Below are 66,760 nucleotides of genomic sequence, written 5' to 3'. Positions count from 1 at the left end.
TTTCCCCCCATGACATCTGCCCTTTCCAGGGCTGGTGGAGGGACAGGGGCCGGGACTTGCGGGGGAGATGTAGGAGGGAACTTGCTCGTTGCCCAGGAGGAATGTGGGCTGGCCAGCATACCAGAGTGATAAGGGTCTGCCTGGGGGCATCCCAGGAATTTGAGGTGTGGGCTGTCAGGAGGGAGAGGAAAACATCGATGGGAATAGGGAGCATAAATCAGCTGTCCCGCCCTGGTTGCAGGGATGTGCCAGACGCCTGCCCCAAGGACACCCCCAGCCCCCCCCACCCCCGCTCACCGCAGTTCCTGGTGGCTGAGGGTACCCCAAAGCCAGCTCCGCAGAGGGAACAGGGACAAAACCCTGCTTTCCCCCCCTGAAAAATTTGCCTTTTGGCTTTCTGTTGGTGGGACGTTGCTGGAAGCTGGAGGAAGCAGGCGGGAGAGGTGGCAGTGCTGGAAGATGGAGCTAAATCTCCCTGTGTCCCCCCACCCAACCCCCTCCCCCCATCCCCGAAGCCTCACCTTAACCTTCCTGGGGTGAAAGGCTGAACGAAAAGGACAAATAAAATAAATAGCCGCTCCACTGGGAGACAGGCTATAAAACTCCGGCCAAGTCCCGGCGTCGCCACGCTCGGCGCTGCCACCTGAGTCAACAGAGACTATTTTTCTTTGGGAGAGGAGATTTGGAAGCATGGGGAGGGGTGGTGCCAGGAGAGGGTGGGGGGCGGCTGGGGCTGCTCCGGGGGCAGCCCCCGGGACTCTTATCTCCTTGCTTGGAGTCAGACAGATGTTGGGGACCTCCTGCGCTGTGGTCTAGGCGCACACCCTGCATCTCTCCAAGCTCCCCCCACATTGCACCGAGCACACACACTCTGCAGCCGCCCAGGCATCGGCGGAGCCCGGCACATATGGATCCCCTCTGCCTGGAATGTGCTGGGGGATGCCGAGGGGGGTGGCAGGTATTTAACTCTTCCCCTCCAGCCCCACGGAGCCGGTTCAGGCTTGCAGCGAGAGCCGGCTTCCCGCCGTCCCGTGTCCCCGTGTGTCCCCCCCCCGCGACCAAGTCCCCAGCGCCGGCGGGCCGCCAAGGGTCACCCAGCCCTGGGAACCCAGCCCAGCTCATTTCAGCGCTGGGTAAATATTTTCTTTGGCAGCGGGGTAGGTGCGAGGCCCCCAGTGAGCCCCGGCGGCCCCCGGGCTCCCCCCGGGCTCTGGCTGCAGGCTGGGCTCTGCAGAGCCGGTGGGGCTGGGGGGAAACAGCAGCAGGGGTGGAGGTGAGCCGGTAAGGGGGTCTGCGGCATGGCAGCCCATCCCAGGGGCTGCCCCAGCCCCGCTGGTGTCCCTCCCGGTATCTGAGGTGTCTTGTCCTCACCCCAACAGTGCAGGAAGAGAGGACGGAGCACAGCAGGGGGGGTGAGCCCTCACCCAGGGGGGCTGGTTCAGGGGCCGCTGCGATGGGATGGCATGGCATGGCATGGCATGAGATGATGGGATGGGATGGGATGGGATGGGATGGGATGGGATGGGATGGGATGAGATGAGGTGAAATGAGATGGCATGGCTTGGCATGGCATGGCATGGGTGCTGCTGGTGGGGTGCAGAGCTGTGGACAAGGGGCTCAGGCAGAGGCGGGGGCAGCAGCTGGGGGGGGCAGCAGCCAGAGGGGCAGTGCAGGAAGGGCAGGAGAGACCTGCAAAGGTGAGGGGATACTACGGGGACAATAACCAGTGTTGCGCCACAGGTTTCAAACCTTTGCTTGTGCCTATGGGCAGAGCATCACCCACCCAGCCCCTGTTAAGTCTGGGTCTGCACAAATATCCAGCTAAAATAAAAAGCCCTGGCTTGGGACGGCCCTGGAAGGTTCTGCTGGTTTCTATGCTTATGAGAGCAGAAGTTTCAGGCTGAACTGTTGCTTGACTCAAAAGAAATGTTTTGGGTTGGATTCAACAACTCCGGGAGCTTTTAACATTCACATATGTAGAAGCAAAGTAAGCTTTCAAGTGAAAAATCAATTTCAAATGCACAAATCTCACTTTTAAATTTAGGAAATGCTGGACTGAAGTGTTTTAAGCATTTTGAGTCACTGATCCCAGACGCTTCATTAGTTCAAGAGCCAGACAGTGTTTTCTGCAGTCCCAGATGAGAAAAGCGACTTAAATTATTCCTGTGACACAATAAGCAATAAAGTACAATGTAATGTGATATGACATGGCGGTGCTCGTGCTGCACTACCAGGGAGCTGTGCCCGCAGCCGTCGCAGCAGTGGAGCCAGCCCAGGCTGTGCTGGCGAGATGGGCCACAAGCCGCCGTAGCCCTGACGCCAGGTGAGGGCCACCCTGGGGACTGCAGGTTGCCTGCGGCTTCTCTCCCACCCTGGTCACTGCCGCAGCCCACCTGAGCTGTCCTCACACGATCGGAACCAAAGCCCAGCTCAGCCTAAACCTGAGGGTTTGCTTTTCCTGAACAGAGTGAGTGCGTGTTCCCCTCTCCCTCAGTGACCAAAGACCCCCAGGTCTGAAGCTATGACAACCCCGTCCTGACTCAGGGCAATGCTCCGACTCTGCCAACAGCACGTGTGGCACAGGCAGTGACCGGCTCAGCAGCACTGTCCCGCAGGTACCCGGGATGCTCCGAGGGTATCCTGGTCCAGGCACCGCTCCTGGGGTTACTGGGTCCCACCAGCCCCAGATTGTGCAGCAGCATTCAAGGGTCTTCTAAATACTCCATTGGGTCCCATGCTGTGTGGCAAAGGGACTTGGGAGCTCTGCAGTCTGGAGTCGGCTGCGGCCTCACTGTGTCCCTAAGGACAGGACCCAGCTCCCCCAAGCTTGAGGGGGCCAGATGGGACCCAGGGGATGCTGGCTGTGTGCAAAGGAAATGCCACTGCCCTCACCCAGCTCCAGCACGCTGAGGTCCCGACCAGCCCACAGCTGCCCCACGCTGCAGGGTTTTTGCAAGCAGGACCAGTGACGGGGAGAGGAACCCCCCAGCACCCCTTTGCTGCAGCACCAGGTGGAGGGCAGGCTGCAGAGCTCCTCCATGGAGCCCTGGGGATGCTCCTGGGGGGCTGTCACTCCACAGGAAAGAAATCAAATTGTGCTGATGCTGCTACAGCCTCCCATGGCAGGCAGCCGAGGTCCAGCTCAGCTCTTGCCTCACCGCCCTCTTCCAGACCACTCAAGCATCCCCCAGGCCATGGGGGATGAGATGAGAGCACTTGTATGCTCAAGCATCCCCCAGGACAGTGTAAAGCCATGGCGGTGCTGAGCCACCCTTGCCCAATCCCAGCCAGGATCCTGAGGTTGCTTTTGCCTTCCCGGGCATGGGGGCCAGGCGAGCTCCTTATCTTTTGCTGGCAGCTCCACAAAAGACACGGGGACCAGTTCCAGGCAGACCCAGCCACAGGGACAGGGATCAAACCCTCAGTCTCCAGCTCCTCCAGCCACAAGCATTCATTCCCATGTGGTGGGGCCACCATCTAACACCCAGAGGAAGCCGGGCACCCCCGGTATGAACAAAGTGTCCCCTTGCTCCCACCTGCTGCAATGCAGGAATGGCTGAAAGCATTTTCCTGGTGACAGACCCAGAGAGGGTTTCACTGCTGCAAGCAAAAGCCTCGTCTGCCCGCAGCACAGGGTGGGTGGGGAGGTGGTGGTGGCCCCATTAATGTGCCTGCAGCCCCCATGTCCGGAGCTAAAAGCTTTCTTGTCCGCTGCAGACGAGGCGCCCTGCTCGCTGTCAGCGCCGGAGCCGCTGCACTCCTGAAGGTCTGTAACATTACGGGGGACAGACAGCACCAGTCCCACGGGGACACGGGGCTGGGGAAGGGGGCGGTGAGCAGGCAGCAGCTGGGAAGGATCAGAAATGATGGAGGGAATATCAGCTCTGCTCCTGCCCTCCTCTCCTGGAGCAGAGAGCAATCTGCAATGGCTGAGACCCCAACTCTCCTTCCTTGGATTGTGGTCCACAAGTACCCCCCTGTTACACCCACTTTTAAGATGAAAAATACAGTTGGCTCTCCATCTTAGCATTAGCCATGGCTTTTCAGGAGCCATCCCACAAAGAGCCAGCCCTGCCACAGCTGTCTGGGGAGCAAGTGGGACCCATCTCCACCGGGGCTTTGGCAGTGTTCCTCCCTCCCTCCCGTCCCCTCACTGCCCCCCTGGACCCCGGGACCTGCTCGGGCTCTGCGGGATGAGCCCCTCGGCGCCAGGAGATCCTGCTGCTGGCGAAGCCGGCAGCTGAGGGGTGGAGTGGTGCCTGCCGAGAGAACTGCCGCGGGGCGAGAAATGGCTTTCCCATTCACAAGAGGTTTTGTGAAGAATAACAACAGCAGCTTGGGATGGAAATACTCTGATTTGGGGTTTCTCTTCAGTTTTCTGGCAGGGAAAAACCAGTTTCTGCCAAAACTGCTAGTAGTAAAATGTCGACTTGAAAATCCAAACACTTGCAGGGGGAGTTAAGAGAAAGCAGCTTCTAAGGAAATTTTTAAGGCATCCTCCCACGACACAGTTTTCCCTTGAAGGGTGCCCTCACCCCACTGCTGCCCATCCAGGGCAGTGAGGGGCCAACCTGGGACACTCTGGGGCCATCACTGCCTGGGAGACAAGGAACCCCCACCCGGGCACCTTTCATCCCCCCTCCCCCAAAGACCCCTCCAGCTGCAGAGCTTGAAGCTGAACCAGTGGGGCCACGCTCTGCTGCTGCTGTATGAGACATTCCTGACCCGCTCCCAGCCATCCCTCCCACCGCACATGGGGCAGGACGCTGAGCATGAAGTGAAGGACATGTTTAAAAGTGCTCAGGGACGGTCGCTGTCAAGACAATGTCCCCGACACGGCTCTCGCCTGCATCGCATGACTAACAGCGGCCGAGATTGCAGGGAAGAGGATAAAGATCCCTCCTACGCCTCTCAGCTCCCTTGTTCCTGGCTGCAGCCACTTTGCTACATCATTTTGCATTTTGCTCATCTCTTTTTCACCGCTCACGGTTATCAGGACCTGAAACATCAGTCTCAGGAGCTGTAGCTGGAGGCCCATGGGAGTCCCCCCTTCCCATCATGCTGCCACAGCTGCTGGGTCTGTGCTGAGCAGGGCCAGGACACAGGAGGGTGGAAACGTCCATTTTGGTTTCAAATCCTCTGTTTTTCTTCCCAGGGAGTGCAGTGATGGCCCAGCTGGCTGAGGATGCCTGGGGGAAGCAGCTCTGCAGGGGCTTCTCCTCCCCGGGTCCCAGGCAGCCGGCTGGGAGTTGGGTGTGAGATCCCCGGGGAATTCAGAGCAGTCCAAATTCCTCTGGCCTCACCCAGCAGCACCGCTTAAAGGGAGCCACGAGTGTGGGGTCCCCTTGTTCTGCCCCAGATGTGCCCATGGGGTAATGCCATGGTGGGAAAAGACTGTAACCAGGTGATGCCACAGCAGGGCTCTGCGTAGGTCCTGGAAACAAGGAGAGAGAAATTCTTCCCCCATGCAGATGACTGTGATGGGATTTTTCTGGGTTTAAGCCCCCAGAGCCCCAAGGGGTGGCAAAAATCCCAGGGAAATAGCAGCTCCCTGCCGCATTGTCCAGCAGCTGTCCTGGCTCCTTCATCTCCACATTTCTGTGGCCATCAACTCCCAGTGCCCACGGAAGAAATGGGGTCTCTGTGGGCCCAGCACAGATGGGAGATGGGCAGCCCCAAGTGCACAGCCCCAGGATGGCTTTACCAGCAAATTAGGGCCATCTAGACAGGGACTGTAACTAGGAGTGATGGCAGCAGAGGCAAGGGCACAGCTGGGCACAGCTGGACAGTGGGAGGGGACCCAGGTGTCCTGAGTTCCCCACCACTGGCTGAGATGGTGCAGAGGTCCCCAAGGCAGAGCTGCTGCGCTTGCCCTCCCCCAGCCCCGTGCCCCCCATCCGGGCCCTCTCAACGGGTTTATTTTCCTTTCCTGGAGAACTCCAGCTGACCCAGTTCAGGAAATATTCGCTGACTGGTGGCAGGAGCCATGGGGAGTGGGGGGAGCACAGCGCCGGCTCCTCTCTGTATGCCTCCATGCCCGGAGCAGCACTCATGTCCTCTCCTCGTTAGTGGCTAACGCACCAGCCTGGCTGGCTAATGCTTTCAGGACGCCTGGCCGATGGGGGCTCAGGGCTGGGACAGGCACCACCGGACACCCCACATCAGCCTGCCCCAGTGCTGCCTCCCCGTGCAGCCTCCTCTTCCTTCTCCTCCATCACAACAGGGGCCCTGGGGCTGGGACAAGGACCCCGGGGGTCTGGCTGGGTCAGCGGGTGGGATGCCACGGGGTGTCTGACATCCACTACGCCAGCGGCCGGGGCCGGGCAGGGGAAGGGAAGAGGCCGGGAAGGAAGCTGGCATGGCTGCTGGCCGGGGGACAATGCTGGGCCCAGGGAGATGAAAGGTCCGGTGAGGACCATGAAGGGGCTGTGTGCTGCTGTGGTTTCCTGGGGAAGTCGGGGACACGTGTGCACATGTGTGTGCGTATGCGCATGCGTGTGCAGGGCGTGTTTGGCAGGAAAGGGCGGTTGTGCGGGGCTGTGCACAGCTTTTGTTCGCTTTGTGTGTGTGTGTGAGTGCAAGAGTGCATGTGGGGCTGCCCCTCTCCCAGCATCAGCCCCATGGCGGGGAGTCAGGTGGATCATGGCTGAAGGGGGTCACGACTGGACCAGGTGCTCATCCCCACCTGCATCCCAAGGCCAGCTCAGCAGCCCCTACAAGCCCCCAGCGGGCAGGGAGGGGTGTTTGGGGGCAGCCGCAGGCAGCTTTGTGGGGCTCAGCTGATGACAGCCAGGTCTCCGCACCCCCTGCCCACTGCAGCCCACCCCGACACCTCCAGCGCAAGGATGGTGGGGAAAGCGAGGCACGGGCTGTTTGCTGACAGCTGTTTGCTGACACCCTGTCCCAAACAATGTGCAAAACAACCACAGATGGCCCCCGCACTCCGGTGCTTTCCATCTCCCTGTGGTTTCCGTGGGAAGCTGGAGCGGGGGCTGCCAACCCGGAAAGCCCCCCCTGGGCAGCGCTCAGCCACTGCAGCAGGGTACAAGAGTGCAGATGGGAAGGGGAGCGGGGGGATGCTGGCCAGGGCAGTGGGGCTGTGCCACCTCGGAGGGACCCGAAAACAGCCTGAGGGGGGGCCATGGCCCTGCGAGGAAGAGCGGGGCTGGACGGGGTGGCCAACAACGGGAAATTTCGTAAATTGGCTCGTACCCACCTCGCCTGGCCGGCATCACCACGAACTCCTGCAAGAGCTGCCCCTGGCTGCAAGCACGGGCTGTGCTGTGAGAAGGAAGCGAGCTGGACCTTCCCAGGCTGGGTGTGCTCCCTCCCTGCTCCCGGTGTGCCGGCACGGGGAGAGGGGGGGCTGCGGGCAACAGCACCCCCTTCCCCATGGGTTCCCCTTGGCATTCGAGGTCACAAAGACTTTGGTCTGGTTGGTGGCACCTTCCTTCGCCCCCATTTGCACCAGCCCCACTGCCTACTTCTCCATCCCGCTCCCCCAGCCCCGTGCAGGGATGCCTGGTGATGGACATGATAATGATGATGATGATGATGAAGGTTGCCCTCCTCACGCTGCAGGTCCTGGCCCAGGAAGGACCAGCTCTCCACTTTGCTCGCCCCAGGAGATGCTGCCTGCCTCTGGAGGAGCAAACTGGGTGAACTGGGCAGGAGGGGACAGGCTGCCCGCACGCCCACAGGGTTATGCCCAGTGGCTGCCCTGGCTCCTGGGGAGGGGGCACTGATGCTGGTCCCAGGAGCAGCAGGGGGTGCCCGGGTGGGGGACACAACAGCCTGGCCTGTCCACAGGTTTGTTTCCCCCCCTGGCAGAGCACAGGCTTTGCCTCCCGGCCAGGCACTGGTGCTCGCTTCCCAGCTCCGGTTCTCCATTCTCCTCCTGGGCTTCCTGTCTCACCGAGGCATTTCCATGGGCCTTGCCTCAATTACCGGAAAGTGCTACCTCATCTCTTGACGAGGCGCCAGGGAAGAAAACACAGGCGTAGCCCCCTCCACCCCTCTCTTCCCCTCCTCCTCCCCTCTCTCCAGAAGCTTCCCCGGCTACGGGGGAGAATGAGACCTCCCTGCTCCTGCCACCCAGCCTGTCCCCTCCACCCCCACCAGCCCTGGTACAGTCCCAGTACAGCCCCAGTACAGCTGGGCACCTGCTGCCCCACAGTGCCCTGGAAAGTGGCTTTTTCTTTCCAGCTGGTGCAGGAACCAGGATGTAACATGTGTGTACATGTATGTGAACGTGTGTGTGAGCCTGTACATGTATGTGTGCATGCACAGCCTGCTCAGGAACACACGGCAACCAGTCCTAACTCCATACTTTGCCCAGCTCCTGCCTGACCTACCTGCAGGAGTTGCCTACTCAACCCCCTCCCAGCCCAGCACATGTCCAGGCACCTTCTAGGCTATTCCCAGTTCCCAAACTGGGACCAGTGACTTGGGCACTGCTGCAGCAAGAGGAGGAGGGAGCAGGCAACAAACTGGCAGATAAACGTGTCTGTGTGTGGGCAGGAAGGATGCACGGGTATAGAGAATTGAGAGATGGATAGATGTGCATATGCATCGTTAGGTGTGCAGGGCGGGGACGGACAGACAACCAGCTCATCACAGGCATCCCAGGCTCACCAGCCCTTTTCCACATCCATGAGGGAGAGTCCCCTAACACCCTCCCAGGGGACAGTCCAGGGAGGCAAGCGTGGAGCGTGTCCCTCAGGCTGCACTCGCCCTGCAGGGCCCATCACTGGGGTGTCTGGGCTGCCCAGCCCAGGGAGAAGAGCAAAGATTCAGCAGCTTTTGACTCCACTTCAGAGACCTGAACCGCTGGGAGGGACTCGGGCTCTGCGCCGAGAGCTCAGGTCCTCGCCGCTGCTTCAGCATTCACCCGCTCACCCTCTTTGGTGTTTGGATGTCCCCGTGGCAGGCGCTGGCACAGGATGGTGCTGCAGCAGCAGCCCCTCTGCTCCCACCCCTGCATCCTCAACCAGTGTCAGCCCAATGCTCGCAGCCGATCATCTTGCATGTCCTCCTCCAGGCCACCGCATCCCCAGGCAATGCCTGTTGCCAGCCACAGGGCTTTCCGTGCCCGTCCTTTGATCGCACCCAGCTCGCAGGCAGTCCTGCCCACGGTCCTGCCTCTCAGCTGGGCCCCCAAAGCTTCATGCCCCCGGGGGGCTGTCCCAGCAAAGATACCAAGGTTTTCTCTGGTATGTCTCCAGCAGCATGGAGCCTCTGCTCCTCATGACAGTTTAGGACCTCCTAGATAATCCCTTAGGGATCCAATTTACATGTACTGCGTTAATTTTATATACCTTAATTTTATATACATTTGCAGGTTTTTGACAAGACCGCCACTCCAGCCTGCAGCGATTTGCAGGTCAGGGGCTTCTTGATCTCAATCAATGATCCCAATGATCTCAATGATCCAAATAATCCAAGTAATCTCAATGATCCCAATGATCCCAACGATCCCAATGATGTCGATGATCCAAATAATCCCGGTAATCTCAATGACCCAAATGATCTCAATGGTGTCAATGATCCCAATGATCCAAATGATCCCAGTGATCTCAATTATCTGCCTGTGCTTGTGAGTCTTCCACGGGTGGTTTCTTCTTGAGCATAGAGACCTCTGGGAGCTGCAGGACGGAGCCCTCCCCTGCCTCCCGCTTTCAGGAAACCCGGCACTTCTTCCCTGGCACAGCCTGAGGCAGGAGCCCCATCTGGAGGGCAGTATGGCTTGTGGGGGGTGCTGAAGGGCTGTGAGAAACAGGGTTCTGGGGGAGTCAGGAGACGGCTGGGTATCTGGACAGATGGACAGAGAGGCAGGACAGACAGATGGGCAGAGAGCCAGCAGTAGGTGAAGGCAGACACAGAGAGCCATCTGATGTGTCAGCCAGGATGAAGAGAAAAACAAAACCTGGGAGAGAAACATGCGTGGGGACGGAGAAAAGACAAATTAATGGTGTGACAGCACCAGCAGAGGTGGAGGGTTGTTAGTGTCTCTCCTCTCTCCCCCCAGTATCCCCATTCCTGGCTGTTTTGGGAGCCTCGTCCCCCTCAGGGGTCTGTCCCCCCTCGGCAGCCTGTGGTCCCCCGGCCTGGAGAGGTTGCAGCGAGCCCGGGGCCGAGCAGGGAGTTTAGGTTTCATTCCCGGCGGCGGCGCTGGCCCTGCCTCCTCCTCCCGCTCCCACATCTGCAGCTGGAATTGCAATTTGAGGCGCTGGCTGGGCTGGGCGCCGGCCGGGAGTGGGAGTGGGAGGAAGGCGCTCGGGGAAGCCAGAGGAAGCCGGAGAGCGGGGGGCTGCGCGGCGGGGACGGCTGCGTGGGCAGGCCGGGGCCAGAGCCGCTGGGCATCGCCAGCAGCCGCGGGCAGGAGGGCATCGGCCATCGCCAGTGACAGCGGGAGCCAGCACCCGGGCAGCACGGCTGGACCAAGAAGGCGGTGGCTGAACTGAGGGGTCCCCAAACTGTCCCCCCCCTCCCCAGAGGTAAGCAGCTGTGGGGCTTCGTGGGAGCTGGGGACCATCAGCGGCACCACCCCACGCGTGGGGACAGTGGGGACCTGGCATTGCCCAGCTCTTCCCTTGGCTGGGGCAAGGGTGTCACCACCCCGGCTGGCTGTGAGTGAGCACGCTGGCACTGGGGGGGGTGAGGGGTGTCAGGACTGCGGGGGGCTCTCCCCAGTGAGGACAGGGGCTGCGGGCATGTGTGGGAATGGGGATTGCTGTGATGAGCCCCCCCTGAGCTTTCATGGGCTCTGACCCCTGTGCACCCTGTCCTGGGGGATACTGCTGTGACCGGTGGGGATACCACCACGAACCACAGGGATAGAGCCGTGACATGCCAGCACCGTGCAGGGCCAGGTGTGTGGCAGCCCACATCAGGGCAGGCTTTTGTAATATCCCACTGGCTCCTGTCTCCCAGCCATGGCCAAGCGATGGCAGCGGGAAGGGGACAACTCCCACAAACGGCCATGGAAACCCGGCAGCTTTCCTCGGAGGATTCTGGAGCTCCCCAGCCCCACAGACACACTCGCTCCCAGCACAAGAAGCTTGTGGGGACGAACACCTCCTCCCATTCCCCGCACATCTGGACCCCAGCCCCACAGCTGCCCTGATCCCCTCGTCCTGAGCGGGGGCAGCCCCAGCTGTGAGGACACCCTGCCCAGCGAAGCCAGTGTCCCCACGCCACACTCGGCAAGGCCATGCCATGCCCCAGGGCCCTGCCTGTCCCCCTGCCTGGCTCAGCTGCCCTGAAATCCTCCCAAACTTGTTTCCTTTCCCTGTTTCCGTGAGCCCCTGCAGAGGCGGAAATGGTGGAAAGTCCTCAAAAACGCTGCTCCTGCACAATTTGCCAGAGTGAGCGCTGGGAGCTGCTGGGACCCTCTCCCTGGCAGCACGGCAGGGTCCCCCAGAGGCGGGGGCTTCCACTCGTGTCCCTGGGAGGGGCTGTGGGTGCAAGGCAGCTTCACGTGCAGGCAGAGCGATCACTGCCCAGGATCTGCATGGGGATGGCACTGGAGGACACAAGGACTCGACGCAGGCACGTGACCTGCTCACACACGTGTACTTGGGAAGGGGGAGATCCACTTGCATCCACCGTCTGGGATTGTGGGGGTGCTGGGCTCATTGGGTACCCCAGAGCCTCGCCAGCACCCATCCAGCACAGGGTGCAGAGGCTGGGTCCCCAGATCTGCACAAGGAGGGGCATGGTTGGACGAAACCTCTCGGGGGGCTGGAGGATGCCTCGGTCCCTTGGTGTGCTGGCACCAGCTGCCAGGGCGGGCTGAGCCCACTCACCCTCCTCGCTGGGACCCCAGGCAGGGGCTTGGCAGCTTGGGGATGAGGGCAGCCATCAGCTAACCCCCTCTGGTGAGATGCGCTGTAAGAGTTTGGTTTGCTGAGACAGAGGATTTCAACCACCCAGAGCCTGAGGGTCTGCATAGGCTCTGGACCAACTACCCAGATGATCCCACAGCCACAGAGGAGCAGGGAATGAAACCATTTAGTCCCCAGAGCTGAAGATATTGCTTCGCCCTCCTGCTCAGGCTGACAGCTCCACGCATCAGCAGGATGCAAGCGGCATCCACCAGGAGCTCAGATCCTAGGGACAGGGATGCAGAGGGTGTCCCTGTACAGCCCCCATTAGGCTGGGCTCCAGGGTGACAGACTCAGGGTCGTCCCCCACCCAGCCCCGGTGCAGCACAAGGGGTGTCCAACCTGCAGCTGGGACAAACAGACACCAAAAATGCAAGCTAAGACCCAAGCAGAGCTTCTGCCAGAGGAGACACAAATTCCCAGGGTTGGAGGGGTGATCCCCGGAGCATGTCCTTGCAGGGCACTCTCACAACCTCATGGAAAGTCCACTTTTGGTGGAGAAGCCCCTCTGACAGCCTCAGCCTGCCAGATATCCCTCCCCCGTACTCCCCCAGGACCACCAGCACCACATTCCCTGTTGCGGTTTGACCCGCAGCCTGCATCTGCCACAGCCCCTCCTCGCTCAGCCCCTCACCGCCCACTCCGACGGGGTGGCCAGAGCAGAAGCCCCCACCCTGCTCCAGGGAAAGGCTCGCCACCTGCCATTTTTAGCACAAGGGTTTTTCTCGGGAGGCTGCCGAGAGCAGAATCTGGCCGCCGGGCCGGCAGCGCGTGGGTGGGTTTGGCTGGGAGCAAAGCCTCTCCCCGATGAGCTAAGCCTTGTCCTGAGCCCACAGCTCCACGGGATGAAAGCAGCCGGTGCGGGACAGGCAGCCTCAGAGGCGAGGAGATGCTCTCGCATCAGGCGGAGAGCCAGGAGCTGGATTATTAGCTGGGAAAGCAGTTTTGGAGCTAGTCAACGCTGGGTTGCAACCCCTAGGACAGATATGGACGCCTTCAGCCATTCCTGCTCCTGCCAGTGCAGCCACCATGCTGCAGGGAGTCTGGCCCTTGGCAGTGACAGCTTTGATTAAGAAAATAACTTTAAAGGATCGCCTGCCCTCAAGTTTCTTTCTTTGATCAAGCCTAAAAATCTGCAGACTGGACCCCACGCTGGTGGAAGGGCATTTTTCACACATCTGTATCACGCACATCTGTCTGACCTGCTTCATGAAAGGAACCCAGTCCCCTGTCTCCCGCAGAGGCTGGGCCGGCAGCTCCGCCAGTGCCTGGCTGGTGCCGATCGGGTATGCACTGAACCGGGACAGCCCCCCACCACATGCAGGGGGGTACAGGCCGAGCCCCCACCCTCCTGCACCCTATTGCAACTTCTGCCCGCAGGGTTTGGGGTCTGCCACCTGCAGCCCCTGCTCCTGCAGGGTCCCAGGGGATGGCGGATCACAGCCAGCCCTGTCCCCACCAGGTCTTTGAAGGCAGCTTGAGCCCGGGATCATCCAGTAACGCTCAGGGGGTGAGGGGACCCTGTGGACACCCCAATCCATGGCACGCTGTGCATCTCACTGCTGAGGGGACAGTCAGTGTCTCTGGGCACACAGACACTCATCCCACTGTCACTCCTCCTTCTCTTGCAGCCAGGAAGGCGAAGCCGCCATGGCGATGCTCCTGGAGCCCGGGATGCAGGGTCTCCGGATGGGTAAGACTGCTCCTCAGGGACGGTGCCCAGCAGGGACAGCAGTGGGTGGGTGGTCCCCTGTCCCCCTCCTCATCTTCCCATCAGCAGGGACAAGCTCTCTGCAAGCGTGACACTATGGGCCCCTCTCCCTTTGTCTCCCCACGCACTCCAGTGTCCCCCCACCACTCCCCCAGCCGCCAGTCCCCTCCGCAGTCATCCTCCCGTCTGTGGCATGGAGGAGCCCCCCACACTGCTCCTGCGCTGGGGTAACCAGAACCAGCTGCGTTGGAGTCGAGGAAACCTGACCCTGTGAACACAAGCTGGGGAGCAGCGTGAGCAGAGAGGCGACTGCAAGAATTAACCCCCTGCAGGGTCCCCTCAGACCACTGGGAACCCAGTGTCCTCATGCCGGTAGGTGCCAGCTCCGGACCCACGGGAAAGATGCTTCATGTGCATGGCCCCAGGCTGTGTCTCCGGACCCCCAGACTCAAAGCCCAGATGAGCTACCAGCTCCCTGCCCAAGCTGGGCGATGCTTTTCCCTCGTGGTGGGGGGACACCGGCCTCCCCCCACTGCAGGGCTCTGCCAGCACAGAGAGTTGCCCGGAGGGACGTTCCTGTTTGTCGGGGATCAAATATTCATGGCAGAGACATGGGATACAGCGAAAGGCACTTACGGAGCAGGTGTGAAGGGACCGGAGCTGTGTCACAGCAGGGAACGGCTGAGCCACCAGCACAGCTCCCAGGGGCACAGGGCACAGCACCGTCCCTGACACTGCCGCACCATGGCACCGAGTCTGGGATGAGCGATGTGCCCGTGGCTCTGCTCTTGGCCAGCCAAGGAGATAAAGCATTGGGGATCAGCCAGGACCTTCACTGCCACAACAGGAGGCGCCTGCACAGCCGAGCCTGACCCCAGCCCCACGGCTGCTGCTGTTGGGGGGGGTCCCAGGCTGGCAAGCTGCCAGAAGGATTAAGGGAGCTGCCCCTTAGGTATCCTGGTGCAAACTGGTCACAGCGGGAGCTGTGGTGGATTTGGCTGGACACAGACACCAGCTGCTGGCACCCTCTGGCAAAGGAGAGCTGGAGTTTTACACCTCCCTGAGGAAAGACTGAGGAGCCTCCTCCGGCCCCAAACTTCTCCAGAGTCCACCTGGGAGTGGGCACTGCTTGTCCCTGCTCCCTTGGGTCCAGATTCCAGCAGGGTCCCAACATCAGGGTCCCAACACACCTGGCCAGGGAGGCAAGCCCAAAGTGTGGGTCTCAGCAGAGCCCATTGGGTGGACAGTCCCTGTGTCACCACCAGGACCCCACGTCCTATTCCCAGCACAGCCATACCCTGACCAGATCCAGGGCCAGCCAAGCACCTTAGGAAAGGTGGCCCCGCTCCCTCAGCTACACCAGCCCCTTCCTGGCTGCCCCCTGCCAACAGCTGGAGCCTGTCCATTGGCTCATGCTTTTGCAGGGTGGATGATTAATCCCTTCTGCTAATTGGAGCCATGTGGCAAGAGGAGTGCAGGCAGCAGGCAGCCCAACACCGTGGGCGTGCAGGATAGCCCCAGGGCTTGTCCTGTCCCGGCACTGGCTGGGCTGGGGGCCAGGCATCCCACCAGTGCTTCTCCAGCAGTCCCAGCACGGGCTGACAGGCCAGGATTAACGGGGGATCCCTGGCACAAGGCTTCTGCTGCTGGAGGATCTCTTGGGGGTGGCTCACCCAAGGAGATGCAGAACTGGCTGGAGTCAGGAGGAGGAAGAGGAGGAAAGCACCACTAGGTCAGGCGCTGCAGACCAAGGTGCCTGTCCCCATGTCTCGCTGCAGCGCAAGACAGCGTGATCCTCCCTGAGCTCCCCACGCAGGCTAAACCTCGATGTCTCACAGTTATCATGGGCTCACACAGGAGTTACCAGGTCTCTGCCAAGCTGGGTGGTTTTGCAGCATGGCTACAGGTCTGAGGTGGGCACGCATCCCCTGGCCGAGGGCTGAGGAGCTGGGTCTCCACGGCCTCAAGTCGCAGACCCTTTCTCTGCCTCAGTAGCTCACCAGCCTCTCTATCCGAAGTTCCCCCCTCCAGTTCCTTCAGGATACAAGCATTTCGGCTGCTGGCCCAGAGCAGACTCTGGCATCCGTTGCAGTTGTCCCTGCCAGCCACTGCCAAGCTGAACTAGCACGTATTTATGTGACGAGGGCTGTCTTAATTTAAAAATAGGCAGCTCTGGAGAACCACCATGTCCCTTACTGCTGCAAACACATCATGGGGGTTTAGTCCTGGCGCTTCTGTCATCATCTGCAAGGAATTAGACCTGGCTGCTCCTTTGCCAGTCAAAGGCCACTGAACTTCCACTTCCCTGGTCCCCTTCCAATGTGCAAGGTAGGATCCACCCCACCTCGGTTTGCTCATCTACAGAATTGTCTCCATCTGCAACCACCTCCAAAGAGTCTCTGCAGAGTCAACAGGGAGAAATTGAGCTTGCCGGTTCACCTGACTTATTTTAGATACTGGCTTCAAGATGAGACAACTCTTCCTCTGTGTGCAAGTTCCTCTTCAGTGATGGAGAAGACATTGAGCCTGTGTCTCATCACCAAAGCCTGCCCACACCAGCAAGCTGAACCCCTCCCTGAAACACCATGTCCAACTAATCTTGAACCATCTTCTTGCTAAGAGATGATGTCCTCCGGCCCCATAGGAGAAGGTGCCTCAGTCCTGCAGCCCTTCTCTGGCCACTGTCCCTCATCCTCTGCATGGGTATGAGCCTTATCCCCAGAGGAAGAGATCCCTGTGAGCTCATCAGTGCTAACACCAGGTGCAATTCATTCCAGCATCTCCTTATGAGACCTCCAAGGGGTTCCTCATTTGTTAATTTAATCTGTGCTGATTAGATCCTTCCTTGCACATGGCTGAAAAAAAAGTATGGGAAGCCTCCTGAGCCCAGAAGCGGCCTGTGAGGAGCCCAACAGGAGCAGCCCCTACAGCAGCTCTGACGTCTCCATTGACAAACTCTCATCTGCACCTGCTGTGTCTTCATTAGGATGTCAAGTGTTGCCCTCACCTTGGGGAAGGGTCTTCAGGAGGGGCTGGGGCCCGTTCCCACCCCAGCTTCACCCTGCTCTGTCCCCAGGTGCCAATGGCGAGCGGTGCCTCACACCGTCCCCTCCTGGCTCCCCGGGGACGCACCACGACAGCTGCAGCATCGCCCCACTGACACCCTCCCAGTCACCGGTAAGGCCATTGTGGCGTCCCCTGGGGCTGCCAGGGTCTGGCTCCCCACTGTTGTCCCCTCTTTGACTCATGGTCACCCCCCAGCGCTTCCCCTCCTGGTCTGGTTGCCATCCCCACCACACACCCCGGTGTCAGCTGAAGGATGGGTTAGTCTATCATCAGGGCTCAAATATTCTCCTTAGCTGTAGGATTTATGGGACGGAGGTTTTTCCAGTGGAGGAGGATAGCAGGAGGCAAGAGAGGAGATGGAGGAAACACCAGCATAAGTTGAACTCTTTGCAAAGCTCCTGGTCTCTGCTTGCTCCTACTTGGACATCCCAGGGGACTGCCCTGTGTGGGAGGAGGCAGGAGGCAGGCAGGGAGCCTGCCGGAGCCGGTTCCTCCCCCGTGTTTGCTGTCCTTGCAGCTCCCTGAACATGCACATTTCTGAGACAACCACTTCAGCCATGCTAATTGCCGGCTTTTTTCGCAGCTAGCTAATGTCTGCACTTATCAAATCGGGATGCGTTAAAAGTTAATGAGGGCTTTTAGCTTTCCGTGTCCACCCGGTGCGCTGGGAGGCTGCGGCAGGCGAGGGCGGCAGCGCGGGGCAGTGACAGGGGCACAGGGCTCTCTGAGCATTAGCAGTGCTTTTGCGGCTCCTTCGGCACTGCTGCTCCCCACCACATCCCTCTCTGTGCCTCCATGGAGGCCGATCAGGAGGAGAGGGACAGGGACCCAAAGGCAGGACCAGAAAAGCATCAGCTGTAGGAGGCAGCAGCGGGAACCCCTTAGAGCACTTGGGCCAGGAAGGTTTTCGGTTGGGTCACCCATGGGGACATCTGGGATGAGGTGCCTTGGCCCGAGATCAGGAGCAGGGAAGGTTTCGGCGATTCTCAGCTAAAATTTGCCAGGGTTCGAGTGTGGAGGGTTCAGCACCACCCCAACCCAGGAAGAAAGAAAGACTCCCCGCACCACCCCAGGCAGCCCTTGTGGGCAGAGGCTGCCGGCATCCATCCCTCTCTCCGGGGCTGCCCAAATCCCCTTGTCCCATGAGCCTGTCTTTGGGAACTGCAACAGGGACCCCCCAGAGCCTGACACCAGCAGTCCTTCTTCTCCGTGATTTGGAGCTGTGTAAGAGAAGGAATTCCAGTGTTGTCAGCATCACTGCAGAGGAAACCTCAGCATTACTGATTCTCTTCCCCAGGCAGAAATAACAGTGTCTTCAGGCCTGATCCAGGAAAAATTAACCCCTTCATGGCCTTTTTTTCACCCCTTTTCTGGAAGCAGCCAGCCCTGCTTCGATGCTCGCCCTCAGGAGAGAACCCATCCCTAACAGCTGCCCTTGTGTTTCAGAGGAGTGAAGCTCGCTCCCAGCAAACCGCCTCCTTTGCCGTGGTGGTGGCCATTGACTTCGGCACCACCTCCAGCGGCTATGCCTTCAGCTTCTCCAGCGACCCCGAGGCCATCCACATGATGAGGTGAGGAGAAGGCAGAGGCCTGAGAGCAGCTCCCAGGGCTGTTAAGGGACTTTTTGCCCAAAGCAGCTGGAATTCGGTATGCTGGGAGGGAGGGATGGAGCCAGGCTGGGCCATGGACATCCACACCATCACAGCTGAGGGATGCTGCCTGGGAGCAGCTGGTGGAAGGAACCCATGAAATGGGTCTTGCACTGAGCCAGGAGGATGGAGTGAGAGCACCTCTTCATCAGCACTCTGTTATAACGACCTGCGTGGGTGCAGAGGAGTCCTGAAGGGGTTACACAGGGAGTAAAGCCTTCCCAAGAACATTGGTCCCTTCTTTGCACCTTGGTGCAAAGGTGCTTGAGGTTGTGCCCACATAAATAAATGAAATAGGACAGGACCCATTCTCTGGCCTTGAGGTTCACAGGCTGCTGCTGGCTCCTGTTTGCAGGAAATGGGAAGGAGGGGACCCAGGGGTGGCCAACCAGAAGACCCCCACCAGCCTCCTGCTGACGCCGGAGGGAGTCTTCCACAGCTTTGGCTACACCGCCCGGGACTACTACCACGACCTGGATCCTGAGGAAGCCCGTGACTGGCTCTACTTCGAGAAGTTTAAGATGAAGATTCACAGTACCAGCGTAAGTCCCTGCTCCTGTCCTGACATCTCCAGGGGGTCCATGGGGACCCTGGCCAGGCTGGACTTGAGCTGAGCTGGCCCCAGGGATTTATCCCGCTTTGGAGTAAGCAAAGAGAGGGGTTCTTTGGGGAGCAGAAATCCGGGAGGGCAGGAGAGGGGCTACAAGCAAAACCTCTGATCACCAGCATCCCAGCCAAGCATAACCAGCTTCCTGTTTGGTTTACACACACTTCACACAGAGCAACGTTTTACCCTGTTGCAGGCGGGGTGAATTTTTGGTTCCCCCCACCCAAGCTGCTTCAGGGCAGGTGGATGTGGCTGCAGAGCGGCGCTTCAAGTGTCTGTGCCCCAGACAGTCCCTCTGGCGTGGGGGGATGAGCACCCTACCTGAGACTTGTCGATAGAGCTGGGATGGGATGCCGGCAACATCCCAGCACCCTGTGTGATCTGTTTGCTGTGGCTGCTCTTCCTGGCAGGACCTCACCATGCAAACTGAGCTAGAAGCTGTCAACGGGAAGAAAATGCAAGCGCTGGAGGTGTTTGCCCATGCACTCCGCTTCTTCAAGGAGCACGCCGTGCAGGTAGGGCTGATGTGGAGGTAGGGCACCATCCTGGGTCTCCCCACACCATCATACAACCCTCCTCTCCCTCCCCAAATGGAATAGAAGTCATGCATGTTGTCCTCTCCCTGTGTTGCTACCTGGCCCTTCACCAAGAGCCCTGATGCTCCAGCTGGGGAGGGGTCACCTCCTGCTTCTTGCCCGGCAGGAGCTGAAGGACCAGTGCCCATCCTTGCCAGAGAGAGATGCCATCCGCTGGGTGATCACCGTGCCTGCCATCTGGAAGCAGCCAGCCAAGCAGTTCATGCGGGAGGCTGCCTACAAGGTGAGGGGGCTCCCAGGGTGGCTTTTTTCCCCTCACAGGAGGGTCTCCAAGGGTCACCTCCTTCTCCCCCTCTCCCTGTGGGTCCTGCTTGCATAGCAAAGGGTCTGTGGCTTGTCCTGGTAGCCCAAGGAATAGGAGATGGACTCTGGCTGTTGGGCATGGGCTGGCTTTGAAACCTGGTGTTGGTGGGGTGGGAGGATTTCAGAGCTGGGTGTGCAGCAAGGGGGAGACTGGGGATGGGGGCATGTGCTTCCCCAGGGAAGGGGGTGCCCCTTGGGTCCTTGGTGCCACCTCTGGGTCCCCGGGATGGGCAGGAGCTAACCCACCCCTAAAGCAAGGGTGGTGCATCACCATAGTATGTAGGGCTGTGAATTCGTAGTGCCTGTACAGGCAAAAGCAATGCACAAAGGCCAGGGATGGGAAAGCTCTGCCGGAGCACAGCCATGAGGCCATGGCGTGTAAGGACACCCCGGTGCCCTGGCACCTTTTCTGCCCTGATGCCCCATCTTCCCCACAGGCTGGTCTGGTGTCCCCAGAGAACCCGGAGCAGCTGCTGATTGCGCTGGAGCCCGAAGCCGCTTCCATTTATTGCAGGAAGCTTCGCCTCCACCAGCTGATTGACCTGAGCTGCAAACCCCCGGCCAATGGGCTGGCACCGGACCACTCCATCGACTCCAGCTTTCGCCAGGGTGAGCAGGTGCAGGGGATGGGGAGCTGCCAGATGGGCGATGGCAGAGGGTCCTGGCAGGATGCGGGGGCTGGAATAGCAGGAGATGGAGCAGGCAGGGATCCAGCCCTGCACACCGGGTCTTGAGGGTTCATCAGCAGCCCTGGGGCACAGCCCAGGCTGCAACAGTGGGGTCCCTGGGCTGAGCACCACCAATAGCCCTGCAGCGGGGTGCTGGGGAGCTGGACGGAGAGCTGGACAGACTCAGAATGCATCCATCCCGGTGCTCTCACTCCCCCATCCCAAGCTCCAGCTCCCACCCAGGGAGCAGAGGGGCTCTGGGAGCAGCCCCTGCCCAGGGGGCCCCATTCTCATGGGGACTGGCACCCCGGTGGGTACCTGCCAGCCCTGGCAGGGAGTTAGTTTGAATTATGGTCCCGGCATGTGCCCTTCCTTTGACTTTAGGGACGGAGCAAAACCACAGCTGGTAAATGAGCAACTAGCGCAGGTGCTTTTTGTTGGGGAGCTGCTGCTGCTTCCCAGTCTTGTTCTACCTGCAGCCCTCCCAGCCCCTATGACCAGGGGGTACATGGGCAGCCCCCCCAGGGCTCTCCGGCGTGGGTGTTTCTCCACAGAGACCTCCCATGATCCCCTCCTGGGTCCAGCATAGGCATCTCATCCCCTCCCACCATGGCCCCTTGCCGAGGGCCTGTCTCCCTCCTTGTCCTCCTCTGCTCCCAGCTCTTTTCCACTTTACCATCTCCTTCCCTATAATTTTCCCTTCTCTGATACTTTAGCAAACAAGACCAGTTCTGGCAAAAGCCGTTCAGGTTTCTGCGCAGCGCTGGTGTGCGCGGGGGCGAGCCCTCAGGGGGTGCCTGCAGCCATAAACTGAGCACAGCAATCCTGCACCCCCCATGTGAGGACAGGGCAGGGCTGGTTCTACCCCCACAGGGACCTCCAGCCCACAGCATCTTCTGGTGGTGGGGGAAACTGAGGCAGAGATGAGTGGGGCACCGTGCCAAGGGGCTGAGGGGGAGGCCATGGCTGGTCCCCTCTCTGGCAGCCCCAGGGAGTTCCGCTCCCCCCTTTGCCCTCCTGTTCCCCCTTCCCCAAGCCCATAGGGCCAGGGCAGTCGATGGCTGCTTTCCCAGGAAGCTTCCAAGTTGTGTGTCCCCCATGGTCTCAGCCCCTTTCATCTGCCCAACCTGCCCCTGACATCTCCCCGCACTGCCCCAGGTCCCTGGGCCACTTCTCCACTTCCCTCTCCCCGCGGTTCCAGCCGGAGCCATTTCTGCTGGCTCAGCTGGAGCCACCTTGGATTCCTCCCAGCAGCTCCGCTTGGTCTTGGCCACCCCATCTCCCTCCCTCCCCTTTCCTCCAGCCCGGCCCCTCCATATGGGCCAAGACTTCCCAACCCCACACCAACATCCCCACTCCATGCCATAACCGTAACCCCAGGAGAGGGAGAAGATCCACCCACTGCTCCAGGGCTGACCAAGGCCCTCCGCTGAGCTGCCTGTGAGGATGCTCCCTCCATGCATGGGAGCCAGAGCACCCCCTGTGCTCCAGCCGCAGAGCCCGGGCTTTACTGGGGCAGAGCTGGTTTGCCCAGCTGGGACTAAGCCCTAGAGCTGGGACCTGCTGGTGTCTGCAGCCCTTGTCTTATGCTTGGCTGGAGAGCTGGGGCTGCATCCGGATTTACAGAGGGGCTTGAGCTGCATCCTGGGGCTAAAGCTAACGAAATTAATCTGCTGTGTCCATCTCGGCATGACAAAAATAGGCCGGGATAACCCCACCTTCTCCAAACAGCTCCCTGCCCTTCCGGGCTGCTTTGATGTCCCCTGCCCCGGGACAGGGGGAGCAGAGGAAACCCCACCCGGGCTGGGGAGAACAGGGGAAGAGGCGGCATCGGCCAGGAACGTTGCAGGGGCTGGACATGATGAGATGGGATCTATGGGATCCTGAGCAGAGCAACGGTGGAGTCCACAGTGGAGCTGGGGCCATGTCGGGTGTCCCAGCCGGAGGGAGCGGGCAACCGGTGCTCCTAGTGCAGCCCCAGCAGCCCCCCACAGCATTCCCCACCCAACCAGGGGGATCCCAGGGATGGTCCCAGCCCCGGTGCTCCCCAGCCTGACGCCAGCCCCTCTGCTCTCTCCCGCAGCCCGAGAGCAGCTCCGGCGGTCCCGCCACAGCCGCACCTTCCTGGTGGAGTCAGGAGTGGGGGAGCTCTGGTCAGAAATGCAGGCAGGTAGGAGGGGTGATGGGCAGTGCCCCCCCTGCCCCAGCGGACCCAGCCCCCCGGGGAGGATTCACTGGGGGGAGACGGACAAGCAGGAGTCCCCACTGATGCTGCCTGGCCCCCTGGGTCTCCCTGGGCAAGGAGATGGGGGCTGGACATCCTCTCCATAGCAGAGCGCCCTAGAGAGCCCAAGCATGGCCCTGCCAGCACCAGGGGAGAGTCTTGCCGTGGGGGTGACATGGCTCCTGTCTGTCATTTGGTCTTACCTCCCCAAATGATGCCAGTGAGGGCAGGGTCTGTCTGCCACCTTCCTGTCCCGTCATCTGGTTCACTCCAAGCAAACACCACCACATCCCCCTCCTGCCTTCCAAAACTTCAGCTGTTTTTTTTTTTGGGTGGGGAAAAAAAAAACAAAACCCAAACCTCACATTTTGGTTAAAGCTGCATTTTTCCCTGGGGAAAGCGCAGCCCAGGGGCCGTGCCCCAGCGGCTGCTCCAAGCCCACAGGATGGGTGTCCCAGGGGGGTCAGTCCCGGCGTGGTGCTGAGGGGCCGAGGGACCCCCCGCAGCGGATGGGGGGGGTACCCGGGACCCCGACTCGGCCATCGTCCTTGCCCGCAGGTGACCGCTACATCGTGGCTGACTGCGGTGGTGGCACGGTGGACCTCACTGTGCACCAGATCGAGAAGCCGCAGGGGACACTGAAGGAGCTGTACAAAGCCTCGGGTGAGCTGAGGGCCCCCAGACCCATCCTGCGCCCTATCCCCGCAGCGACCCCCTTCTGGGCGAGGGTCCCCTCCCTGCCTGTCGTGTCTGGCGCTGTGGCACCACCTGGTGGCAGCAGGGAGCAGGGCAGGGGCTGGAGGGAGCGGGATGGGGAGGAGGAGGAAGTGGAGGGGGGGTGACGGGCGGGGGGGGGGTCGGTGGGACAGGGGTGTTGTGCTAAGGGGTGCTTAGGTGGGACAGGGGTGCTGGGCTGAGAGGTGACAAGGTGGGACAGGGGTACTGGTGGGACAGGGGTGCTGGGTTGGAGGGGCTCAGGTGGGACAGAGGTGCTGGGTTGTGGGGTGACAGAGGGATAGGGGTGCTAGGATGGGAGGCTCAGGTGGGACAGAGGTGCCAGGGGGACAGGAGTTCTGGGCTGGAAGGGGCTCAGGTGGGATAGGGGTGCTGGACTGGGGAGTGTCAGTTGGACAGGAATGTGGGTGGGAAAGGGTGGGCATGCAGGGTGGGACGGGTAACAGGGTGGCTGCAGGTGGGACAGAAGCAGCAGCTGAGGCACCCTGGTCTGGGGACATGAAACCCCACTGGTGTCCTCATGTTCTGTGGACAGCAGCACCCAGTGCCACCCAGCATGCAGGGAAGGCATAGGGTGACTTAGGGCTGTGATGTGTCTTAGGCTGTGGGACTTTTCCTGGCCTATACCCGCAGGCTTCCCACCCTGCTTCCAGGGGGCACATGAAACCCCTGGCCTCAGCCCATCCCAGGGTTGAGATTTTGGCACATGATGGTTGTACACCCCTGGAGAAATGAGGGCTCATGAGTGACAGCCACCAGCCCAGGCTTCCCTGCAGAGCTGGGCATGGGGCTGGAAAACCCCAGCACCACCTGGCAGAGCCACGTCATGGGGAGAGGCACCAAGCCCCTGAGAGACCCCCGACAGGGACCCCTTTGTCCAGGAGACCGCTGTGCCCGCAGCCATGCTGCCTGCCCTCTCCCTGATCCTGGGGAATGTTTCCATGGCCCCCTGCCAATGCAGGACCCGTCCCCGTCTCCTGGTCTAGCCCTGGGCAGGGGGCTCCCATCCACATCCCCCCACCCTGATCCCCCTGCAGAAGAGCAACAGTGGGGCTGGGGGCCACTGTCTTGCACAGAAAGTGCCCCAGGCTTTCCTAGGTGATGGGGGGAGAGGTGTCTGGGGACATGGTGATGGGGGACATGGGGACATGTGTGCCATGGGGATGCTGCCTGACCCAGCCCCCCTGGTGCCCAGGAGGTCCCTATGGGGCTGTGGGGGTGGACCTGGCCTTCGAGAAGCTGCTGTGCCACATTTTCGGGGAGGATTTCATCGCCACCTTCAAGGCCAAGCGCCCCGCCGCCTGGGTGGACCTGACCATCGCCTTCGAAGCCCGGAAGCGGGCAGCAGCCCCCTCCCGTGCCAGCCCCCTCAACATCTCCCTGCCCTTCTCCTTCATCGACTTCTACCGCAAGCACCGGGGCCAGAACGTGGAGACAGCCCTCAAGAAGAGCAAGTGAGACCCAGCTGGGGGGGGGAAAACAGGGCCTGGGGACCCCTGGGGAGCATGTGGCCCTGGAGGGACCTAAACTGGGAGGGGGAGAGGGCAGGTGGGGTGCTCTGCTCCTGGGTCTGGTGGACTGGAAGATCCACAGGGGAGGAACAGGAGGGAGCCTTTGGCAAGAGACAGCCATGGACCCTCTCTCCCTCCCCAGTGTCAACTTTGTGAAGTGGTCGTCCCAAGGGATGCTTCGGATGTCCTCGGAGGCCATGAGTGAGCTCTTCCAGCCCACCATCAGCCAGATCATCAAACACATCGGTAGGTCCTGGGGCCAGAGAACCTGCACACCCCTGCAAGGTGGGGCGCCCCCTTTCCCCAGTGCTCTGGCACACTGCTGTGGCACCCCAAGCCATGCCCAGTAACCACCCTTGCCGGGGCAGGGGTGGAGGATCACGGGCAGCCCCCAGCCCTGCCCAACACCCCCCTCTCTCTCCCCAGATGACCTCCTGAAGAAGCCAGAGGTCCAAGGCATCAAGTTCCTCTTCCTGGTGGGGGGCTTTGCGGAGTCGGCCATGCTGCAGCGCGCTGTCCAGGCAGCCTTCGGCCACACCTGCCGCGTCATCATCCCCCAAGACGTGGGGCTGACCATTCTCAAAGGGGCTGTGCTCTTCGGCCTGGACCCCACCATTGTACGTGTCCGCCGCTCCCCCCTGACCTATGGCGTGGGGGTGCTCAACAAGTTTGTGGAGGGGAAGCACCCGCAGGAGAAGCTGCTGGTGAAGGAGGGCAAGAACTGGTGCACCGACATCTTTGAGAAGTTCGTCTCTGTGGACCAGTCCGTGGCACTGGGGGAGGTGGTCCAGCGCAGCTACTGCCCGGCCCGGCCAGGCCAGCGCAAGACCATCATCAACATCTACTGCTGTGCCACCGATGACGTGGTCTACATCACCGACCCCGGCGTGCGCAAGTGTGGCACCATCAGCCTGGAGCTGGAGGCGCTGGGTGACACCGGCAGCCCGGCTCGCGGCCGTCGGGAGATCCGTGCCAGCATGCAGTTTGGGGACACAGAGATCAAGGTCACCGCCATGGACATCCGCACCTCCAAGACGGTCCGAGCCACCATTGATTTCCTCTCCAACTGAGCCCCCCCCTCTCCATGGGGCTGTGTGGGGAGGGATGAGGACCTCGGGAACCTGCTGCCTGCTCCGGACCCCCACCAGCATCCGCTTTGGTCTCCATGGGTGCAAGGAGCTGGGCAGAGGGAACAAGCAGCCCACTGCCACCAGACCCCACTGCAACCATGCTGGTGGCACCCCCTTCTCATGAGACACCCCAAAGATGCTCCCCATGTGCTGCCGGGCAGTGCTGCACCAGGGCCTGCACCTCCCACAGAAATGGGTCGGGGTCTGACTCTCAGAAACAGTGACTGCACACCCGGCACCGATGCGTGGGACGGGGCCAGCACCGCCCGGCCAAGCAGGGGCCAGGGGCTCAGGCTGCCTCCTGCATATGGGTAAGGCAACCGACAGAGCCCGCAGCGCCCCCAGCTCCCAAAAATACCAAAGAACACGCTTTCTGTAGACCCACATTTCTATTTTTTTACATATATTGCACGTCGCCCTAGCAGCTGGCATCCCCCGAGCGGCAGAGCTTGACGCGGCCAGCACAGCCCAGCGAGGACAGGGACAGTGGCACAAGAGGAGGGGGACCTCACCTTCTCTTGGACCCCTTTTAACTAGAGGTCGGGGCAGTCTGCAGCATGATGCCCCTCACCCCAAAGGGCCCAGACAGGTTTATCCATGTCCACAGGGACAGGCTCACACAGCCCCCTGCACCCCGGGGTGCACATATAAATAGATAGGACACCTCCCCACCCCCCTGGGGCCTCTGAAATAGCACAGCACTCTAGGGAAGGGCTGGTCTTGTACCCCCCCAAGGTGTCCCCTGCACCCCCAGGGTGTCCCTGTCTGCCCTGGGAGTGTCCAATCCACCCCACTCTCCAATGTGGGTTTTAATCAGGTTGCAGCCACCAACTCCAATGCTCCCGGGGGGGTTTAATGGGGGCGGACTGAGCTCCAGCCCCCTCTCAGCTGAAGATCATTATTTACCTCTACAGATTTTTGTACTTAAAAAACCCCACAGATACACACAGACGTGTACATATATATATCTATATATTTTTATATATATATAGGCACATAAAGCCTCCTGTTGCTTTCAAAACTGAGCCACTTCTCCTGGTCCTTGTACCATGAGTCTTACCAGGGGGGAAAAAAAAAAAAAAGGAGGAGAAACAGAAGGAGACTAAGGCAATGGCTGCAGCATAAGGAGGTGGATGGGCATAGCCATGGGGACGGGCACTGCCACAGGGACGGGCACTGCCACAGGGACACTGACACTAACCCCAGAGCCACCCAGTACCCGGCTTCCCAGCCTCCCTCCCGCTGCCGGATCCTGCCCTGGCCCATGGCCCAGCTCGGCTCCAGATTCCAGGAGGCAAAATTTCACCCCAGGGGGCTCAGCTGGGGCTCCGCCATCCCCAAATACCACCTCTCCCAGGGAGGATGGGGGAAAAAAGCGAGGGGGGAGCAGCAGCAGCTGGAGGCAGCAAGCGGGATCCCTCCCTGAGACTTCGGACGGAGATGCTCCAGCATTTGGGGAGCCCCTCCCGCACTTTGGGGACCCCCCCCCGCCCCACAGTGGGGAGGGCGGACGTGCTGCTGTGGCGATGGCGGCTGGGGAGGGGGGAAGCAGCAGCTCACCCCCAGCTCCGTGGTGGCCACAGAGCTGCAGCCCCCAGGGTGGGGGGGGTTTGGGTGGGTTTCTTCTTTTTAAAATTTGAGCTTCGTCCTCGGGAGCCACGCAGGCAGCAGTGGAGGGCAGGGGGGCTAGTCAAAGCCGTGCCAGTCGCTCTGCTCCGAGTCATACTCCAGCTCCGCACCGATGCAGCGCACCCCATCCAGGAGCATTGGCGTGCCATGGTGCCGGTCTGCAGGACAGGAGGAGATAGTGGGGACGGGGACAGAGATGGGGTGCAGCCACGAATGGCCTCAGGCTGGCCTGGGGGGGCTTGCTTCACCTTTTTAAGGGCCCTCTTGGGGAGGCTCACAGGTGCTTGTCCTCTCACCCACAGTCCCCGCACAAGGGATGCCAGCACCCAGGAGGCTGGGAGATGCAGAGATGCTGCCCCCTGTCCCCAGGTCACCACTGCAGGCACCACCCTCAGGGTGCTGCCCGGGGAAGGTGCTCAGCTCCTGGTGTGCCAGGCTCAGGCGCTGGGGGACGGGCTGGGACACAGTGGGGGAATGCTAGTCTGGGACACAGGGTGGGGAGACAGTGAGGCAGCGGGGGGATGCCAGGGAACAAACCACCAGCCCCATGGACCCCGGGACTGGCCATGTGGAAAATGCCGGTGAGAGCAGGCACCATGCCTCACAAAGCAGAAGAAGCTGAGCTATGGAAACGCTGCTCTAATTAACAAACCCAAATTAAACAGCAAGGTGGGGGAGGAAGAGAAAAATTAAAATTACAGACCGCTGTGCTGCCTAACAAGCAGCGGTGTTTGGAAGAGAGGGGGACCCCAGTGGGCTTGACCACAGCCCCTGGGCTGGGATTAGGGTGAAGGCGGGGGGCCACGGGGTGCCTGCCGCAGCCCCACTCCATGCACCCCTTCACCGGGAAGGCCCCTCAGCCTCATCCCCTCGGCTGAGGATTTTCGGGGAGAAAGTCATCCGGTTTAGACAATTTCTTAGAAGTGTCCACCAGGTGGGGCACGTCTGCAGCGGCTGGGCCGGGAGAGCTGGAGGGAGACGAGCTGGAGAGGGAGGGAGGGAGGATGGCGCAGGGTCCGGGGGGTGCAGGGAGCATCCCTGGCTCCCCAGACACAGCAGAAAGCAGCTGGTCTCCAGCCAGGTCTGCAAGCGCTCCCTGCTACCGGCTGTGCCGGGGAGGAATCGCTGCTCCGAAACCCAAGGAACCGTGTGAGGCCCCCACACCGCTGGCAGACCCTTACCCATGACACGGGCTTGTACCACCACCTTGACACAGGCACCTTCACCAGTCTCACTGGCCAGAACCATCTCCTCCTTCAGGACCCCCTCCTTGTGCGCCGTGTACTCGCACTTCACGCTGTAGCCTGGGGACAGAGACACCCTGGGAGCTGGGCTCCGGCTGCAAGACCCGCCTGCACCTTTCCTACCCCACCCCGGGAGCCCCTCCTCACTGCAGGCACCCAGAGGCAGCAGAGCCTGGGGCAGAGCTGATTTAGTCCCATTCCCACCATCGAGGCACTGGGCACAAGTCTTGCTGGGTTCCTTCCCCACCCCGTGCCTCAGTTTCCCCACCCATGAGGCAGAGACAAGGATGCTGAGTCGTGGTGAAGCTCATAAAGCTCCACAGAGATTCAGGCGAGGTTTCAGGGGACACAGTACGCTGCTTTTCCCAGCGCCAGGCTGAGGGCACCACTGTGATGGTGCCGAGCATCCCCCAACGCCCTGAGCCGATGGCACCTCTGAGACCCACCTGTCCCCATCACCCAGGGGATGGGAGGTTTGCACAGCCCCACAGCAGCAGAGCAGGACACCAGCACACAGCTCTGCACCCCCAGCCACAGCTGAGGGGTGGGTCCCACATCCCACCCAGCCCAAACCTCAACCCTCCACCCTACCCCAACCCTCCAGCCCCACACACAGCCCCAGCACACAAACAGTGCTGCCTGCAGTGCCCTGGACAGGCAAACACCATGATCTCCCACCAGCCAGGCACACCCACAACAAAATTTCCATGTCTTCCTCCTTGCAGAGCCAAGGGGACATATAAACGCACCATGGAGGCCCCAGCTTGGAGGGAGTGAGGGCTGGTCCCAGCCCCATGCCCCCTCCCAGCGCAGGGACAGAGCTGGCAGGGCCAAAGGAGGCTGTTGCTTTTGATCCAGAGGAAAAAAGCACAATGTAAAAAAATAAAGGAGAGGTGGAAAATTAAACCATGCTGGCCTTTCAGCTGCAGAAAGGCATCAGTCAAACCCCAGTGGGAGGGCACGAGCTTGCTGTGAGCACACGGCCGGGCCCCCCTGCAGAGCTCATAGGGAGGCACCCCGACATGGCTGGCACAGGGGGGTGCTGCAACGGCACAAAAAAATAAATAAAAACACGCTGAGCATCATCCAGGCTCCAGAGCACTCGCAGCAGTCGGCTCCTCAAGCTCAGCCCTGGGGCTCAGGAACACTGGCCGCACTCGGGGAGCACAGTGGGATGGAGAGCAAACCATCTATGGGCACGATGAATCTTCCCTGACTGCTCCTCTAAGTCCCCAAGCTGGTGTGGGGCTCAGGCACCCAGTGAAGGGCTGAGGGGCCAGAGGGGAGCAGAGCTAGTAGCTGGAGGAAAGCTCGGGGCAGGGAAGCGCTTTTTCTTCTCAGATCAAGCAGCTCCACCTTAAACAGGGATGAAAGGTTGCACCTGGAAGCAGGAGGGAGAAGTGGTGACAAAATCTCCTGTGGTGGCAAAACCTCCTTCTTCCAAGCGCCAGGAGTCCCCTTATCTCCAGCCCGCACTCACCCGGGGCTGCTTTGTCTCTGTGTCTGTGCCACATCACAGGCCCGCTCACCGTCACCGTAGCCTGGAGCCAGACACCATGCTCTGCCCAGGCTGGGCGGTCCCAGGAGCGCCGGCAGTGCAGGAACAGGATTTGGCCCATGGCCAGACAAACCTGGCAAGTTCCATTCCTGCCCACAGCTGAGGATGTGGGAAGCAGAGCCTCAAGGGGAGCCCCAGCTGTCACCAGAACCCCAAGGACCTGGGGGACAAACACCTCTGAACCGCTGCAAGGCGCCAGACACCTCCAGGTCCCACTGGAGCTGCTCAGGATCCCCGAAGGACTCCTTTCCTCAAAGCCTTGGGAGCCCTGGCCCTGATCCTGAGCTGGGCATGCCAGCCCGAAGTTGAAAGCTTCAAGCAAACAAAGCTTAAGTGCTTTGCTGGGCCAGGGCCAGCAGCAGCGCGGGAAGAGCCACAGCCCAGCCCTGCCAGCCACAGCCCCACTCCCGGACCCCCAGCTGCCGGGAGCTGGCACAGGGAGAGATGGCAAGCTGCAGCCCCAGGGAGCTGGAGGGAACAGGAATGCGGGAAAGAGCATCCACCGGCTGCTTGTCAACCAGAGCTGCTGGCACAGGACCAGCCGAGGTGCCCCAAGGCGCTTTTCAGCCTGCTGTGTCCTCAGGGCAAACCCCATGTCCCCAAGACAGCTGCCACCAAGCCCAGGGTGACACTCAGCTGCCCCAGCCACCGCACCAGGGCCACCATGCATAGCCCTGCTCCCTTCTCCCACCGACAGGCTGGCAGCAAACTGACCCCAGACCAGATCCAGGCTGGTGTATGAGCCTGGTGCCTCTTGGAGCAAACCCTGTCCCTGTCTTTGTCCTTGTCCCCATTCCCACCAGCCTGTGGGCTCTGCTCCACAAACCCACGGCCGCTCTTTTCCCACCTCCCAGACCAATCTGAACCCACAAGAAACAGCAGCTGATTGATGAACATTTGGGATAAAAGAGCATTTAACCTCCCAATTGCAGCTAATAAATTATGGAGAGACGTGGGGACGGAGCAACAGCCGCTGGGCTGGCTGCAGGCTGTGACTGAATCTACGCTGCCAGTGGGGATGGGAAAGATCAAGCAGGATTGGGGGAGCAGGAAGGGGACGGGGAAGGACAGGGAGAAAGGAGGGGGCAGAGCAGCCAGTGGAACCCCCAGCCCTGCAGCCACGATGCCAGGGGCTGCCACATGCCCAGCTCCCAGCATGGGCTCGGACGGGGCTGAGCTGCCGCAAACACAGAACAAAGCAAAGCCCAGGTAGTTCCTCTGCACCGAGCCACATCGGGTGCTTACGTTTCAGGACATTATTCTCCTTTCCTCCACAAAAGAATTAGCAAGAAGCCTGGAGACAGACAGAGAGGTGACCTCCCCTCGGCTCCAGCCTCTTCTTTAGGCAGACCCTCAGCACAGGCAAAGAACAGACAGAGCAAGTGCTAAAAATACCATCACGTCTGGACTCTGTTCAGCAGGTTCCTGGATTAAAATGCCACAAAAGCTGCTCTCCGAGCGCACAGGTTGGGGTCAGGCGTCTCCCAGGAGGCGCAGTGGAAACACAGATTCCTTCTCCATTCCTTCTCCGGTGCGGCACTGCAGGGATGAGCGCCAGGATGCGGCCCCAGCAGAGGTACAGCCAGGACCAAATGCCCCCCTCTGCTAACAGCTGCAGCAGGACCTGCCCCCAAAGTCCCGCAGGATGGGGACAACCCAGTCAGCCTGCCACACACCCCCAGGCTCAGGGGAAGGACGAGGCTTGGGGTTTGGAAAGCACTTTGGAGGACACTCGCCCACTGAGTTCCCCCAAGGCAGGAAACACCCTAGCAATAAAAGCTGTCGACGTGAGCTTCCGGGGAGCTCTGGGCTCCCCAAGCGAGAGGAATCATCGCCCATGCCTGGCAAGGGCTCAATACAGATGGTCATGGGTGGTCCCAGGACCAGGGAGCTGCCAGCTGCCCCCCACCCCATGGGAGCACTTGGTTCGTGCTCCCCATGGAGCCCCAGCATAAGCCAGACACCCTTGCCACTCCCACGGGCACTCAAGGGGTACATCTGGGTCTGGCAGCCCCCTAGTCCAGGCAGTGCCCCCCTCGCTGCTCACCCCTCACCGGCTGCATCAAAGCAATGGCAGGATCCGGGACCCAGCACAGCAGCAGCTGGGTGGACAAAGAGGGGACCTTACCTTCTGGTAGGGTGGTGACACTGATGACTCGGAGGTTAAGGTTGGGGAGAGGCACGGCACAGACATCCTTCCCCAGCCTCTGCACCAAGGGCAGGAGGAACGTGATCTCGTACTTGTGGAGGATCTTCAGGAATCCCACCTGCAAGGGCGGAAACACAGCGGGGTTCACACCATGCCTTGAGTAGGTGTTAAGCTGTGGCAGGAGGTGGTCCCACACTGCCATTGTCTCGTCCGCCTCCATATCCCACCCCAGGGACAGGAACCCACCAGGCATTGGGCACCCAAAAGCCCACGGGAAGGTGGGTGGCAGCAGCTGGGGGCAGGGAGGGAAGGAGGGACTATTTCCTAAATAAATGGGAAAACGTAACAAACACATTTTGCGTAGCCAAAATAGACAAGCAGCAAAAACATCCAGTTCTGGGGCAAAGCCCCAGGAACAACCACCCTTTAGAATCATGGGAGCAGAGATCAATTTTCCTGGCTGCTGTTTCTGGTCTCTAAAAACCAAGACGTTTCCAAGAGCGTGCCTTCAAACCTCATTTATCCACTACCACGATGAAAACCAGAGCCCTTTTAGGAGCCAGCTGCCTCTAGAGAGGGGTCCATCTCCACCGCGCTCAGCAAAAGCCATTTTGGGTAGGGAGCGGCAGGCTCCCCGCCTGCTGCGAAGCTCCAGACGCGCCTGCAAACCCTCCCTGAAGCAGAGCCCACAGCACAGCCAGGATCTGGCCCGGCTGAGAGGAAAATCCCCTCCTGGGGACACAGGGTACCCAGCGCTCGCCAGTTGCCACAAAACCTGCTGGTAGCAGGGTGAGCAAGTTCTGCCACAGGCACAGCTCAGGCAGGGACCGTCGGTCTTCCATGCACACGTGTGCAGCCTGCTCCAAGCTGCACCTCAGTCACCACATAAATACATATATAATACACACACACACATATCTATCTATACACACACAGACATGAAATGCATGCCATATGCTTGCACATTCCTGGCCACGAGCAGCTCCAAGGCATCACTGCAACAAGAAATGACAGCGAGCAGCTTTGGGGATTTTAAGATCATGGAAAGACGTTTGGTGGCCGGCCCTAAAGAGCCTCTTCTCCACGGGGGAGAGGATGGGGTCTCCTCCTGCCTCTGAAACGCATGGTGGGGCATGGTGTGCACCCCAAACCTGCCCAGTAGGAAGAGCTGCGTGGTTAAACACGGCCCTGGCCCAGACCCACATGGCACCAGCACGCTGAGCAAGGCTGGTCCCACTGTGCCATCCGGGCGGGCAGTGCCAAGGGCAGCAGGCAGCTGCCCCCCTTCTCTGGAGAGGCACGTGCAGTGCCGGGGCGCCCGCAGCACGCTGCACGGCACGGGTGGGAAAAATAATAACAACCACCCACAGATCGGCAATTGCTAAGCAATTCACTGCTGTTTTTAGGGCGATAACCCATCATCCGCCCGATACAAATAACTGACTCAGAGCTGAAAGTGAGTTTCAGATTGCTCTCCTGCACGCAGCACAGGAGCAACCCCGATGCTCTCTGAGGGGTTTATTCCTTGGGGAAAAAAGGGCCTCCAAAGGAGAGGCTGGGACCGAGGGACCAGCTTCATATAAGGTGAAGTCGCTACAGTAAAGGTCCTCCAGGCAGAGGACCAGCAATCTGCACCTCCGAATCACTGCCAAGTTGCCCACCTCACACCCAGACCCCGCCACCACCAAAGCCCACAGCACACCAGCACCAAAGCCTCCGCTGCCGGCACTCAGCCCTGCTGCGTGGGATGAGGAGCTGTGGGACGGGGCAGGCAGCGCATGCTCGGGTCTACAAACCTGCTGGAATGAAATATAAGGTGTCATTAAAGATGGCTTGCTGTCCCCACTGCCATCACACCAGCCTCCTGCACAGTTTGGGAGCTACCGTCAAACCTGAAGCCACACTAACACCCTCCTATGGCCACAGGCACATGGCTGGAGGGGAGCAAGGAGAAGCCACAGCATTGCTGGTACACAGGGTGAGACTCAGCCCTGTCCCCTCCAAACAGGGGCAGAGTAGACAGTCCCACATCCCCCCCAGGTGCAGCAGGGCCAGCAGGTCCATCAGCCTGCCCTGCCAGGACTGGGCTCCACTGCTTGTGACACCACCAGACCCTCATTTCCAGAGGCAGCCTGCATCCCACCCCAGCCTGTTGGACCTGGCCTGACCACCCTGCAAATGCTGCCCAGATCAGGCAGCAGCAACACAGGCCGGGAGCCCTCCCCAGTTGGCCCCAAACCCACCCATGTGGCTAGCAGAGGCTGTATGCAGCAGCAGGAATCAGGTGATAAATAGGTGAATCCAGAGCAAAGCACCCATCACAGCTGCCCATGGGAAAGGACTCGGGTTCTTGGGGTGCTCCTAGGTCCCCCAGGTAGACTAGAAAGTAAGAGGGGCCAGAAAGACCCCCAAATCTGAGACCTGTAATAGAGATGGAGCGACGTCCAGAGGGGCAGTGAGGGAAACCTCCCCAGAGCGGGCAGAGCCGCAGGCAGCAGAAGCCACTGGCAGCAGGAGCCCCACAGCTCAAGGGGCTACAACAGGCAGCACTGAGGGGTCCACCCACCCCACATAATCCCCAAAACGGACCCAGCCCTGCTGCTGGGTGTGAGGACAGACCAGCTCCCACCTTGACAAGGAAGCTGCCATCCTTCTCCTGCATCACCATCACCACCGAGTCGTGGAGCTTCTCGTCGAAGTGCACGTGGCCATGGGTCCCTTCAGCGGGTTGGCTGGGGGCGAAGCGCACACCCCCGCCCTTTGCCTTGCTGCCTGTGCAGGGAAGAGAGGACAGAGCCCAGGCATCACTCTCTGCCCACCTGGGACGCACCCCCTTCACCCACAGCTCTGTGTGCCTCCACAGCCCCCAGGGAGGGACTGGGGCTGGAGCATGGAGGGGCTTCCCCTGTTTCCCCCCTCTCATTTCAGAAACGCCCTGTGCCATGGGCTGGGAGGGGGCACATGGACACTGGTGACCAGTGGCCACAGAGAGCTCACCCTCCAAGCAGCGAGGGAGCACATGGACCAGCGGATGCTCAGAGACTTCGAGCATCCCGTCCATTCCCTAGGCTCAGCAGCATTTGCTTGCTCCCATGACTTTCTCAGGGCAGAGGAGTGGGACGAGCAGAGACATGGACTGTGGCAGGAAGGGGGCACAGGTGGGACAAGGACAGGGGGAAAGGAAAGCTTCTCCAGGGAAGGGCTCCCACACATCCCAGGGTGCTGGGCTGGGATCTCTGGGGCTGCAAAGCTGGCCACCATGTTGGGGAGCAAACCCCACAGTACCCTTAGGAAACCCAAAAATGCAATGGCACCTGCCTTAGCAGAAGCCCGCACAGAGGCACAAACACTATGTGCCCTTTTGCTTGCACCTTTGCAATATGTTCTCTGTGAGCTTCCAAGAAAAAAAAAAAAAAAAAAATCAGCCTCTCCTTTCCCCCTCCCTCCTCCCCACTACACCCCAAGAAACCCCCTGGTCCGGCTGCCGATTGCATCCATCTGGCAGCGGCCGGGAGCAGATTGCCGCCTCCTTAAAGAAAAGGCTCTTTGTGCTTTGGCAGGCTGGAAACGCCGGAGATTTAATAACTCGGCATTGTTCAGCCGGAACAGCTCGGCAGAAATCCCTTCACCACACACAGGGGAAAACAAGAGACTCGGCCGCTTGCAGAGCGATGCAGCTGCACGTGGCTGCAGTGAGGAAAGGGACACAGATGGAACCCTCCCCGCTGAAATGCAGGCAGCCCCCCATGACAAGGAACAGCCACCCTCTGCCCCACAGAGCCTTTATGAGTGCCACAGGGAAAGATAAGCCGAGGGATCTGCGTGGATCCCATAAGCCGGCTGGGAGCTGCAGCTAACGGGCAAGGCTACAGCCAGTTGTTGCCACTGGGCATCCTGATGCCAGCACCAGGCTTGGAGGACCCAAACCCTTACACCCGCCACAAGACCAGCAGGGAAAATCCCAAATATGTGTCTTCATCACGCAGCGCTTGGAGGCAGTGCAGCTGATGCCCGGCACATAGCCCGGGAAGCCTGTTGGCCCCCGGGGATGAGCGTCTCCAGAGGGCACCCAGCCACTGTCCACCCAGGCAGCCACGGTGCTTGGCTAGCCCCCGGCACAGTGTCTGAAGACCCTCGGGAGAAAGGGAGATCAGAAGAAGGCGAAGGTGGCAGCCAGGCACTGTGGGCAGCTGTCCCAGGAACCAGCTGTCCCAGGAACCGGGTGACCCGCCAGCATGCACCCCGGTGACCTTGAGAAGCTGCACTGCGCGGTGCCCCTGTCCCAGCTCAGGAGGGGCTGACAGGGATGGTCCTCACCCTGGCAGAGCCTGGACGGGTGATGGTGGCACCTCTGCAGCCCTGGGCATGAGGGGCAGGGTGGAAGGGGCAGGGGCACCCACCCACGCAGGACTTGCTGTGAGTCAGCCAGCATGGAAATCTCATTAGGGTGAAATGCAATTGTGCATCCTACAAACACCCAGCAGCAAAGGGAGGTGCAGGCAGGGGCTCCATCAGGCAGGAGCTAGGCAGAGAAATCACTTGGAACTGGTGTGTTTTATCCTGAGTCCCCAAGTCCTACCACAGTCATAGCAAGAGGGTCACTGGGATCTGCCAGACCCCACGCAGCCAGCATGCTGGCAGCCAGTCTGGTGGGTTTGGGAGTCCAACCCACCCCTTCTAGGAGAGGGGGGCCACCTGCCTCACATGTGTCAACAGCGATCACAAGCTCTGGAAGCAGATGCCACCTTCAGAGTCACCACATCACCCCCAAAACGAGGGTACCCAGGCCCCAGCGCACCCAGAGAAGCAGGGCTGGGAGCAGGGAAGCACAGAGGGCTCAGGGCTCCCCCAGCATGCTGCTCGCCACAGGGACTCACAGCCCCTCTCCCCCATGCTGCCAGGAACAAGGCAACCTGCCTGTCCTTTGGCATCACCACCAAGGGACCGCTCCCCTGGTCCCTGTCCTGCCGGGAAGCCCGAGGAGGCTTCATCGCCAGCAGGAGTAAAGCCGCTGAGATGGAGCCATCCAGCAGCAGGGAAGAAGCTGAGGAGGCCAGAGCTGTGACCGGGCACACAAAGGGAGACGAAATCACGCCCAGCAGCAGCACAAAGAGTCTCTTCGGTCTTTGTCTCGATGCGGTGGAGAGCCAGGCACTGCCGCCACAGGGCACTTCACACCAGCAGCCTTTTGGGGATCCCCTCCCGGCACCAACAAAGCACCCAGCTCCCTGAGCCCGGCACTGCCAGAGCCTTTTGGAGAAGCAGCCAGGGTCCGGGAGAGGCCAGGAGCACCCCAGGAGCATCCAGCACCCATCGCCTCCCAGAGCAGCCCTGCCTGGGACAGGGAGTGCCAGGGGTTGTGCCCATCCCTGGAGGGGGCATCACAGCTGAGTGATGCCAGCAGCTCCCCACTGGAGCCTGCCACAAGTCCCCTCAGCGGGCACTCACTTGCAACTCATAGCAGAAAAACAGCAGCAATGCCACTCCCGGTCCCCCACAGCCTCTAACCTGCTCAGACGCTCCCCGGGCATGAGTGGGCAGCTGCGGGCAGCCCTTGCATCCATGGCTGCAGGCAGAGGGACCACCAACAGGGCATGGGGCAGAGGGGCTTCACCGGGAAGGAGCATCAAACTTGGAGACTGGCCCTGGGCTGGGGCAGGCAGCCCGGGATGGGGTGAGGTGCAGGCAGGCAGGCGGGGGACGCCAGGGACACTCACCCTTGCTAGCCGTAGCCATGTGTCCCCGCAGCGGTCGTCCTTGCACAAAACTTCAAAGGCACGGGCAGGAGGCCATCCTCCGGGGCTGCCGCCGCTCCCGAGCGCCGGAGCTGGGGAGGGAACAGGCAGAATTAGGCAGCAGCAGGCAAAGCTGGGGAGGGCAGCGGCTGCCCCAGTCGGGTCCCGGGGCCAGCCGAGCACCACAGACACAACGGCACCGCACGGCTGCGACTCCAGCACTGCTCCGGCACAGACCTGCCGGGGAGGAGCCTGCCTGCAACTCGGGGGCGTCAGGCAGCCCAGCTTTGGGCAGCCGCGGGCAGCACGCCAGGGCCTGTGCCCAGCTCTAGCCCGATCACACAGGCAGGGCAAGAGCAGCGGCAGGACGGGCAGCTCCTCTGGCCACTCCACCATGACCCCATGTCATGACCCAGCCAGCTCCAGCTCCTGCTCTGCCAGCCCTTGGGGATGCAGCCAGCCCCTGCCTGGGAAAGGGAAGATTCACACCCTGGCACAACCATCACGTCTCCCAGCCATCAGCACCAAGCAGAGAGCACCCCATTCCTCAGTTTCCCCATTTCACACCCACAAGGGCTCTGGCAGCCACCACACCAAGCCCCAAGCTGGGGAAGCATTGCAGGCTGTCAGGAAACTCAGAACCCCCAAACCCGTTTCCCCAGGCCTGCCAGCACGGTTCCCATGTGAAGAGTCACTCTGTCCAGCCCAGCTGATGCTGCCTCCCCAAGGCTGAGCTCCCCTGGCAGCCCTGCAGGACAACGGGGAGCCCCCATCAGCACCCTCAGCCCCAGGGTGAGTACTGGCCCCTGCATCAAGGCAAGAGGAGCCACTGGAGCCAGGCTGGGGGCAACAGGGCTCACACACCCCCCTCCCACCCAGGGGTTTGGGACCTGACACCCCCAAAGATCCCTTCAATGGAAGTTGAAGCTAAAACCTCCTCCCTGGGGTCACCCAGCCCCACTGCCCCTCGGGAAGCCATGGAAGCCCAAACACAGGCTGGTAACACCACCAGGCACCCAAGGAATCCAGCAGTAGGATGCAGGTGCCCGAAACAGTGCTGTCAGCAGTCCAGCCTGATAAGCACAAGGAAATTCATGTAAAAAACATCAACAGCATCAGCCGGGAGAAAATATGATTTAAAAAAGCAGAGCTGAAAGGGCAGGGAGCCTCTCCAGCAATTGGGGGCTTGGGTGGACAGCAGACCTTCACCATGGCCCCCACACCCCACAGTGCTGCTGCCCAAAGACAAGATGATCCAGCCTGGAAAAGAGCCAGGAGGGAAAAGCCCAGGATTTGGGGATGGCTCAAGAGGTGAGCCAAGACACAGAAACTGTCCATGGGCAGCAAGGGGCAGGAGGAGACCTAGGGACAGGACATAGCCCCACAGGAGGTGGGGGACACGGGGAAAGCAGCCCCAGAGCAGGGGGCCATGTGGCTGGTAGGGGACCAGGGTGGGCATCACACCTAGGCTCACAGTGGGGGTGAATGTAGGATCCACAGGCTCTCCACGCCCTTGAGGCTGCAGCCCCGGGGTCGTGGGCACTCCACGGACCCACCGTCGGTCCCACGCCATCGGGCTCCCCCCAGCTCCCTGGACAGTGGGTCCCCAGCGCTCTGCCCCTTCCCGGTGCTCCCCGGCAGTAAGGAGGCAGCAGCGCTGACGCACGCCTCCCCGCCCGAACCGCACCGGGTGGCCCCAATCTGCCTCCGCCATCACCCGCGCGGACCCGGTCCCCGTCACGCGTGGGTGTGGGTATCTCCCCCCGCCCCGTGTTTTCACTCCCCGCCGGCTCATCCCCGGGGCTGCAAGAGGGAACGGGAGGATGCGCCCCCGGCCTCGGTGTTCTCCTCTGCGCAACGGGCCAGCGGGGCGGCCCGGGCGAGCATCCTGCCCCAGCCCATCCGGACCGGGGATTCGGAAACCTCACCGAGGCGGTTATGCCGCGAGAGGACAATGAGGAGAGGAGGCCCCGCCGCCCCGGGGAGGGGGAAGCCCTGGGGACCCCCGTCTCCAGCCCCGCTCCCCCCATCCCTCACTCACTCACTCACCCCAGTCGCTGCGTCCCGGACGCCGCCGCGCGCCCCGCTTCCCACTACCGGGACACGCCCCCCACCTCCCATTGGCCCTGCCACACCCCCCGCCGTTTCTATTGGTCTTCCCCCCACGGCGGTCACGCCTCCTCGCCCCGCCCATCGGCTGCGGCTCAGGCGGCGCCGCTTCCCCAGCCGCCCCGCGCAGCAGGGTCGTCTCCAGGGGGCGGGACTGTCGCTAGGGGGCGCGGCTAAAGGCTGGGGCAGCCAATAGGGGGCCGGGCGCGCACGGTAGCGGGACTCCACATGCGGGCGGTGGGGGGCGCTGCGCCGAGCAGAGGAGTGGGTCGGGGGGGCACTCGCCCGGTCCCCCCCATTCCCCGGCGATGTAGTTGCCATGGCAACCTGTCATTTCCCTGACAATTTTTTGCGGCTCAGGCCTGGATCTCCGAGCCCGGCCCGAGCTGGGGCCCGGGCGCAGCGGCTGGGCGGGGCTGGCTTATCCCATCCCATCCCATCCCATCCCATCCCATCCCATCCCATCCCATCCCATCCATCTCCTGGAGACAACCCTGAGGCTCCGGACAGCCTGGCCCGGCTGAGCTCCCAGGCTCTGTCTGTTCCCATCCAAGCCGCGTGTCCCTTCACCGGTGGGATGGAGCATGGGGAAGGGCCACGTCTCCCCGAGGGGACGGTGACGCACCAGCAGGGATGGACGGAGCCGGCTGTCAGGGGCGTCGAGGGTGGGAAAGGCAGCTGGGATGCGTCCTTGCCAGGAAAATGCTGCCGATTCCCTTCCAAAGAGCACGTCCGCCCGCCCGGGAATGCTGCGGGGGGAGGCAGCAGCCCCACCATGCGGGGCAAGAGCCGCCCCCGTGGCGGAGCAGGGTCAGGGCTCGCTCAGCCCCAGTCAGCAGGCAGGGCTGGATCTCACAGGCAGTGCCGGCAGGGACACGGGGACAGGGGACACAGCACACCCCGGGGGCTAAGATTACCCATCCCCCGGCTCGTCCCATGGCCCCCCGGCAGCCCCGGATTCGGCCAGAGCCTCCATATGCCAGAGCACTTAAAACGGTGGGGCTTCATTCCCAGGGAGCTGCTGGAGCCCCAGCTGTGTCCTCGCCTCTGGTACGTGTGACACCACACACGGCTCTGCCCCCAGGGAAGGGACACGCCGAATCCAGCTCACCCCTCCGCCGAGACACACAACACACCTACACCTTGGAAGAAAACAACTGGTTTTTACCCTAAAAAGGCCACAGGTGACCTGGGAACAGTGAAAGTCATGCCCAGAGCCACCCTCGGGCATCTCCCCACCACTGGGGACGTCCCCAGGGGAGATGATCGGAGGAGCAGGGGGTATCTCCGGGTACTCCCCACCCCACGGCTGGGCTGCCCATGCGCTCGGTGGGTGGCAGTGCCAGGCTGAGACCCGGAGCTGCTGCCCAGCCGCACCATGAGCAGGTCTGTGTGCCAAGGCACAGATTTTCTCGGAGATTACAAAAACAAACAGCTTTGAGTAAAGGATTAAATCTCAGCCTCTGCCAGCACACGCCTCCCCGGCCCCAGCAGCCGAGCGGCATCCCCACGCTGCCCACCGCCCGCTGATGCAGGACCAGTTGGGAAATAAAGACCCCCAGGCTGGGGCAGGCTGGTCAGCCTTGCAGGGAGGTCTCCAAGCCATGACCCGGCTTTTTAATTACTAATGGGCAAGGAAGAACCGCTGCCATCGGCGGGCGCTGGCTGGAGGGCTGAGCAAAGCCCATGCCGTAGTGATGCTGTTGCTGTGCTGCCCACCAGCGGGCACGGGGGGGGTCCCAGAGGTGGGCACAGGGTCCCTGATTCTGCATCTGCTTTTTCCACCTCTGGCTTTTGTTTTTGAGAGTCCACCCTGGGAACCGGGGCAACTGGGAGGCGGCGGGATGGCTCTTCCAGCTCAGGAGGAGCTCTCACTGGTGTGAGAGGTGGGGCAGGCGGCGGGGGTAGGGGGCAGCCCCGGGGGAGGGGCTGCCGGGTGGGCGAGGGTCCGCTCACCGCTGCTTGCACTGGGCTTCCTGCAGGCGCCGGCTGAGGTCGTCTATCCGCACGTTCTTGAGGTGCAGCAGCTGCTCCAGCCTCCCCACCTTCAGCTGCAGGATCTGAGCAGAGACCCCGACACCCCCTCAGTTTGGTTCCGGGGGGCAGAAGGCACATCCATACGCCCCACATAGGCCAGCAGCAAGGACGGGGAGCACAGGGGGAATGGGGAGACTCGGGGCCAGGCTGATGTGGCTGCTGGAGTCACTGAGCTGCATCAGCCATCTTTAACCACAGGGGAAACTGAGGCAGGTGAGCACCACTGCCAGATTTGGGGTCCCTATTCCTGCTCCCACAACCCGCATCAAGCAAACACTCCCCCCAAAACATGGCTCGGGAGTCCCAGCTCCCCACCAGGACCCGGTGGTGCATCTTTGCATCCGAGACACCCCATAGTATTCCTTCCCCTCTTTCAAAATTTTACATCTTAGGAGATGTTTTCCAGCAGAAAAGCTCCGGTTTTAGGCAAGACAGAGCCATCGCCCTGGCTTGGTGCTGGGTGAAGCTCTGTTTCAAAAATCCCCCACTGCCCCAGGTTAAACAAGGGATACCCAGAGCCCTGGGATGGTCCAGGGGGCACGGCAAGCCACGTGCAAGGGTCTATGCAGCTGTGATGCCCATTCTGCGTCACCCTCAGTACTGCGGGCCGGAAGGACTGACCAGAAAGGATGAGGACCAGGAACATTTGGGAATCACGGATTGATGTGATTGATGTGACTGATGTGGGTGTGTGTCACAGAGATTGAGGGCATGGCCAGGCGGGAAGGATTGAAAGAGAAAGCTGTTCGCCCCAGGGGGAGATCTGCAGGCAGAGGCTTTACAAGGGCTTTTAACGGATAAATGTCAGCAAAACACCTTCTGCTGCGCAAGGAGACGAGGGCTCCGGGGACTGAACCACTGGTCTCCCGGCCACACTGAGCTATCGCTGCCTGTCTAGCCTGGCTTGGCCAGACTTTTGTCCTTTAAGCCCAGCACAGTACCCAGGAGCCCAGCACTGCCCTGGAGCAGCCAGAGGAGCACCAAGCCAGACGTTGGCCAGCTGGACCACAGCAAAGCCACTGCCAGGCTGGCCCACGCCCAAGGGTGTCACCAGAGCTGGGAACATCCCAGTAGGGGAGCAGCCCAGGAAGTTGACAGCATGGAGCAAACACCTCTTTGGGCTGTCATGTACACCACCATTACAGGACAGTTGGGGAGGCAAAGGGAGTCTGTCCCTCGGTGCTGCCACGGGGACAGCACTTGGCCAAGGTGACAGGAGGGTGGGCTCACCTGGATGGTCTCCTGTGCCAGGAGCAGGGCCTGCTCCCTCTCTGCCAGCTGCAGGTGGACAGAAGCATGCCCTGGCGGAGCCTGGGCACAGCCATGTTGGTTCTTCGTCACCCTGGACCAGGAAAGGAAACACCAGGACAATAACTGACCCCTGCTGCAGTGTTGCTGAGAGCCCACGGAGCCGTACAGGCCATGGGGCTCATGCACATGCCCCGCTCCTCCGAGTCCTGCCCTACACACCGCTGCCCCTCTGGCACAGGGCTCCCCTGAACCCCATGAGGACCCAGAGAGCCCCATTCCTCGAGAAGCCCCCAGGAGGGGCATGTCACCAGCACCCAGGACATGCCTTCATTGTCTCTGCACAGCACCAGCAGTCCTTACCTCACAGCTCTGGGAGACTCCTGGGCATAGCCTCCTCCCACGCTGCTCTTTGCCTTTGAGTAGCCTGCAAAACACAGCAGTTAGCACATAATCTGCCCAAACAGCTCTGCCCACCCAACCCGTTCCCCCCCCCACCCCCCGGGAACACCCCTTTCCAGCAGTGTCTCCTATCCTCCCAGAGCTGGCTCATTATTTGGGCATCCCAGCACGAGGCAGGGCTGTGTATGCCCCCCCTCCAGGGACCAGAAAGGTCACGGTTTGGGGTTTGGGCCCAGGGATCCCATAACACAGCCAGGATGGGACCCGCCTTCATGAAGGGCCACACACTGGCCCTACCTGTGTCCAGGTAGCTGACCTCTTCCAGCGCTGCCCGTACACCCCGCTCCTGCACAAAGAGAAAAGAAAATACCCATCACACCTGGCCAAGTGCCCACAAACAGCTCCTGTGCCAGAGAGGGGGCCTGGCCAGGACCCAGTGTCGGAAAAAGAGGAGACAGTGTACCCCAGCCTGCCCGGCTGCTCATGCCACCACTCTCTGATTGATGCTGGGGCTTGAGGCTCTGGGGAGCACCAGGGTGGGGGGTTTGCTCCCACAGCAGTGGGAGAGGCCAGTTCAAAGCAGACGGCTCCCAAGGCGGCTTTGGTGCTGACTGCCTGGGCGTTACAGCCTGAAGGCAAGGCTGGGATTCATCTGCCCGCATTCCTGCCTGCTTCACAGCCCTTTCCGTAGCAAATTCCTCCTCTGACCTGAGCACCAGAGTCACAGGCAGAGATAGCTCAGCCTGCACCAACCCCACAGGTTCATTATCCTCCTCTCACACGATGAAGACCAGGACAGCCACAGGCTGAGGGTTTGCTCGGAGCAGGAGAGGAGGCAGCTGTTGCTGCCAGCCCCATCCTGGAGCTGTGTGCTCAGCACACACTGCCAAGCCCTATGCAACCCCAGACACCCTCCCTGCTCCTCTTCAGGGGCCTCACACAAGCAGGGAGCACAGTGAGAAGGGCCAGCTGATGGGCATTGGGGAAGGAATGTGATGGAGACCACGTCCCCTCTTTTCCCTGACTCACAGCGGCTCCTCCCGGGCTGCCTGGGCTAAGTCAAGACTATGGATCAAGCAGGGCCACGGTGCTTCCCACGACAGCGCACGGCTGCCATCTGTGGCTGTTGAGCAAGGCTGGCCCTGCCACCTGCATTGCTTCCCAGTGGGGTGCTCCTCTGCCCATGTGGGGGGCTCTCTGTCACCAAGTACTCCAAGGACATGGCAGCGGGATCCTCATGATGGGGAGACAGAGGCGCTCAGGGGGATAGTGATGCCCATAAGGACGCCTGGAGCACAGCCTGGCCCTGCTCTGATTATACTGACCTCTCTATGGGGTGGCTACTCACCCTCATTGCTCTGCAGCCCCTTAGCCACAGTATCTACAACTAGGATGTGGCACACGATGTGTCCCCCTTCCCCCAAGCCCCTCTGACCTGGCCTGGGCCAGGCACCACCTTGCTCTGCTTCTGCTTCTCATCAATCTTCTGCCGCAGCAGGAGCAGCACCTGCTCCACTATGCCCGGCCGGCACTGCACAACCTGCCGGATCACGTCTTCTGGGATGGAGAAGTTCAGCTTACTCAGCACTTTCCTAAAAGAGTAGGCAAATGAGCACCCAGGAGGGCAGGGAGGCAGGCACCCCCCTGCCTGCAGCACCCTCAGCCAGGTCCCAGTTGGCCTGGTCCCCAGCCAGGACAAGTGGGGACACTCTGCAGGGCAACACAGTCCTCCCAGTATGGGAGTGCCACCCAACCCAGTACCTGTTGAGATGGCCCCAGTTGGCAAGTTTCTGCGGCGTGGAGCTGGCAGGCACATAGCTGTGCAGCTGCACCATGGCAGGGAAGAAAAACTTGACCACCTCGGCCGCCAGCACTGGGGAGGAGAGGAGGAGAGGGGCTTGGGGGCGGCGGGCACACCGGGACCTCCACCCCAGGCCCACAAGGCCTGGCGGCCACGCTGGCCTAGTCCCATCCCTAGGCCCGCCGCCCACCCCCTGGCCCGTCCCTCCGGGCCTTCTCATCCCACCCCCGTCGCTGAAGTCTCGGGCGATGCTCCTGCGTGGCCGGGAGAGCGGCACGGCATCCAGCCAGCGGTAGAGGGCCCGCAGCTCGCCCTCCACCCCGCCGCCCGCCATGCGTCGTCCCGTCCACCCCGGGTCGCCCCGCGTCCCGCCGCCATGGCAACGGCCCCGCGGGGCATGCTGGGAGCGCGCGCGCCCGTCGCCTGGCAACGAGCGGCCCGACGGTGGGGGGGGAGAGGGGGAGAGGGAGAAGTCCGGAGGGGGAATGAGGGGCTCAGAGCAATGGGGGGGGGGGGGGGCGGATCCTGAGTGATGGGGGGGCTCTGAGCAAGGGGAAGGGGTCTGGGGGTGCAGGACCAGGGTGAGGGAGCCTGTGAGCAATGGAGGGGGGTGTCCAGGACCATGGTGAGGGAGGCCCTGAGTACCGGAGGTCCTGAGCCACATGCGAGGGGGGAGGCACTAGGGGTGCTGAGACCGCAGCAAGGGGGTCCCTGAGGAAGGGAGGGGGCAGGACCAGGTCAAGGGGGGCCACAAGCAGTGGGAGAGGCTCGGGGGGGGAGCACCCACAAGCAAGGAGGACCCTGAGCAAGGGGGATCATCACTCTGGGAAGGTGCAGGGAGGAGGATCCCAAGATGGTCCTGTGGTGGACCCCAATGTGGCAGGTGGTCCTGGCTGCCAGTCCCCCCAGGCTAAAGATCAGCTCAAGACGGTGCTCTTGGCAATGGGTACCCCGAGCCTTTGTCCAAGGCCTGCCGTCCCCTCCTGGGGGCAGCTGCTGCAGGGACATTTCCCAGGGGTGGACACTATAGCTGGGATGGACCCCTTCCCTGGGATGGGCACCATAGCTGGGACAGACATCTTAGCTGGGATGGACACCATAGCTAGGATGGACATCTTAGCTAGGGTGGACATAGAATCATAGAGTCACAGAATATCTCAAGTTGGAAGAGACCCCTAAGGACCAGAGTCCAACTCCCTGCTCCTTGCAGGACTACCTAAAACTAAACCATGTGACTAAGAGTGTCATCCAGATGCTCCTTGAATGCTGACAGGCTTGGTGCCGTGACCACTTCCCTGGGGAGCCTGTTCCAGGGACTGCTCAGTGAAGAACCTTTTCCTAACATCTTAGCTGGGATGGGCACCATAGGTGGGATCGACACCATAGCTGGGACCAACATCTTAGTGGAGAAGGGCATCTTAGCTATGAAGGACATCCTAGCTGGGATGGGCACCATAGGTGGGATCGACACCATAGCTGGGACCAACATCTTAGTGGAGAAGGGCATCTTAGCTATGAAGGACATCCTAGCTGGGATGGGCACCATAGGTGGGATCGACACCATAGCTGGGACCAACATCTTAGTGGAGAAGGACAACTTAGCTGTGTCAGACATCTTAGCTGGGATGAACATCTTAGCCGGAACGGACACTTCTCTGGGACGGACATCTTAGCTGGGACAGACAAATACCATCAGCAAAAACACCTCTTCCCAGCACCCATAGAACCAGCCACGTTTGCAGGTGGGCAGCCAGGACTCCCTGCAACACTGACACCACAGTCGCCCTAGTGGTGGCCCACAAACCTGGCTCCCTCCTGGGACTGCGCATGGCTTCAGGCTCCCAGCTGTGGTTCCTGGCAGCCAGGCTGTGGGCTCCTGCCCAGCGAAGCCGAGCAGAGGAGTGAGCTGAAAGCATGGCACAAACCAAGCCGGGAGGTGTGGGGTCGGTGCCGTGGCTCAGGCACCCCATGGGGCTGCTCCACTGCCCAGGACATGGGCAGGAATGGGCAGATTACAGTGCTGCGGACAGTGATACTGGGGCAAGCGAGATGCTGGGGACACTGATAAGCCCTGTCCGTGGCTCAGTCCCCGGTGAGGTGGGATGGGGACAGCGTGGGGATGGCTCCTGCCAACAGGGCGGCTTATCTGCTGCTGCCGCCTGCTGGGTCCCCGCTCGTCCCTGGCCATGGCAGGGCCGAGACCCGGGAGCTTGGGCTCTGCCGCCAGCAGCCCGGCAGGATGCCTGCCTCAGTTTCCCCACCCCACCCCTCTGCTGGCCACAGCAGCTGCGAAAGGTGGGAGGCTAACGGGGTTTCACTCCTGGTTTGGTTCTCGCTGAAGATAAAAGCAGCCTGAAAGGGTTTATTTTTGGCCAAACCAGAACCAAATTCAGCGCGTTGAACCAGAACGTCCCTCTCCATGGCGGGGCAGGGTTCATGGCAGCAGCCACCATCCCCAGGCCCCAAGTCACAGGAGCAGGCGACAGCCACAGCCTCCCCTGGGTGCGCGGAGCAAAAAGCAGCAAAACAGGAAGGGGGGGATGGAGACGCCCTTTGTCCCCCCCCGCAGCTTCCTCCCCGCCACCACCAAGGATGCTTCGGGGTGGGGAGGTTTTGCTCCGAGAGCCCCAGGATCCTCCGGCCGCAGCTTCCGAAACTGCAGCCTCACCCAGAGCCTCTGCCACAGCCGTGGGTCTGTGCCGGCAAAGCCACATCCAGTGCCACCACCACTGCCAGCCCCTCAGCAGCTTGCTGCCACCATCCTCTTCCTCCTCCTAAGCTCTGCTCCTCTAGCTCAACCAACCTCTGAAGTCTTTAAAATCTCTCAAATCCTTGTATTTTGGTGGTGAGGCACCCTGGAGCCCCACATGCCCCGTGGCATGGGAGGTGGGTGACCCCCCCCAACTTGCTGCAATCCCCACCCAGAGCTGCTGCATTTCCAAGCTGGGGCTGGTGGCTTTGCAATGCCCGTGGTGACACTGGCCACGTCTGTGTGTGTGCTGCCCACCAGCTGCCATGCAGGACCCCCGGGGACCACTGGGGACCACAGGGACCATGGGATGCTCCATCCCTCAACTGCAAGGCACCGTCAAGGAGAGAGCCAGAGGCTGGTACCCTCCTCCTGCGTCCCCTGCCATCATGCCACACCATGCCATGCCACACGTGGGGCCGAGGCTGACCCTGCCCCACAGATCCCTTGGGGCCAGCACCGAGGTGGCCAGCACTGATACAAGGCTCCTGCTTCCTGCTTCCCTGCATCATCCCATCCCTGATACCAGCACCAAGAGCACCAGCATCCTGCCATGGCTGCCCCATGCACAGCAGCGAGGCCCCCCCACTTTCTCCCCCCCCCCCCCTCAAAAAAACCAGCCACAGCTACAAAGAATTTTGAAAAAAACAGCTGGATGGGCACACTTTGCCTTTTGGGGCAGAAAACAGGTTTTCTGTGGCCAGGCAAAAGCTCTTTGTGGAAGATGGTGGCGGTTTTGGTGCAAATTCCTGCCCAGAACACCCAGGTTTCCCAGGGAAGGAAAGGGGATGCTGCGGGATTATTTCCTGAAGGGGGGACAGGGGGGGGTCGTCCCCCAGGTTGGGTTCCCACATTGGGGCAGTCTGGGCTGGGTGAGGGGCTCCGGGAGGTGATGGGACACTCATAGCCACCCAATGGGTTGGGACACTGTGGGGCTGCGACTGTGGGGCAGGAGAGTCCAGCCCCCTCCCCAACCCAGCCCTGCCACTGCTAACAGCCCCCCACCCCATCCTCGTTAATTAGAGTAATCTTTATGGCAGCTCTTGCTGTGCGGCCATTAAAGTGAGCCAGCCTCCTCCAGCCCCCGAAGCCCCTCCTGCACCCCCACCCCCACCCCCAGCCCCCAGCTCAACCTCGGGTGGCTGGAAGCAATTAAAGCCTTTGGTGGCCAGGGAGGACGTTCCACAGCCGCCCAGCTGGGGAGCCGGGCACCCCCCCAGGGCCGCCTGTCCTCCTCCCTGGGACACCTTGGGGTGCTGCAGCCCTGCTCCCCGCACCCCGGGGACCCCCAGCCCACGGCAGCACTGATCCCCAGCCCCGCTGCTGTGCTGGGATGTGCTGGGACATGCCTGGGGGGTGAGGGGGAATGTGAGACCCCCGTGCCCTGCGCTTGCTCCAGGAAAGCAGGATCTGGCCATGGGGGTGTCATGGCAGCCAGCGGGGCCCAACCCCCCCCCCCCCCCCCCCAGCTGGGGGGAGCTGCCCCCTCACCTCTCCTGCCCTGGCTGGGGAGGGGTCTCCACCCCGGCCACCCCCTCCTCTTTTCTTTTCCCCTCTGAAAGGAAAGAATGGGGCCGGGGACAATGGATGACAGGCCGGGACGGCCACCCAGGCCGCAGCCGCCCAGCACATTCCTGCCCGGCTTTCCTTCAGAAAGCCCCCGGCCAGGCTGGAGACCCCCTCCCCGGGCAGGGGCCTGGCTGTCTGCCCTCCCCAGGCAGACAGATGGACGGAGGTCTGTGGCTGGGGGGTACCAGGCTGGGGGACAGGGCAGCAGGTTTGGGTTTCAGGCCTGCTGACATGTGGTGGCACATGGCATGTGGCTTTAGCATGGGAGGAGCAAGGGGGGGACCCAGCCAGGACCCTGGGGGGACAGTGAGGCGAGGGGCAGCAGCAGCCGCAGTACCCCCATCCTGGGGAGCGTTCCGTGTGGGAAGGGGTATTTGACTTTCTGGCTTTTTCCCTAGGGCTGGGGGAGGGGGGGATGGGACACACAGCGTGGCCCCCTTCCTTTCCCAATGCAGGGCTGGCCCCCAGTATGACCCCAGCTCACACTGGGGCTGAGCCCAGCACCCCCCAAGCATCTGCTCCAGGCCACGGGGCTGGCATGTGACTGGGGGGGGGGGGCAGGAGGGTCCCGTGTCTGCACACTGGGACGCCCCCAGGACTGCACCACCATCCACAGACACCCACCACTCACCCTCCCCAGCCTTGCGCCCTGCCATGCAGCCCCCACCTCCACGTGCACCCCCAGCCAGGCACCTCTCCATGTCCCCTCCCCATGTCCCCTCCCCACTATGGACACCCTGCTCCATGTCCCTACAAGCCATGGCCCCTCCACGTTCCCCCTGCCATGCATCTTTCCACCCGCCCCCCCCATCCATGCAGCCCTCCCGCCTCTGTTTCCCCCCCGCCTCTGTTTCCCCCCCGCCTCTGTTTTCCCCCCCCAGCCATGTCCCCCTCCACCTTCCCTCAGCCATACACTCCTCTACACCCCCATCCACACTCCCTGCCCCCCAGGCCATGTCCTCCTCCATGTGCCACCAACCATGCACCTCGCCACACATCCCCCAGCCATGTGCCCCTCCGTGTCCCCCAGCCATGTCCCTCTGCCCACCGCCAGGACCTGAGCCATGCACACAAACCCCATGCCCCCACGCCCCCTGCCGTGCCTCCCCCATGAACCACACTGCCCATGCCCCCCCTGTGGGCTGTCCCCCCGCCATGTCCCCCCACCCCAGCTGTGCCACTCATCCACTTTGGGCTGTGTTCCCCAGCCATGTGGCCCCTCCAATTCTCCCCCCAGCTGTGCTTTGCCCCCACTTTGGGCTGTGCCCCAACATGTCCCCCCAACCATGTGGCCCCCTGCCTCTGCCCTCCCCCCCACAGTGTCTTGGCCCCACTGTGGGACATTCTCCCCTGTCCGTCCGCCCCCCCGCCATGGCCCCCAACCCCAGCTGTGCCACTCATCCACTTTGGGCTGTGTTCCCCAGCCATGTCGTGTCCCCCCCCCCGATTCTCCCCCACCCAGTGCTTTGTCCCCACTTTGGGCCATGCCCCAGCGCATCCCCCAACCATGTGTCCCCCTGGCTCTGCCCCCCGCCCACTGTCTTCCCCCCCACTGTGGGCTGTGCCCCCACTGCCATGTCCCCCTACCTCTTATCCACTTTGGGCTGTGTCCCCCAGCCATGTGTCGTGTGTCCCCCCCACCCCGGCTGTGCCCCCCCAGTGTCCTGCCCCCACTTTGGGCCGTACCCCTCCAGCCATGTCCGACACCCCCCGCCCCCCCGCACCCCGGTGCCTTACACCCACTTTGGGCCATGTCCCCCCCGTACCCTCTAGCCATGCCCCCCCCCCCCCCAAGCCGTGGCCCCTCCCGCCCCCCCGGGGGGGCGTGGCTCTGCCCCGCGAGCGCGGCCGGCGCCTCCCCATTGGCTGCGGCCGCGCCGCTCCCCTGTTATTTTTCGAATATAAATAGGGGCGGGGGCGGGCGCGCGCCCCGCCGGGCCCAGCCGAACCGGACGGGGCGGCGGGCAGGGCGCCGCGGGAGGGCACGCGCGATTTTTAATTCCTTTTTAATATATATATATATAGTTTTATAATTGAGCTTCATTTCCTGCACCCGCATGGCGGCGCGGAGCGGGCCCGGCCGCCGTGGGCTGCCCAGGCTGGCGACGGGTCGGGCGGGCATGTCGCCGGTGACCACGCTGGCGCTGGACATGGACAACCTGGCGGGGCTGGGCAGGTGAGCGGGGCTGGGGGGGGGGGCTGCCCTGAGCCACGCGTGGCTCCTCCTGCCGGACACGAGAGACGCGGGCTGAGCCCGGGGGTGGCACCCTGCTTTGGAGGGGGGTTAAGGCATTCTGCCCCCCTTAGCCCCTGCTCCTGCTCCCTCGCCCCCTCGGGGTACCACGTTCCCGCGGGCTGACCCTCCCCCTCCGCTCTGCCTGCAGCCACTGGGACACCCCGAAGCGGAGGGTCGCGGGGCTGTCCTTCCAGAGCCAGTGGTCCAGCCTGTCCCAAGAATCGGTGGCCTCAGACTCCTCCCGGGACTCGGTCTCCTCTGAGTCCTCGGATGCGGGTGAGTAGTGGTCGCTGCTGCAGCCCCCGCCTCGGGCCGTGCAGAGGGAGCTGTGGCATGGGGGGGTGGGGAGTGTCCCCTGGCAGTGGGGTGGAGGATGTGTGGGCAGAGGGCCCCTGCATGTGGCTGGTGAGGCAGGGAGAGGATTTGAGGCTGGGGGCTTCTTGGGGTGCACGTGGGAGCTGGGCCCCATTCTGCTACCGGCTCCTGGCCCTGTTCTGAGTCACTCCCGCCGGGCACTCAGCCCGCGCCTGCTTCAAATTGGAACTTCCTTCACAGTGCTTCCGACTGTGATCCCTTCCCTATGGGGGATGATGGGCAAGAGCCCCCCAGCCCTGCTCCCTGGGGGCTTGGCCATGGACCACCCCAGCAGGGTCCCTGGTTGGGGTGATGTGGGATATCCTAGCCAGGATGGGTGTTCCCAGGGTCAGTGCCATCCCCTTTGCTATGCTGGGGGGGCTTTGTGAGGGACCCTGTGACACACGGTGGGTACCACCAGCCACGGCCCCCTCCCCAGCACTGGCTGGAGCAGTGGGGAAGCACAGCTGGGATGTGGGGGGCTCCTCTGCCCAGCTGCATCCTGTGGAGGGCCCTGCAGTAGCAGTGCTGGTGCTGTGCTGGAGCAGGGCCTGGGGCAGGGAGGGCATGGCTTGGTCCCCAACGGGGCCCAATTTCTTCCCCCTGTGGTGCTACCCCTGCCTCTTGTTCCCACAGGAGTGGGGCTGGACTCCCCCACGCAGGAGGACCCCGCGGTGCTGGAGGAAGTGTGAGTGCCCCGTCCCCCTCCTCAAGGCTCCCTCCTTGCTCTCCCCTGCCTCCCGCGGGCAGTGTGGGACCCTGCCTCCAGTGCCCGGCCTCAGCCCGTCCCAGCCTTGCTGGGGTGCTGTGCTTCCAGCTGTGCCCCCCCCCCCCCACTCAAATCCACTTCTAGGGGGGTGAGAAACCACCCTGCACTGGGGAGAGATGTCAGTGCTGGTGCGCGGCAGGGTTCTGGCAGCGGGTGCAGGCAGGAAGCCCACACGGTGCTGCCTTGCCGCGGCTGGGCCAAATCCTCTTCCGGGCTGCGCTGGCAGAGACGGCTGGCTGCCGGCTCACCGCCTTGCCATGCAGCGGGGCAAGGGTGCTGAGCACCCCCCTGGGCTCCCAACAGCCCCCCACCTCCCTGGGGAGCCTTGGGGTACTGTTGCACTGCCCCCATGGGATGGGGGGTGCAGGTTTCAGCTGAGAGCAAAGCTCTGCAGTGATGCCCTGCTCAGGGTTGAGGGGCTCTGCCTGGTGTACCCACTGCCTGACCCCTCACAGGAGAGGTGCACCTGAGGCCCCCCCATGCCGGTGCTGTGCTGGTGGCTTTACCCAGCCGTTGGCAGAGCCTGGCTGTGGCAGATGTGCCGGGTGAATGAGTAACTGGGGGCAGATGGTGGGAGCGGGGCAGCCATGGGGCTGGGTGTGTTCAGCTGCGGGGGATGTGCCGGTTCCCGTCCTGCCGCAGCGTGCCGCCGGCATGGCCATATGGCTGCCGGCCAGCATCCCTGCCGCGGGCAGATTTACATACAGGTGGAGAGCGGGCGCCACTGCTGCTGGCTTTGTCTGGGCGCAGAGTGAGGTCATTGGGGTGCCCCAGACCACCCCAGTGTGCTGCCTGCCCCCTGCCCCCCAGCCCCAGATTGGGGTCCCTGGTCTGAAAACTGCAGTGTCCAGATGGGGCATTAACCCTTTGTGGGGCTGAAAGCCATCACCACTGGGCTTCTCTCCCCCAGGGGGCTGCCAGCCCCTGTGTGGGGCTGGGGGCACTATGAGGGCTGGGGCTGTCCATCCCTGGGGGTCCTGGGCTGGGGCACAGGCTTCTGTTTCCCCTAACCCCAGCTCTTCTCTCCGTGTAGCTTTGAGAAAGCGATCCTGGAGTCTGGGAGAGTTCTCCAAGAGTAAGTGAAGGGCCTCTGTCCCCGTGGCGAGACCTGAAAGCCAAGCAGTCCCCATGCCCAGACCCAAAAGCCAGGCTGTCCTTGTGCCCTTCCCGGGGTCCAGATCAGGCCGTCAGTGGTCCTTTGTGCTTGCAGGAGTTGTTGCACCAGGGTCCTTTGGGAGCTGTGACAGCTCTGCAGAGGTCTCATGCTGCTGCAGGGGATGGGGGGGCATAGCAACCTCTGTGGGACGCTGCTGGGTTGGGGGAGGGGGACCACATGCCAGCCTCTGTGGGACACCACTGTTCCAGGGCACCCTTTCTCATTCAATCCTTTCCTTTCCCTGCTTCTTGCAGCAATAAGTTCTTTATCCGGAGGATCCACTCGCTGTCGGTAAGTTCTGAGGGCTCTGTGGGGCTGAATGGAGGGAGGCTGGATCCTGCTGTGCCCCTGGCTGGCCCAGCTGGGAGGAGGAGGAAGAGGATGGAGCCAGGGAAGATAGGGGCCATGCAGCACTTCTCACCCCTTCCTGCCTGCTCTGCAGCCAGAGCTCCTGGGGGCCAGCCCGGTCCTGAAGAACATCTCCCATTCTCGGGACTTCAATGGCCACAGGGCTGGCGAGCAGAGGGGCCGGAGGGAGCCTGAGGACAAGGTGAGGGGGACAGCAAGGCTGGGGTGGGGCTGGGAAAGGGGCAGGGGAATGCTAATGCTGTGACCCCCTGCCACAGGAGGGATTTGTCTTCAAGAAGCCGCAGAGGCCAGGTCAGCGCAGCCGGCTGCCCGCCAGCAATGGTGCTGCAGGGAGGGACCGCTTTGCCCAGAGACCCATCTCTGCACCCGGCCTGCTGGTGAGAGGGACTTGGGGGACTCTGGGGGGGGACACAGGGGATGGGTGCTCCTGCTGTAGGGGCTGCTGAGCCAGTACCTGCTGCTCCGACCTCCATGTTTGCCCTGGAGACCTGTGGATGTGGGAACTGAAGGGGCTGGAGTAGTCAAAGCCTGGGGAGGGGACATCCTGCCTCCAAACAGGGCTGGCATGAGGCTCGCCCCACTCCTGGGCTGTGGGCTGTGTCCTCCCCAGTTCAACACCCCTGAGAAGGAAAACGTCCCAGAGGGAGATAGTCCCATTATACTGCGCCGGTGCTCCTTGACCTCCTCCATGTCTGAGGATGAAGATGATGGCTTCATGGAGATCCTGGATGAGGAGGAGATGAAGGTAGGGAGGGCTCCCATGTCTGCGTGGGTGGATGGAGGCTCTGGACACAGGGTCCATCCCTGCTCAGGGAGATTGGGAAGTTGCCAGTGAGACTCAGCCCCTTCACGCTGCTCTCTACCTCTTCCTGTGGCCTTCCTGGCTGCAACCCTGGCAGAGCGATGCCGATGTGCCACAGGGGATGGAGAACCTGCTGACTGCGCCGCTGGTGAGGAAGGAGGAAGCAGAGCTGGTATGTGGGAGCCTTGGGGGGAGTGGATGGAGCCCCGGGGTCTCCAAGGGAAATCTTGGTGTGAGGGTCCCTCACAAAGGGGCCGGTTGGTGAGCAGCACCAGCTTGGGGGTTTTGAGCTCATCCTGGGCAGTGTGTGGCCACCAAAATGGCACCTTTGTTCCCCCCACCCTCATGGTGCTGGTGGGAGCTGGGGGGGATGCAGGGGGATACCAGACCCCTGGGCAGCAACATCGGCTCTCCCCACACAGCGTCCCGCAAAGCGCAGCAAGTGCCGGCAGCTCTTCCGCTCGCCCTCGATGCCCAGCAGTGTCATCAGGCCCATCCTGAAGCGGATAGACCGGCCCCAGGACAGGGACACCCCTGTCAAGACCAAGCGGCGGAGGAGCGTGGCTGGTACCCCCAGTGAGGAGGCAGCAGCGGAGCCAGTGGGTGATGGGGAAGCCTTGGGGTGAAGTGTCCTTGTTGTGGTCCAGTGACAGTCCCTGGTGGGACTGCCCCATGCCCCTGCTGTGCTGGAGCCCTCACTAATGCCGAGGGGATGTCTCTGGTTTGTGTCCCTGCAGAAAGCGTGGCTGCTGCGCTCCAGGTCCTTCTCCCATGAGGAGATTGAGAACCTGCTGGCCAATGACCACCAGGAGCTCATTGGGGACTTCTCCAAGGTAGGACCACAGGGCTGGAGGTCTGGGGGTGGTGCCCCCTTTCCTCCTGAATCAGAGGGTCTGTCAGCAGAGCCCTGTGCCAGCACAAGAGCCCAAACCCAGCTGTGGTGGCTCTTCTTTGGGGACAAGGGGACTTGGGGCTGTGACTTTCACATCTGCAGACCCTGTAGCACATGGAGAGCCTGGTCACTGCTCTTCCAATGTTAGCACCATGCCATGGCTCCCTTGGAGAAGCAGGCCTCAAGGCTGCGGGGATCGGGTGACAGCTTCTGCCCTGAGAAGTCTCCCCTGGGATGGATCTTGATGCAGCACACCTTCTCTCCTCCAGGCATACCTCCTGCAGACAGTGGAAGGGAAGCACCAGGACCTGAAGTACATTTCCCCTGAAATGGTAAGGGAGCAGCAGCCTCTCCCCAAACCCCGCTGTGGGGCTGCCTGCCTGGGTCCCTGCCCCGTGCCGCTCCCCTTGGTGTGACAGGCTTACCCCACAGATGGTGGCAGTGCTGACAGGGCAGTTCAGTAGCCTCATCGAGAGCTGTGTGATCGTGGACTGCAGGTACCCCTACGAGTACGAGGGAGGCCACATCAAGGTCAGAACCGCTGCTGCACCCCTTGGGGATGGGGATGAGGTGGGGGGAAACTCAAACCCATCAAATCCCAGAGGGGCTGAGCCGCCCTCCACCAAGAGGGGTTGAGCAGCCTCCCCAGAGGTGTTGAGCCCCAACTTGCAGGAGGAAGGTTGATGGTGCCCCAGTAGATGGGGTGATGGGAGAGGCTGAGGGCAGCTTATTGAGCACCCCCCATGAATGAAAGGGAGGTGGGGGGATGAAGGTGCCTCCTCTCCCTCTCCAGGGTGCTATCAACCTGCCGATGGAGCAGGATGTGGAGGAGTTCCTACTGAAGAAGCCCATTGTGCCCTTCGATGCCAGCAAGAGAGTGATTGTCATCTTCCACTGCGAGTTCTCCTCTGAGAGAGGGCCCAGGATGTGAGTGACGGTGGATGCTGTGGTCTGCCGGACCTCCCTCTTGGCATGGCTGGATCCTGGCTCAGTGACAATCCCTGCCTTCCCTGTCCCTTCCCATTGCCTTCCCCTGTCCCGCAGGTGCCGGTTTGTCAGGGAGAAGGACCGAGCCTGCAATGAGTACCCCCACCTCCACTACCCGGAGCTCTATGTCTTGAAGGGGGGTTACCGGGAGTTCTTCCCTCAGTACCAGGTGAGTCCACCACCTCTGTCCCCTGTGTTGGCAGGAGGGGGAGGGCTGGGGGGAAAAGCCCTGTCCCTTTCCCAAACCCTGCCCTGCTGAGGGAAGGAGGGGTCTGGCAGTGAGCATCCTCCATGAGGATGGTATCTTGAGGGTCAGGGGACCATGCTGAGGGTCCTGGGCTGCTGGGTTTTATCATGGGTGGGGGCTAGGGGCTACACTACGGGTGCTGACTGGGCCATGGGTGCCCAGACACACTGTGAGCCCCAGGACTATCGCCCCATGCACCATGAGGACTTCAAGGAGGACCTGCGCAAGTTCCGCCTGAAGAGCCGCACCTGGGCAGGCGAGCGCAGCAAGCAGGAGCTCTACAGTCGCCTCAAGAACTTCTGATGGCTCAGGGGGGACCCCCCCACAGCCCCCCACCCCCTTACCCCCCTGGGGCTAGCATCAGACAATATCTCCCAGCCCCAAACCTGGCAGCCCCCAGCTCTCCTCTGCCATGCACCTTGCACAGCATTGCTGACCTCAGCAGCAGCATGGCGGGCATGGTTGTGCTTTTACCCCTTTGTACCCTAAAAAAGGGTAAAAAGAGGGGTTAGGTTTTGTCCTAAATTGTGGCTGGGGGCTGTGGTGGGGGCAAAAATGCCTGGGACTGCTGAATCCAGCCGAGGCCATAAGTAACTGCCAGGTTCAACCTTCCTCTGGGGCTTCAGGCTGGGGGCAGAGCTGTGGTGGGTGCTGGCTGCCTCCCCCAGCTCTCCCCTCCCTGGCACCAGGGATGGGGCTTAGGGGCTGTGGGAGAAGCCACCCTTTCCCCTTGCACCCTGAGCCAGGAGGGGGGCTGTGCCAGCTCCAGGAAAGCCACTGGACTGCAACACATCCCCCCCTGAGCCGTGGAGCTGGGCCGACCCTGTCTGGGGCAGGATTTTCCTGGGAGGGGTGGGGGCCCCAGCTTTTGGGGCTTAATTGGCAGAACTGATGCAGAAAAGCACTTAAACCTCCTGTGCAGCTGGTGGGTGCTGTGGGGCCCCCAGCCCTGGCCCTTCTCTGCTTATGGGGGAAGGGGGGCTGCCTGGGGGTGGGCACCCTGTGGGTGCAGTCACTGACTGCATCAGCCTGGGTTTGGGGTTTTTTTGATGGGGTGCAGGGGGACACCCAACATTGTATTTAAAGTAGTTTGTTCTCCTCTAAGCCAGCTGTGGTTAATGTTGGGGGGTGGCAGGAGGGGCTTCACCCCAACCCCAGAGCTGGGCAGTGGGGGGTGCTGTGGCACAGGGCTGAGCACTTGCCTGTGAAGTGGCAGCTGCTGTTGAAGCACCATGAGCTGGGGCAGGGGGGAAGTATTTCCTCTGCTGGCAGCTGCCCCTGTCATGCTGTACTTGTGTGTCTTTGTTTTTATATGTTGGGTTTTTTAACACTCCTGGTTAATAACTCCTTCGGGAGGCAGAACAAACCTGTGTTCCTGGCTTGTGGCTGCGAGGAAAGCAAAGGCGGGGGAGATGGGCTGCCTGGGGGCTTGGGGAGGGGGGGGAGAGGGTTGGGACTTCACTGTGGTGCTGAGGCAGGGACAAAAGTTGACCTATTCAATGCTGTCCCTGTGCAGTGGGATGGCACTGTGGCAGCATGGCCCCAGCTGGGGAATGGGAGAGCTCTGTCCCACTCATCCATGGCCAGTTCCGGGGGGACACGGGGCCAGGAGCTGGGGGTCGTGGCTGGAACCACCCCCAGGGCCATGTATGGCGAGGGGTTGGAGGGATGACTGGGTGTCCCGCTGCTGAGGAGGGGGAGGGAGGGCACCCTGGCTGTTGCACCCTTCCTGCTGGCCCTGCTGCCTCATTCCTCGTCCCCCCCGCCCCGGGCTGATCCTGTGTTGCCCCCTGGCCTGTCACTCCCTCAGGGTGATCCTGTGGCCCCCAAGCCCTGCCACACACCCCACCCCGACCCTCGGGGTGACCGTGTCCCCCGGGCTGATCCCCGTGTTCTCCCTCTCCCCTGTCACCTCCTCGGGGTGATCCTGGCACCCCTCTCGGGCTGTACTTCCGTAACCACCACCCCCGCCCACCAGCTTCCTATCCGCCAATCAGCGCGCAGCCCACATAGCCCTGGCGAATCGCGACCTGCCGCTGTCACGTGCAAGGGGTGGGCTCTAAGCTTCCGTCCTTTTCCCCTCACTACCCGCGCCTACCAATCGCTGCCGCCTTTACCTTCCGCATCGGCCCAACCCCTGCCCTCCGCTCCCTGCGCCAATCCGAGCTGGGCCCTCGGCACTCCCGCTGACCAATGGCAACCGGCGCAGAGGCGGAGGGGCGGAGCCGTCCCTCCCCCGCGCGCGGGACGGCGGGCCGGGGTCTCGGCGGCGTTGCCATGGTGCGGGCGTTCGTGCTGCTGGCGCTGGGCGGGCCCGACCCCACGCGCCCCGCCCCCTGCCGCGTGCTGTACGCTCGTGCCTTCGGGACCCCCCTTGAGACCTCCCCCGGGGACCCCTCTCGGCAGCGCCTCCGCCGCAAGGAGCAGCTGCTGGCCGTGGCCAGGTACCCGGGACACCCTCATTCCCCCCCGGGGGCGGGGGCTGGGCTCGGCGGGACCCCGGGGCCGGAACACCTCCCCCCCCGGACCCCCCTTCCTGGGATGCTGGGCTCGGTGGGACCCCTGGGACCGTGACCAACCTCCCCCCCCGGCACCCCCAGCGTCGTGGCACCCCCCGTCTGGCAGTGTCAGGCTCATTGGGACCCCCCCGGGGCCATGATACCCTCCTTTTGGGGGGGGTGGCTGGGCTTTGCAGGAACCCCAGCGTGGTGATAGGGGGTCTAGGTGACACCCCCTTCTCCGAGGGTCAGTGGACCTGGGCTCAGTGGACCCCCAGAGCACTGGCAGCCTCCTTTTGGGTGACCAGGGCTCAGGACTCCTGGGGCTGGGACCCCACCCTCCATGGGACCCTCCTTCCTGGGGGTGCTGGGCTGGGTCGGACCCCCAGGACTGTGAGCAGCCCCCCTACCCTCCACAGGACCACTAGGGTTGTGCCACCGCCCCTCTGGCACCCCCAGACTCATTGGAACTCTCTTTGGGGGTGGGGGGAGGGCTCTGGGCTCAGTGGGACACCCAAAGCTCTGACAGCCTCCTTTTGGGGGGCCAGGACTTGGCGGGACCTCCGGGGCCATGGCATCATGGCCCCGGGGGTCCCGCCGAGCCCTGCCCACCCCCCCCAACAGAGGGGGTCACCCTGTTGCTGGATGTGAGGGGGAGTCTTAACGCGAGGTTTCCTCCTTGTCTGCCAGGCAAGTGGCCTCCCAGTGCCAGCTGCTTCAGTCATCCTCAGGGCGCTCATCCTCCCCCCAACTTCCCCAGCTCCCTGACGAGCCGATGTCGCTGCAAGACGCCCCAGGGGGGCTTTTCCAGCTGCCCCCTGGGGACCCCTTCCCTGAACGGGTGACAGTAGCCTGGCTATCAGTCGTGGCCCTCGCCTTCGCCTTGGTTTGTGACCCCCAAGAGAATCTATCACTTGCTGAAATCACCCTGCGCCGCCTGGCCCCCCGCCTGCTCACCACCCTGCGCCTCCTCGGCCCCGGTGCTGATGTCCTGCTCCGACCCGAGACCGCTGACGTCCTCCTCAATCGTCTCCTGCCCCAGGGGCAGATGCTTTTCCTCAATGAACATTTCCTTCAGGCGGTGGACCGGGAGATGGGCATCAAAGCAGCCCGCTGAGCTACAGCTGGCATCCTTGCCCGGCACCCCCTGATATTTTGGGGAGAGAGGCAAGGGAGGGGTCTGAGATGGTCACTGAGCCCCAGTAGGATGGACAGGAGAAGCGACTCAGGAATAAAGAGCAACGTGTTAGCAAAGAGCAGGTTTTTAATCCAAGACAGGACGGCTGGGGAGCGCTAATAGCCATTCCCATAAGAATCCATCTGGAGCTGGGATGGCGCCATGTTCCTGCACTGCTTTGTGTGCACAGGACCGTGGGCAGTGGCTCCGTGGGGCCATAAATGGATGTTAAAAAAGAGGTGGTTCTCCCCCGGGGGGTTCTGCAAACCTGTCACCTGCCAGCCTGAAGGATGGATGGGTGCTGGGGGCCTCCGTGCTCTCTGCATGATGGACCCTGGGTTGGGGTTTCCCCATCCTGCTGCTTTGGGGCTGGCAGAGGGTCCTTGGTGGGGGAGCCCTGCTTCAGGGAGGAGCGGAGGTCGCCGGGACGCTCATCCGGCATGCTGCATGGGGCGAGTGGGCTGGCAGTGGGGCTGGCAGCGTGCCGGCAGGGGATCTGTCAGCAGGGCATCAGGGCATGCTGAGGTCCCTCTTGCAGATCCAGGGGAAGGTGAAGTTGCAGTTATGGTCGTTCCAGAGGCCATTGCGCACGGGATGGATCTGGGCACAGCCCTCCTGGCCCCAGCGCCCATGGTCCTGGTTGTCCGGCTGCCCTGGCGCCCAGAAACTGCCCGGACAGAGTGGGGTCAGCAGGGGGGCGCCAGGAGTGCCGGTCTCCCCCTTCTCAAGCCCTGCTCACCTCTGGGCCTGGGAGTAGGCAGTTCCATCCACCCAGTGCCAGGAGCCTCCGGGGCCCGTGGCCGTCAGCCCGATCCAGTAGGATCCTCCCCTCGCCTCCCGCGCCAGGTAATCCTGTGGGACAGGGCATGGGCATGGGCAGGGGGCACAGGCAGGAGAGAGCATGGGCAGGGGGATGCGTGGGCAGGAGGATGCGCTGGCAGGAGGATGCACGGGAGCAGGCAGCAGCAGGGCAGGGCACACAGGAGGGGGCAGCGGATGGGGGCTGCAGCCCCACGCACCCACCTGCTCCTCGGAGCTGGTGATGGAGGCGAGGTGGGAGTGGGTGAAGCGGCAGGCGGCCTCTGCTTCGCTCCAGGGCTTCCCCTCCCCCGAGATGTAGTAGATCTTCCCCTCGTGGTACCGCCATCCTAGGGACAGTCCCTGCAGCCACTGCCCTGGGGAGTGGGAAGCCATGGGGCCCGGGCGCCAGCTGCTGGGGCCAGAGGGGCCGGGGCAGCCTAGGGCCAGATGTCACCCCCCTCCTCACACCCTCCCCAAGGATGTTACCGAGCTGCTCCTTCCGCCTCTGCGCCGCTGCTGGGCTCTCGCCGGGGCTCCAGGGACCTGGCATGGGGTCAGGGAGAGGAGCAGACAGCGGTGTGCCCACTGCCTCAGGAAGGGTCTGGGGACAGGGACTGGAGGACAGGAGCTGGGGAGAGGGGCTGGAGGGCAGGGGCTGGGGGACAGGGGACATGGGCTGGAGGGCAGGAACTGGAGGGCAGGGGCTGGGTGGTAGGGGCTGGGGACAGGGGCTGGGGTACTGGGGGCAATCCCAGGGTCCCACTCACCGTTGGGGTCAGGCAGTGGATGGGCTCTGATGGCCACCAGCTCTGCCCGTGCTGCCTGCAGCTCTGCCTGGCCCTGCACGTCTAGGGAGGGCAGGGCAGTGGGTCAGCCCCATGCCAGGGATGCCCGTGGGCTCCTGCTTGCTCCTGGCTCCTGCCAGGCATCACTGCTGCCCCCCCCCCCGGCGGCACTTACGCAGGGTGATGAGGGTTGCCAGGGTGGCCACCAGAACCACCCCCATGCCCACAGCCAGGACGGTGCCCAGTGTCCAGCGGGATGCAGCCGGAGGAGATCCAGGTGCCGGCTCTGCGGGAGAGAAGACAGAGGTGGCCACAGCCGGGTCTGAGCCAACCCAGGGGACCCTGACACTGCTGAGAGAGGAGCTGGGCTGGGGAAGGAAGGTGCTCAGCCAGCTCCTGCCCACAGCATCCCAGCAGGACAGGGCTTACCTCGACTGGGGCTGGGTGGGTAGTGGATCTGTAGTCTCTCGTACAGGTCTGGCCCCGCTGTGTCCATCCCGGCAGCCGGCGCAGCACAAGGAGCTCCTTCCTGCCAGAGCCTCAGCACACACCAGCGAGGGCAGCCCGAAATGCCAGGAAAGAGAACCTGGCAGCCAAACTCTCGCAACAGCTTGTGGGTGCCGGTTCCTGCTTCCAGCCAGGGCGTCACACATGTTCCCCCACCCCGAGTGGCATTGTCTGGGGACAGCCCTCCACGCAGGGCACACAAACGTGTCCTGGCCCCTGGACTCCCAACCCCTGACCCTGACCCTGTAGTTTTGTCCCAAAGCACTTAGAACAATTGCAATTAGTGTTTCCCATCCTCAGACACAGAAACACTGGAGGAAGCCTTGAATCCCTGTTATCATCATCATCTTCCTCATCATCACTATTACACTGGCGATGTGCACGGGCAGCGCTCTGCCTGGCTGGGAAGCCACGCGGAGGGCCTGAGGATGGATGCCCAGGACAGTCACTATCCTGACAGGATCCATGCTGAATTGGGAGTGGGGAGCTGCCCTCCGGCACTGGGGGAAGCAGCGTGTGCCCGGACTGTGCTGGGGACTGCGACAGGCACCTCCTGGTGTGGGCTGGAGCTCCCCACTGGAGGTGAACCCCAAAGGGGAGGTCTGTGCCTGCTGCCATGGGGTCTGCTTGGGGCCACCCAGCTTCTCCCAGCACCGACCCCAGGCGCTGCAGCAGCACACCCAGTACCACCGCCAGTGGCACAGACCTCCCCGGGCTCCCAGCTGCCCACGCCCTGCTCCGGAAACAACAGGATGTGGCATTTCATACGTCTGGTTTTTGGGTTCGGGGTTTTTTTCCCCATTTCAGCCCAAAACATCATCATGCTTAACACAGACACTGGGAATAGCTTCTAATGTGCAGCAACAACATTTTCCCAGCAAATGCAGGAATTGCCAAAAAACCCAGAGGCGCGTTTCTGCCCAGCCACACCTGCGCCCCTCGGGCACGGGTCTGTCCTCTGCCACTGCGCTGGCGGCCCAGCAACGGGCAGACCTTCAATCCTTCTCCTCCCTGCTCTTCCCCTTCCCTGCTCCCCCTACCCAGGGCATGGACAATCCCCTGTCTCGGCCACCACTGGCTGTGGTGACAGTGCCATCCCCATCCCTGGCACCCCCTGAGCTCCAGTTGAGCTGCCATCAGCTTGGAGCCGGCTGCCGGCCCTAAATTGGAGGCAGCCCCAGGTGCACCAGGACAGTGAGGGTCCGCAGCCAAGGGTCCCTGCAGCCACAGACAGCTGTTCTCCAAGTTCTCCACCTTGCCTGCAAGCCCTCACCCTTTCAGCTGCTCCATTTAATTTCCTTTTAACATATTTTTCCCATTTAAGTGCCCTTCTCTTTAGTTAAGTGGACACGGTGCAGGGAGGGGTCCTACGTGGGACCTTGAGCATCATTTCCCCGTCGAACCTGGTTTCACATTTGTGAGTCTCCCTGGGATTAACCGAATTCTCCCCTTACTGCGATTGTGTTTTCTGCCCTGGCAGAGACCTGCAGCCTCTCTGGTATTCCTTGGCATCTTGTAGACACTGCCAGCATCCTTCTCTGCTCACCAATGCTGTAGGTCTACTCTGCCTTTCTCAGCTGGGCTTCCAGTCCATAAAGGTTCTCTGCTTAGATTGGACATTAGGAAAAGGTTCTTCACTGAGTGGATGGTCGGTCCCTGGAACAGGCTCCTCAGGGAGGTGGTCACAGCACCAACCCTGCCAGCATTCAAAGAGCATCTGAACGATGCTCTTAGTCATATGGTTTAGTTTTAGGTATTCTTGTGAGGAGCAGGGAGTTGGACTCGATGATTCTCATGGGTCCCTTCCAACCTGAGCTATTCTATGATTCTACACATGGACGTAACAACAACATTTAATTTATTGGGCTGTGCTTTGCTTCTCTGTCAACACAATTTGATCGTTCTCACTTAACAGGGATTTTCCTACCTATGTTTTCATAAAGTTTTTCAGGGATACAGCACCACCAAATCCATGAGCAGCGTCGGACAGAGGCGCTCGCCCATTTGGAGCTGATGGGACCTCAGGAGATGGGAGGATGTGGCCGGGTTTTGTGATGTTATGAAACGGGGTGAGTCTGGGCTGACAACACCACCCCCAACACCCATCACCAAGAGGCTGGATGATGCTGCAGAAGTGTCCAGAGGAAGACGAAACAGCTGGGAAGAGGAAGGAAGCTGGCTCATCTGCGTGTTGCACAAGCGGTGAATCACAGACTCATAGAACATCTCGAGTTGGAAGAGACCCATGGGGATCATCTTGTCCATCGCACTGCAAGGAGCGGGGAGAGGAGCAGGGCTTGCCCAGCTCTGTGGCCTATCCAGATCCCTCTGTAAGGCCTCTCTACCCTCGAGGAAGTCCACAGCTCCTCCTTGTTTAGCATCATCAGCAAACTTACTTAATGTACATTCAATTCCTGTATCCAGATCATTTATAAAAGCATTAAATAGCCTGAAGAACCCCACTGGTGACTGGCCGCCAGCCTGATGTGACCCCATTTGCCATTACCCTTTGAGCCTGACCCCTCAGCCAATTTCTCACCCAATGTATCATGAACTTGGCTAGCTGTGTGCTGGACATTGTGCCCGGAAGGACACTGTGAGAGATGGTATCAAAAGCTTTGCTAAAATCCAAAAGGCCCCACGTCTACTGACTTCCCTTGGTCAATCAGATGGGTGATCTCATCATAAAAGGAAATTAAGTTGGTTAAGCAGGACTTTCTCCTCATGAACCCATGCTGGCTCTGACCAATGACTGTGTTGTCTCTCAAGAGGTTTTCAGTCACCCACAGAATAACCTTCACCATCATTTTACCAGGCACTGAAGTAAGACTAACAGGATGTAATTACCAGGGTATTCCTTCTTTC

General features: G+C 61.7%; 5 protein-coding genes across 6 annotated transcripts; 3 read left to right on the top strand and 2 right to left on the bottom strand.

Moving 5' to 3' along the window:
• Nucleotides 1–10,296: 10,296 nt before the first annotated feature.
• On the top strand, nt 10,297–27,102 carry HSPA12B (heat shock protein family A (Hsp70) member 12B). The gene is made up of 13 exons (XM_074147450.1): nt 10,297–10,496; nt 13,517–13,578; nt 16,673–16,773; nt 18,109–18,233; nt 18,667–18,853; nt 19,329–19,433; nt 19,621–19,737; nt 20,255–20,426; nt 22,569–22,655; nt 23,268–23,372; nt 24,640–24,898; nt 25,098–25,201; nt 25,382–27,102. Exons 2-13 carry the CDS (start codon nt 13,536–13,538, stop codon nt 26,023–26,025), a joined length of 2,049 nt encoding a protein of 682 aa, XP_074003551.1. The 5' UTR covers nt 10,297–10,496; nt 13,517–13,535; the 3' UTR covers nt 26,026–27,102.
• On the bottom strand, nt 27,043–38,639 carry ADISSP (adipose secreted signaling protein). The gene is made up of 5 exons (XM_074147452.1): nt 38,383–38,639; nt 35,295–35,437; nt 32,645–32,783; nt 28,896–29,018; nt 27,043–27,872 (listed from the first exon to the last, which is right to left on the bottom strand). Exons 1-5 carry the CDS (start codon nt 38,399–38,401, stop codon nt 27,772–27,774), a joined length of 525 nt encoding a protein of 174 aa, XP_074003553.1. The 5' UTR covers nt 38,402–38,639; the 3' UTR covers nt 27,043–27,771.
• Nucleotides 38,640–41,654: 3,015 nt separating this feature from the next.
• Nucleotides 41,655–46,342, bottom strand: SPEF1 (sperm flagellar 1). Its single transcript, XM_074148099.1, has 7 exons — nt 46,223–46,342; nt 45,958–46,069; nt 45,632–45,788; nt 44,494–44,542; nt 44,158–44,221; nt 43,777–43,888; nt 41,655–42,569 (listed from the first exon to the last, which is right to left on the bottom strand). Exons 1-7 carry the CDS (start codon nt 46,329–46,331, stop codon nt 42,462–42,464), a joined length of 711 nt encoding a protein of 236 aa, XP_074004200.1. The 5' UTR covers nt 46,332–46,342; the 3' UTR covers nt 41,655–42,461.
• Nucleotides 46,343–52,372: 6,030 nt separating this feature from the next.
• Nucleotides 52,373–59,487, top strand: CDC25B (cell division cycle 25B). 2 transcript variants are annotated; one of them, XM_074147216.1, is made up of 16 exons: nt 52,373–52,491; nt 52,700–52,825; nt 53,513–53,593; nt 54,708–54,749; nt 55,085–55,121; nt 55,273–55,380; nt 55,457–55,576; nt 55,810–55,944; nt 56,099–56,173; nt 56,424–56,600; nt 56,739–56,834; nt 57,163–57,225; nt 57,326–57,424; nt 57,687–57,820; nt 57,938–58,049; nt 58,290–59,487. In XM_074147216.1, exons 1-16 carry the CDS (start codon nt 52,373–52,375, stop codon nt 58,428–58,430), a joined length of 1,665 nt encoding a protein of 554 aa, XP_074003317.1. In that variant the 3' UTR covers nt 58,431–59,487. The 2 variants fall into 2 exon arrangements, with proteins under 2 accessions (XP_074003317.1, XP_074003318.1); XM_074147217.1 differs by having other exon boundaries at nt 52,436–52,491; nt 52,700–52,827; nt 53,542–53,593.
• An 865-nt stretch (nt 59,488–60,352) lies between these two features.
• On the top strand, nt 60,353–61,880 carry AP5S1 (adaptor related protein complex 5 subunit sigma 1). The gene is made up of 2 exons (XM_074148164.1): nt 60,353–60,571; nt 61,316–61,880. The coding sequence occupies exons 1-2, from the start codon at nt 60,405–60,407 to the stop codon at nt 61,740–61,742; spliced, it is 594 nt and encodes a 197-aa protein (XP_074004265.1). The 5' UTR covers nt 60,353–60,404; the 3' UTR covers nt 61,743–61,880.
• Nucleotides 61,881–66,760: the final 4,880 nt, after the last annotated feature.

Source organism: Numenius arquata, chromosome 5 (genome assembly GCF_964106895.1).
Source record: "Numenius arquata chromosome 5, bNumArq3.hap1.1, whole genome shotgun sequence".
Lineage (NCBI taxonomy): Eukaryota > Metazoa > Chordata > Aves > Charadriiformes > Scolopacidae > Numenius > Numenius arquata.
This window is presented reverse-complemented; position numbering and strand designations above follow the sequence as displayed.

What these genes read in the sequence shown, in the direction of transcription:
- HSPA12B (XM_074147450.1), top strand. Translation starts at nt 13,536, where the DNA reads ATGGCGATGCTCCTGGAGCCCGGGATGCAGGGTCTCCGGATGG. An exon ending in GATGCAGGGTCTCCGGATGG is followed by an intron (nt 13,579 to 16,672) that starts GTAAGACTGCTC and finishes CTCTGTCCCCAG; the next exon opens with GTGCCAATGGCGAGCGGTGC. An exon ending in CTGGTCAGAAATGCAGGCAG is followed by an intron (nt 22,656 to 23,267) that starts GTAGGAGGGGTG and finishes CCTTGCCCGCAG; the next exon opens with GTGACCGCTACATCGTGGCT.
- CDC25B (XM_074147216.1), top strand. Translation starts at nt 52,373, where the DNA reads ATGGCGGCGCGGAGCGGGCCCGGCCGCCGTGGGCTGCCCAGGCTGGCG. An exon ending in TCTCTGCACCCGGCCTGCTG is followed by an intron (nt 55,577 to 55,809) that starts GTGAGAGGGACT and finishes TGTCCTCCCCAG; the next exon opens with TTCAACACCCCTGAGAAGGA. An exon ending in TGGATGAGGAGGAGATGAAG is followed by an intron (nt 55,945 to 56,098) that starts GTAGGGAGGGCT and finishes CAACCCTGGCAG; the next exon opens with AGCGATGCCGATGTGCCACA.
- SPEF1 (XM_074148099.1), bottom strand. Translation starts at nt 46,331, where the DNA reads ATGGCGGGCGGCGGGGTGGAGGGCGAGCTGCGGGCCCTCTACCGCTGG. An exon ending in TGGTGCCTGGCCCAGGCCAG is followed by an intron (nt 44,543 to 45,631) that starts GTCAGAGGGGCT and finishes CTCTTTGTGCAG; the next exon opens with GAGCGGGGTGTACGGGCAGC. An exon ending in GGTCAGCTACCTGGACACAG is followed by an intron (nt 44,222 to 44,493) that starts GTAGGGCCAGTG and finishes TGTGTTTTGCAG; the next exon opens with GCTACTCAAAGGCAAAGAGC.
- AP5S1 (XM_074148164.1), top strand. Translation starts at nt 60,405, where the DNA reads ATGGTGCGGGCGTTCGTGCTGCTGGCGCTGGGCGGGCCCGACCCCACG. An exon ending in CAGCTGCTGGCCGTGGCCAG is followed by an intron (nt 60,572 to 61,315) that starts GTACCCGGGACA and finishes CTTGTCTGCCAG; the next exon opens with GCAAGTGGCCTCCCAGTGCC.
- ADISSP (XM_074147452.1), bottom strand. An exon ending in ATGGCAGCTTCCTTGTCAAG is followed by an intron (nt 32,784 to 35,294) that starts GTGGGAGCTGGT and finishes CCGCCCTTGCAG; the next exon opens with GTGGGATTCCTGAAGATCCT. An exon ending in TGTCACCACCCTACCAGAAG is followed by an intron (nt 29,019 to 32,644) that starts GTAAGGTCCCCT and finishes CTCTGTCCCCAG; the next exon opens with GCTACAGCGTGAAGTGCGAG.